The sequence below is a fragment of the Gossypium arboreum genome, chromosome 8, assembly GCF_025698485.1.
Source record: "Gossypium arboreum isolate Shixiya-1 chromosome 8, ASM2569848v2, whole genome shotgun sequence".
In the NCBI taxonomy this organism is placed as follows: domain Eukaryota; kingdom Viridiplantae; phylum Streptophyta; class Magnoliopsida; order Malvales; family Malvaceae; genus Gossypium; species Gossypium arboreum.
The window spans coordinates 140337403-140394808 of record NC_069077.1 but is presented as its reverse complement, the minus strand read 5'-3'; the positions used below and the strand labels follow the sequence as shown (position 1 = coordinate 140394808).

At 31.5% G+C, this 57406-nt stretch overlaps 4 protein-coding genes across 4 annotated transcripts; all 4 read right to left on the bottom strand.

Moving 5' to 3' along the window:
- Positions 1 to 20303: 20303 nt before the first annotated feature.
- Positions 20304 to 22380, bottom strand: LOC108478107 (phospholipase A1-II 1-like). Its single transcript, XM_017780530.1, has 2 exons — positions 21856 to 22380; positions 20304 to 21023 (listed from the first exon to the last, which is right to left on the bottom strand). Exons 1-2 carry the CDS (start codon positions 22378 to 22380, stop codon positions 20304 to 20306), a joined length of 1245 nt encoding a protein of 414 aa, XP_017636019.1.
- Positions 22381 to 25495: 3115 nt separating this feature from the next.
- LOC108478100 (phospholipase A1-IIbeta-like) lies at positions 25496 to 26966 on the bottom strand. The gene is made up of 2 exons (XM_017780528.1): positions 26454 to 26966; positions 25496 to 25558 (listed from the first exon to the last, which is right to left on the bottom strand). Exons 1-2 carry the CDS (start codon positions 26964 to 26966, stop codon positions 25496 to 25498), a joined length of 576 nt encoding a protein of 191 aa, XP_017636017.1.
- Positions 26967 to 28264: 1298 nt separating this feature from the next.
- LOC108478091 (phospholipase A1-II 1-like) lies at positions 28265 to 31204 on the bottom strand. The gene is made up of 2 exons (XM_017780522.1): positions 30794 to 31204; positions 28265 to 28990 (listed from the first exon to the last, which is right to left on the bottom strand). Exons 1-2 carry the CDS (start codon positions 31202 to 31204, stop codon positions 28265 to 28267), a joined length of 1137 nt encoding a protein of 378 aa, XP_017636011.1.
- A 15261-nt stretch (positions 31205 to 46465) lies between these two features.
- On the bottom strand, positions 46466 to 48579 carry LOC108465792 (phospholipase A1-II 1-like). The gene is made up of 2 exons (XM_017766173.2): positions 47901 to 48579; positions 46466 to 47366 (listed from the first exon to the last, which is right to left on the bottom strand). Exons 1-2 carry the CDS (start codon positions 48423 to 48425, stop codon positions 46656 to 46658), a joined length of 1236 nt encoding a protein of 411 aa, XP_017621662.1. The 5' UTR covers positions 48426 to 48579; the 3' UTR covers positions 46466 to 46655.
- Between the last annotated feature and the right edge of the window lie 8827 nt (positions 48580 to 57406).

Below are 57406 nucleotides of genomic sequence, written 5' to 3'. Positions count from 1 at the left end.
CTTTGACTCTTAACTTTCTCTTCATGCTTTGTACCCGTTCACAAGTTTCACGAGTAATCTGTGTTTCTCAGATATCACTCTTTTGCCCCTGGTTGAACTTTGTCTTTGCTTTGAGGCTCTTGTACTTATCAAATTCTTATCCAGGTAATGCTTAACATTTCTTTTATTTAGAGTATGTCATTTTACTCTTTATTATGTAAATAAACCACATAATGATATGCATGAAAATGGTCAGGTAGGGACAAAAAGGGTACCTCACATTCATTTATTTCAAAGGCAAAAACAAAGAAAGTTAACCAAGGATAGTAAAAAGTATCATAAAGAGGGAGGGGATCACATTCAACTGATACAAATGCTCTAGATCTTCAACACATGAACTCTTCCACGTTTCTTAATCAAGAATCTTTTCGAGCATGGCTTCTTGCGTAGAAGATTTCGAGCTTTCAGGCTTCAAATATTGTAGTCTCGCTATTTGACTTACTGTTCGAAACGCCTTGTTCTTTAAGCCCGGGTTTGCTTCATTAGAACGCCCTTTTGGGTTTTCATCCTAATCTTTTGTGTTAATCAAGACGCCCTTTTCGGGTTTTCACCTTAATCATTTTTTTTAAGATACCCTTTTCAGGTTTTTATCTTGATTTTTTTTTAGACATAATATTTCTTTACAGCATCTGAATTCACTGGATTAAGTAAGTCATTCTCATCCATCTCAGTGAGAATCAAAGCTCCACCAGAGAAAGCCTTCTTTACGACGTATGGTCCTTCCCAATTTGATGCCCATTTTCCTCGGAAGTCTTTTTGTATTGGGAGAATCTTTCTCAGCACGAATTCTCCTTCGTGGAATTCTCTTGGCCGTACTTTCTTATCATGAGCTGCGATCATTCTCTTCTGGTACATCTGTCCGTGACAAATTGCCTTTAGACGTTTTTCCTCGATGAGGTTTAACTAGTCATATCGAGCTCGAACCCATTCTGCTTCCTCTAATTTCGACTCCATTAAGACTCATAGAGAAGGGATCTCAACTTCGATAGGTAGTACAGCTTCCATTCCACAGACCAGATAGAAAGGAGTTGCCCCCATAGATGTCCGTACAGATGTGCGATATGCGTACAAAGCAAATGGTAGCTTTTCGTGCCAGTCTTTTTATGTCACGGTCATTTTCCCAATAATCCTCTTAATATTCTTATTGGCCACTTCAACAGCTCCGTTCATTTTCAGGCGATAGGGTGATGAGTTATGATGCTTTATTTGAAATTGCTCACACATTTCCTTCATCATCTTGTTGTTCAGATTCAAGGCGTTATCCGAAATGATTCTTTCAAGCAAACCATATCGACAAATGATTTCCTTTTTTAGAAACCTGCAAACTGCAATCTTGGTCACATTGGTAAACGAAGCGGCTTCTATCCATTTTGTGAAGTAACCAATAACCACAAAAATGAATCGGTGTCCATTAGAAGCCTTTGGGGAAATTGGCCCAATAACATCCATGCCCCACATAGAAAAAGGCCACGGAGAAGTCATGACATGAAGGGGTGACGGGGCTACATGAATCTTATCGCCATAAATTTGACATTTGTGGCATTTTATTACAAAACTAATGCAGTCGCTTTCCATCGTCAACCAATAGTAACTGAGTCTCATAATTTTCCTGGCCATAGTAAAACCATTGACATGTGTTCCACAGACTCCCTCATGGACATTTTCGAGTATTTTTCTGGCTTCAATAGTATCTACGCATCTCAAGAGCACCTGATCTTTTCCTCTTTTATACAAGATGTCCCCATCGAGAACAAATCCCGCTGCCATTCTTCTGATTGTTCTTTTGTCGTTCTCATTTGCTTGTTCGGGATACTTTAGATTCTTGATATATTTTAAGACATCATGGAACCATGGCCGTCCATCTGGCTCTTTTTCAATGCTGAAACAATGTGCGAGGGCTTCATATATGCTCATTTGAAGAGGCATTATTTCTGTTTCTCTGTTTGCTTTGAACATTGAAGCCAAAGTGGCCAGGGCATCAGCCAATTGGTTTTCTTCTCGTAGGAAGTAATTAAAAGTTATTTCTTTAAATTCTTTAATCAGTCCCGCCACTAGATCGCTGTATTTGACTAATTTCGAATCTCTTACTTCTCAATCTCCACGGATTTGGTATATCACCAACGCTGAGTCTCCGTATACCTCTAAAGTTTCGATGTTTCGTTCAATTGCTGCACGAAGTCCCATGGTACAGGCTTCATATTCCGCTATATTATTGGTACAGAAGAAATTCAGCCTAGCAGTGAACGGGTAATGGTTCCCTTCTGGTGATACTAAGACTGCTCCAATCCCATGCTTAATGCATTCGATGCACCATCAAAGCTCATCTTCCATGACTTCTCTTTTGGTGTAACGCCCAATTTTCGCGAATTCTGTGAATGTTGGCATAGGTTTAATTATGTTAGTGGGCCTCTAGAAGGCCCAAGCTTAAGATAGAACCCGATAATTTTAGTTAATTTTTGTTCCATAAGAAAAATGGAGTGAAATTATGAAATAGGACCTATGTGAAAATGTTTGAAAATGCTATAGGCTAATTTGTAGTGGCCAAATAAATAGTAGTACAAAATAGGAGGATTTGCATGTCAAATTCCCCACTTTTAATGTAGTGGCCAGCCAAGGTGATGGATAGTTGATAATGTATGCATTTTAGCATTTTAATAGTTAATGGATGATGGGCATTAGCATTTTAATAGTTAATGGATGATGGGCATGGTAAGCATTATGGGCATATTTTTATTGGAATTATAGCATGAGTATGGCACAAATATTAGTATATCATTTATGTGTCATAAAATGTTGAGAGATAAGAATAAGAAAAGGAAGTAAATGAAGGTTTTTGTTCATTCTTTGTTCTTCATAGCCGAATTTGAGAGAGAGCAAATAGGGGAGGAAACCCTTGAATATTCGGTCATTAGGAGAGGGAAAAATTGAAGGTAAGTTCTTGGTACTTTGCTTCTATCTTGATGTTCATGAGTTCTTCTTGATTCTATCCTAACTCATGAAGCATATTTTGGTTTTTGGTTGTTGTTTCATGTTCTTTTGATGAAAAATGAAAGATAGGTGAAGTTGAGCCAAACAAATGAGCATGCATGTGCCTTAGATGCTAAGGGGAAAAATCGGCTAACATGTTGTGCTTTAAAATGATGAAATGGAGATTATACTTAAGTAAAATCATAGATATGTGATGATTGATTGGTGATATACATGTTTAAATAACAAGCATGCAAGTTAGGTGTGAAAGAGTGATTTGGTAATAAATATGCTTGGGAAATTTGGAAAATCACCATAAATTGTGGAAGACGAATTAGAAGCTGAATAAATTATGTAATTAAAGCTTAATGAGTCTAGTTTCAAATGAAATAAACGAGAAAATATTTTGAATTCTGTACAATGAGAAATTTGATTTGTAATGAAGAGTGGTCAGATTAGTCAAACAGTGAAACATGAGAAACTTTAAGAAAAATCTGGTATTGATTGGCCATACCAAAAATTCTGAAAATTTTATGGATAGAAGATATATGAGTATATTTTCAAGGAAAATTAACGGCACTTGATTTGGAGTTTCGTAGCTTCAGTTATAAATGATTTAGTGACTGTTGCTCAGGAAGACAGCTTGTAGTGAAATTATGATTATATGGTAAACATTGACAAAAATTTGTTAATGAGTTGCTTATTGATTTCTTATAAGCTTACTATGATTTGTAGGTGTGGTTGGCTGAATATTGTAAGGGGTTAATACGTAGTTTGTATTTGAATAGTTAGATTAACATGTTAGTAATCCAATTGTAGGCGGTTCGTATGCGGATCTCAAATCGATATCGTCATAAACAGTGTGTAACTAACACCCTCTTTCTTATTCTAGATCGGCAAAAGTCAAAAAGTCGAAATGTCAAAAACCGGTATTTTGTAGATTTACGAGTGTGCGAATGCTCGTGAGGTAAATCGATTAATTTGGTAAGCTGCAATGTTTGGATTTGTAAAGTGCATGATTTACGTGCCCTCGATATTTTTGGGCTTAATGGGCCAAAATTGGAATGATAGACCAGCAGCCCAATTCGGTAAGAACCCTCGGTAGTGATTCTATTAGTACGTGAAAGGTAGGAATATGCATGAAAAATCCTAAAATAGATAAATTACTAAAATACCTTTAAAAGTAGAAAATTTACAGTTTTACCCCTAGGAGATAATTACCGAAATACCCCTAGGGTTAAATTGACCTAAATGCATGTTTGACTGTTGTTATTTACTTCATGACATATTATTATTATCTGATGCATGGGACTGAGATATTGACGGAGGAAGTACTGAAAGTGGCTTGTCCACGTACTGGAGGCTTTGCCTTAATTCTTTGTTAATGGCTGAAAGCAAAGGTTTTAAGCTGTGGAGTGTTAAATTTGGGTGGGTTGAGCTATTCCCACATGGAGTGTATGGCTGGTGCGGGTGGAGTGTAGTGGTTGGTGGGTTGAGTAGTCTCCCAAATGGGCTTGCATATGTTTACTAATGTTGCATGTATTTTGAAATGGGCCTATGGGCCATCTTGTTATCTGAATAAGGGCTAAGGCCCGGTTTATTATGTCTGAAAAGGGCTCGGCCCAAGATACTCTGTTACTGAATGGGCTTAGGCCCAATGGGCTTGAGTGACTTGGGCTTTGAATGGGTTTTCCTTACACATTGAGTTTCCCCAAACTCACCCTTCTTTAACCTTGCGGTGAGCCTTGATGTGGGTCACTTGGAGCCGGAGGGATTCAGAGTGCCATGGTGAATACTTTTGGGTTTGAAAAAGAGACTGGTTTTCTTAAGTTATTTTTAATTACTATTTAATTTTTGGGTTGTAATAAGGCCATTTTAACTTTATTTTCTTCTTTGATTTTTACGGGATTATATTATTAAAACAACTTTAAATTGATGGATACTAATTCAAATGGGCTAGACTTAGGCGTGATTTCAAACGATACTTGTTTTTTTTTAAAATAACACGATGTCACGAATATTCGATTTACCAAAGATAATCACTCAAAGAAATTTCAACTTGTTATAACCAAGTGTGGCAATGGATATGGCCATGTCTAGGATTGGATCCAATCAGAGAGCTTGGTACTTAAGCAGCCTTCATGGCTCACCTCCTCTGTTATGGATACCTACCTGGTGCCCAGCTTCCATTCACTTTGTTAGTTTGACAAAAGTCGGCTTTTTAAAACACTAAAAATGGAACACGGGTTTTTGACTTCAAAGTGGCACGTCGGATTCGGCCTTAACGTTTGGGCCGGGTTTGGGGTGTTACATTTGGTGACTCGCATTCTTTTTCCGTGATGCACATCAAGTCTTCATCCGGGAAATCAAATCTCAATGGCTCGTATTCCTCTGTTATTCGAGTTGCTAAGAAATCAGCTATTGCGCTTCCTTTTATCGACTTTTGGCTCACTTAGACAATGTCGTATTCTGATAGTAAAATCTGTCATCGTGCCATTCTTCCTGAGAGTGCAGATGATTCCATCATGTACTTTATTGGATCCAGTTTTGAAATTAACCATGTCGTATGATACAACATATATTGCCTAAGTCTTCGAGCTACCCAAACCAGAGCGCAACAGTACTTTTCAATGGACGAATACCTTGCCTCATATTCAGTAAACTTTTTGCTGAGGTAGTAGATCGCATTTTCTTTCTTTCCTGGCTCGTCATGTTGCCCTAGTACGCAACCCATTGAATTTTCGAACACAGTCAAATACAATATCAATGGTCTTCCCGGAGTTGGCGGTACTAGCACTGGAGGATTAGACAAATATTGTTTTATCTTATCAAAGGCCACCTGACATTCCTCATTCCATTCTTCCGGGTTGTGTTTTCGAAGAAGCCGAAAGATTGGGTCGCATTGGTTGGTAAGTTGAGCGATAAATCGGGCGATGTAGTTTAACCTCCCTAAAAATCCTCTGACTTCCTTTTGCATGCGTGGAGGTGGTAACTCTTGAATGGCTTTTATTTTATCTGGATCAACTTCAATACCTCTTTTACTGACAATGAAGCCTAGCAACTTTCCCGAGGTAACCCTAAACGTACATTTGGCTGGATTAAGCTTTAGCTGAAACTTTCTCAGCCTTTCGAATAACTTCTTGAGGTTCACTACATGCTCTTCTTCCCCTCGGGATTAGCAATCATATTGTCGACGTAGACCTTTATTTCTTTATGTATCATGTCATGAAATAACGTCACCATAGCCCTTTGATATATTGCCCCAGCATTCTTTAGCCCAAATGGCATCACCTTGTAGCAGAAAGTTCCCCACATTATTACAAAGGTAGTTTTCTCCATATCCTCAGGGGCCATCTTGATCTGATTATACCCCAAGAATCCATCCATGAAGGAAAACAATGAATACTTTGCTGTGTTATCCACCAACGTATCAATGTGTGGCAAGGGAAAATTATCTTTAGGACTTACTCGATTCAGATCACGATAATCCACGCATATTCGTACTTTGCCATCTTTCTTTGGTACAGGGACTATGTTAGCCACCCATTCTAGATATTTGGAGGCTTGTAGAGCCAGCATCAAATTGCTTTTTGACTTTCTCTTTTATTTTCAACAACATCTCGGGTCTCATCCGTCTTAACTTTTGTTGAATGGTTTGCATTCTGGCTTTAATGGGAGTTTATGGACCACTACATCTTCATCCAATCCTGGCATATCCTATATGACCATGCGAATACATCTTTGTACTCGCGGAGCAAAACAATCAAATTGTGCCTGGTGCCCTCTGAAATAGAGGTCCCAATCTTCACTTCTTGCTTCCTTTCTTCAGTTCCCAAATTTATTATTTCAACAGATTCTTGATGAGGCAAAATCTATTTATCCTCTTGTTTCACCATTCTTAGCAAGTCAGGAGACGAGACATAGTCTTCAGCATTTTCTTCGGCTTCGAATTCTCCTAAACAAACAGCCTTCTCAAAATTGATTTCAAGACTCGTAATGGGTTTGTTCATATCGTTGATATCTGAGCACCTGAAAATTGAATGGAAAAGGAAACTATAGCATCAAAGTATTGGGACCAACAGGCATGATGTGAGATATATGCAATGACAGACTGTGAGAAAAAGGAAAAATTATGAAGTTAATGAGAATGTAGAGACTATGACAAAATGCATCTTCATTAATACTCATTTAAATGATAAAGAGCAAATCATAAGCTATTACAAAATAATCCCTCTATTACTTAGAGACACACAAAAAGAATAGTGTTAATATTGAGCATTACTATGGAGAAGATTTAGAAACTACAAGGAGTTCCACAGCAGTCCAATTGTTCAAAACAAATCCAGGAGGACAAGGGTGTATCGTTGAAACATCTTTAATTGCATCACTTCCTTTGTCAATAACATTTATACTGACATTCTGAAGACCCCTTTCAATTAATAACATCGTGCTTCATGGATTATCTTGCCCGGATTATATCATTCCTGCGGATGTAAATGTTTTTGACAAAGGAGGGTACGTTATAGGCTCCCATTCTAATTCTCGGCCTAAGGTTCTTGCGATCCTTCTTTCTTGATCTTTCTTCTATTGTTTTCTTCTTTAACACACATCTGGTTGGAACCCTAAACCATATCGAGCTTTGTGATGTACTGGCTTTAAAGCCCTAACTATTCATTGCAGATACCTTCCCAAACCTTTCCTTGCTCGGGCTCCTCTTCCCACAGTCAGCTCAACTCTCATCTTGGTTTTCCTTGACAGCTTAGGCATGAGAATTCTATTTCCTTCAGCAACAAAAGTGGCATTGACAAATTTCAAGGATCGGAAAGAACATTCTATTGCATCTTTACTCACTTCCAAGTACGGTGCATCGGAAGAGATAGATGCGACAATGTCTTCTTCTCCCTCGACAGTGACCAAATAGCCCTCCATGATAAACGTCACTTTTTGATGGAGAGAAGATGGAACTGCTCTAGCAGAATGGATCCAAGGTCTTCCCAAGAGGCAATTGTATGATAGTGTAATGTCCATGACTTGAAATTCAACATCGTATATATAAGGGCCCACTTCTAGAGGGATATCAATCTTTCCAATGACTTCACGCCTTGTCCCATCGAATGCCCTTACCGTGGAATGATAGGGCCTTAAATAGGACAGGTCCATCAGAATTCTGGAAAGCGTGGCCAAAGGCATGACGTTGAGCGCTGACCCATTATTGATGAGCACGTTCGGTATTATGTAGCCCTTGCAGCGAGTCGTAATATGCAGTGCTTTTACTGAGCCTCTACCGTTTGGCGGTATCTCATCATCACTAAAAGATATGAAATTGTCCGCGTTCAGATTATTCACCCACCTATCCAACTTCTCAACAGATATGTTGTTTGCTACGTAAGCTTGATTTAACACCTTTAACAAAGCGTTTCGGTGTAGCTCTGAATTTAATAGTAGAGATAAAACCGAGATTCGTGCTGGTTGCTTATTCAATTGTTCCACCACATTGTATTCACTGTGCTTGATAAAATTCAAGAACTGCTGCTTCATCCACAGGCTTTTTAGTTTCTTACACGGGTGGAATTTCCTGCTCGACTTCGGCCTCGTACATCACTGCCTTTCCTTTTTGCTTCCAGTCACTATTCTTCTTCGCTGGTTCGACCTATTTTGAATAACATCTTCCACTACGAGTGAAATGACTTACTTCCCCAACGCTTCCAGTCATGGCTTTGGGATTTTCATCTTCAGGTGTGACGATATTGACGTTGTATTTCCATGGTACTGCTTTATTGTCCTTGTAGGGGAAAGGAGGTGGTACCTCGATTATCACTTTTGGTTTCACCAGCTCATTCTTCGCATCGTAATAAATTATTAGTGGTCGGTCGGTACTATACAGGAAACTTGACGATTGATTGTCAGAGGCGCATATTTCTCATCTATTGGCCTCTTCGCCTCTATAAAAAATCCCAATCTCCTTATTGTCCATCATATTTTGTAGTAATCTCCTGAGCTCCTCGCAGGATTGAATGTCGTGCCCCTCAATTCCATGGAATTCGCAAAAACTTTAACCTTTTGCACTTCTTCCTTCGAATATTCTGTTAAAATGACAGAGCAACCCCTTTTCAACTAGTACCTCCCAAATTTTCTGCAGAGGTGTTCTTATTTCAGAAACCCATCTTTTACTTTGCCATTTGTCCTCCTCTCCCACTGCGCTCACATTCCCTTCGGTGTGGTTTAGGAATGGGTTCCCGGCTGTACTGCCAGTGCCATCAAATCGCAGAATGCCTGTATCAATGAGTTCTTGAACTCTCCTTTTGAAGGCAAGGCAGTTTTCCGTAAAGTGTCCCTGGTTCCCAGCATGGTATGCATAACTGGCATTTGGATCGTACCATTTCGGGTATGGAGGCTTAAGGGGTACCATGTAATGGGAAGATATTAATTGCTTCTCCAAGAGTTTTGGGTACAGTTCCCCATACGACATAGGAATATGAGTAAATTGCAGTTTCTCAGGATTGGGTCTTGCTGGCCTTTGTTCGTTTTTAGGCTGGCCCTAGAAGGGTATAGTATTTTGTGGGAGTGCAGTGACTGATCTTTGGTTATTCGTGGCATATACAGGGTAGGATGGGTAAGGAGGTGGTGTTTGATAGTAAGGGTTTTGAGGAGGATAATAGAAATTCGGAGGTGGATAATTTTGAGGTCGGGGTTGGTTTGGATATGGGTTTGGAGTGTAATGGCTTCCAGCTCCCACCATATGGGTTTCTGGCTCTCTTTTCTTTACGAGTGCTGCCCTTCTTGAACTGTTAGAACCTTCCATCCTTCCACTCTTTATGGAATTTTCAATAAGTTCCCCGGATATCACAATATCTGCAAAGTCCTTTGTGGCACTTCCTACCAACTTGTCATAGAATGGAGATTTCAACGTGTTCATGAAAAGGACCGTTATCTCAGTCTTAGTCAGCGGAGGCTCCACTTGGGCCGAGATGTCTCTCCACCTTTGCGCATACTGTCGAAAGGTTTCTGCTGGTTTCTTTTCCATCATTTGTAGAGTCATTCGATCAGCCACCATGTCTGATACATGCTTGTACTGCTCACAGGATGCTGATGCCAAGTCTTTCCAGGATCGGATCTTTTCTCTACTAAGCTGGTTGTATCACCGAAGAGCCGACCCTACTAGACTATCCTGAAAATAATGTATGAGTAGCTTATCTTCGTTCACATAACTGGTCATTTTCCTGCAAAACATGACAAGATGCACTTTTGGACATCTTGTCCCATCGTACTTCTCAAAATCAAGCACCTTGAACTTCGGAGGTAGAATTAGATCGGGTACCAAACTGAGTTCTTTAGCACCTAGTATGGAAAAGACTTCAGTGCCTTCTATCGCTTTGAATCTTTCCTCTAAGCTCCTATACTTCTCTTGAGTTTCGTGATCATCGGTTTTTAACTTGGCTATTTCTGCTGGATCGTCCAAATCTAGAACGAGTGGATTAGCAGGACTAGCCCCTGGGTTTGATACGAACATTCTTTGCCCCAGATTAGTAGGTGGCACCGGTTGTTGCTCCAGGCCTGTAGGTTATTGAGCGTACCCTCTTTGTGTTGCATGGGCGTACGGTGGAGTAAATCCTGAAGGATGGGGCGGATTCTGATCGAGGTTAACCCTTGACTGCTGTTCCATAACGTCAGGGTTCATAGGTCCCTTTCCTTTTACTAGAGCTGACATCATTTCCATCATCTTGGCCATTTGGTCCCTTTGTTCAAATGATTCCTCTCGAGATCTCACCATCAGATCCTTCGTTTCTTGCTGTGACTTAGCCAGTTGTTCTTATAATTCCCTTTAGACTCTTTCCATCCTTTCGATTCTTTCATTGAACTCAGCCTCCATTGTTCTAGCTTGTCTACGCGTTCTATACGAATGGCGTGGTTCCAGATTTGAAGTGTTATGACTGCGAATTATATGATTCTAACCTTAACGAGTGATTATGGGATAGGTACATGTAATGAATGAATAAATGTATAAATGTCAAATGAATGTTAGTTATGCATGAATATGCAAGAATTTAGTGTTGATTTCAAGACGGCCCCTATTTAGGCATTTTATTTATCAAAAGAGTCCATTACAAAATATTTTTCCATTTTCGATTCGGCCATTCCACAAACTTCCTAGCTATATCGCCATATTTCTTTACTCGTGCTAAGAATTCTGATATGTTTGATCTTCGACTTGGTGGAAATTGGCAAATGAGAATTTTAACTTCTTCCGATAATTATACCACGTGCATGGCTACCCCACGAACTTCATTGATCAAATAGCTAAGTTGCATTTCTTTTTCTTGGAGGCCCTATTCGTAGGCACGAATGTCTCTATCATACTGATTATTCTTTTCTTCCAAAGCCTTCAATAGAGTATCTAGCTGTTGTTGACGATCTTGCAGCATGTTTTCTAACTCTCGTATCCTCTCTTTTAGTTCTTGACGTTTAGATCGACTAGTCATTACCTCGGCAGACACAGGTTTATATTCGGCGTTCTTCTTCCTTAGTTCCATCATAGCTCGCGCAGCCTTTTCTTTTTCTTTCTTCGCTTTCCCTTTTCAGAATTCCATCCCTCCTTTGATGTTGCTAATTTCCTCCTTCCATTTTGCTGACGATTTGCCCAACCCACTATTTTTTATTGTGCCTCTTAACTTTTTATTTTCCAGATAGAGGTTCCTTAAGTTATTTCTTACGACTTCAACTTCTTTTTGCACTTTCTCGATTTTGGACCTTTCAATCTGAACGTCAATCTTCAACTGGTAATTTTTTTCTTGAAGAGCACTGAGGTCCCTTGACATCTTGGTCTTTTCGCGTTCAAACTCTTGTCTTGCCACTTCTAACTCGGACGACATTTCTTTCAAGAAGGGATTCTAAAGGCGTAACTCATTGACGAAACTCGCTGGCTATTCACCCGTTGTATTCTCTATACGTCGTAATCTTGAGTGAGAGTATCAGCATACAGGGCCAACTTCATCAGATGAACTTCCTTCCAAGATTTTGCAGCACCTCGGACCCTCTTCATATAGCCTTCACCCGCAAAAGCAAACTCGGACTGCGCTAATCCTCCAGTGGCGGGTATGAATTGTCGTGAAGAAAATTGCCTCTGGACCATTAACGGAGCGTATCCAATTTCTTCCCATAGCCCGAGTAGTGGTACCCAATCTTGATTTTCAACCTTGTATAACAGAACCGAAGGACGGATCCACGGTGCTCTCCAGGTTACATCTTTAGCTCGAATGTTCTAAAAAACTGAAACCCAATGTTCTTCGGTGACATCCTTTGGCCATTCTCTCTTAATATAGGCTTCTAACGGGGTGAAGGTTTTTGAAAACATGTGGTACTGTGTGCGCTCTACTTTCCAGAAATGGCTCAAAATCCAGACACTGAGTAACTGCGCGCATCCAATAAAACGTCCCTTCCCCACTTTTTTACAATTGTTTAAGGATCTGAAGGTCTCAGCCAAGATAGTCAGGACAGGGTTGATTCCTTGCTTTAGTCTTTTGAAGAAATTCACCACTGAAACTTCTATCTGTCCAAGGACTTTTAGAAAGATGATCAAACCGTAAATGGCCAAAGCAAATAGATTTATCCTTTTCAACATGTCGGGATGGTTCAGAAGCAAATCTCGTAGGGAAGACCATGGAATGCAAATGGTTTTATTCTTCTTCTTTATCTGTTTTTCGATCCACGCGTTAGTCATGTCTGTCAATCTCACTAACTTTTTCTTGAAGGTAATCGGCTTAGGCTCCTTCACATATACTTTATAGAATTGCGCACTTTCAACACGAAACAAAGCAACGTACTCCTCTATAGTCGGAGTCATATCTTCTCGATTGAAGGTAAAACATTGGTAAGCCGGACCCAAAATCTTACCATGGCTTGGATTAATCGTTCGTCTACGTTAACAGCAATCAAATTGGCTATGTCTCCATATCTTTCGGTGAAGATACCCCTAGTGTCCGAGTCCCACTGATTCTAAACCCAAACCAAATCTTCAAGGTTATTCTGGCGAACATTCACAGTTACGTGCTCGGGCAGATTGGCAATACATCCCTCCACTAGACTATCCCCCTTTTTTTTTCTAAGTTTTTAGAGACCAGTCCCGAACCACGGGATTCTTCTCGATTGTTTGTATAATTGACTCTTCCATTAGAAACCCATTTTTTGGCAATCGATCTCTAGTCAACACCTTCCTAATATGATGCCTATAATGCATGATGAAAAATAAAAATAAAGACAAACAACCTCAGTTAGTAATCACAACAAATATAAATTACGGCAAATCCAAATAAAAAGTATAAATGTCAAAAAAAATAAAAGGTAAGAGGCGTTTCTCCCATGTATTTTATTTTGGTGACTATTAACAAACAGAGGTTCGGCATGGCTCTAATTAGGTGGCTCATATGGTTTACTATATGCGGTTTAGGTTCTATACAGGTACTCGAATTGTTCATACTATCATCTACTAAGACTAGTATGAAACCTCGATCGAAGCCTATCACAAGCTCACGAGTTCAATTCGAGGGATTACATTTACTTATGCCTATACGGAGGGACAAGTTAACTCACGAAAGCATAAGTCATATGTAACCCGAAGTATTCACTAGCTTTGTCTTGGAGGACAAGTTAACTCACGAAGGCGTAGCGTTTACTTTCACTTAAACGGACGGAGCCCAGGTAGAGAGCTCATGTTATGCAAAATGCAAGTGCACGGTGTGTGGGGAGAAACTCACAAACCTTTATGTTTTATTTAAAAACTAAACTACAAAAACTAAAAAGAAACTGAGAGCTGAAAATCAACAAGATAAAACAAGTTAGAAGAATATTTACAGCATGATGCAAATGCATGAATTTTTTGAAAACAAAATTTAAGGATCACGACTAAATATTAACGTGAACAAAGAAATTTGAAAATTTTAACAACACGTGTTTAATTCGGCTCGACTCTCAAGAATGGCTCCCCAGTGGAGTCACCAGCTGTAGGGACGTAAAATTTTTGGTTTCGGTCGCTAATTGAGGCGATTTAGTGAAAACTTGAAAACTGAAGTTTGATTTTGAAATAAAGAGGGGAGTCGCCACTGATCTTTTTTTTTAGGTGTGATCGGACACCTAATAATTTTATCTCTTTTAAACAAAAAGAAGGCTAAGTTTAGGTCTACGTCGAAAACCAGATAAAAATTAGGGTTTGAGAGTCGATTACGCGCGAGGAAGGTATTAGCACCCTCGCGACGCCCAAAATTGGTATATTGTAAAATACATGTCGCCTTAATTTTTAAAAATACGAGTTCAATGTAACATTTAGCCGTGATCTGGTTGAAACATAAGAATTTTCAATTTTTTTGATTTTTGAGAAGGACATACCGTTTTAACACGAGTCGGTTGATGTTCACCCAACATAGCGATGAAATCGACGACTTGGTGTTAAACCGATACGTTGCCTTAAGTATTGAAATTAATTAGAAAACAAGAATAAGATTTTTGAACTAATGCAAAGCAAATAAATAAATGACAGAGCTAGAAATATATTGAAGCAAATATAAGTGTGACAAATATATATAAAAAAAAACAATAAAAATATATGCGATATTAAACGTAATGTTAGAATTAAACACGCAATGGAAGCAGCGAATATATATACACAATAATGATATTAAGAGTATGTACATATATATATATATATATATATATATATATATATATATATATATGAATAGTAATAATGTTAATAATGTTAGAAATACACGATGCACAGTGTTTGAAATATATGCTTAAGATAGTAAAAATATAACTAGTAATGTTAAAATTTATATACAATATATACATATATATAAAATAAATATTAAAAATGTATGTACGTGACATATATGAAAAATGTATACATAATATTAAAATAAAACAATAAGTGATAATAATGAAAGTAATAGGTATAATAATAAATAATATGATATCTGAAAATAATACTATATATAAAATATGTATACAAGAATAATAAAATATATGTACTAATATTAATAATAAATATGGTAGGAATAAAATAAATGTAATAATAATATATACACAATATGGTATTAAAATATACATATACATATACATATAATAGTATTTAAGAATATATATACATAAGATGATATGGAAATATGTACATAGAATAGTATATAAAATATAACTAATAATATTGAAAATATATATACATAATATATATATAAAATATATATGATATATACATATACATTAGCAATGATAACAATACAAAATGAATTTATTAACATGCTACATAGATACGTGCATTATATGGGTGTGAATAATAAGGATATTAGAAATACTTAATATATAATATTTGAAATATATGCATAATATAAAAAAAAATATAATGTAGTATTAAAATATATACACAATATATACATATTAAAATAATAATAATAATAAAACTATTGACAATGCTCCACAAATATATATATACTAAAATATACATAATAGTATATAAGATATAATATTTAAAGTATATATAATATATAAAAATATATATATACATAATATAATACATAACATAGACACATTAGAAATACTAATAATTATTAATAGTATTACCTAAATATATTCATATATGTATTAAAGATATATATATAACAACACACAATAATAATAATAATAATAATAATAATAATAATAATAATAATAATAATAATAATAATAATAAAGTAGAATAACGAGAAAAAGGTAAAAAATGGACTAAATTGAATTGGGAAACTACATTTTGGGTCTAACTTGAAAGAAAATAAGGAGGAAAGGACTTATTAGAACGCGTATGAAACTGTGGGGGGCCAAAAGCGCAATATTCCCAACTAATTAAAACGCTGCGCTTGGCTAAGGACTAAATTGAAAAGCACGACAAAAGTCCAGGGCCGAATTAAAAGCAAAGAGAATCTGATTGTAAAGGCATGAAAAAGCGGAGGGGTTAAAAGTGCAATTAGCCCCTCAAATGAAAAACACGCGGATCCTTGGAGCGGTCGGGTCAACAAGCGGGTTAGGCCAAAACGCAGCTTTGGGGTTAAGAGCGACCCCAAAACGCGTCGTTTTGGAGGGCTATATAAGGCCTAAAATTAACAAAAAATCATTTGGTGAGGAGAGAAAGAAAAAAAAAAGAAGAGAAGGAAGAGAGAAGGGAGGAAAGGGAATTCGGCGGTAGGCGATCACCGTCCGATCACAGATCACCGTCATGCCAAATGCCACCACCGTAAAAAGCTCTCCTTTTTTTTTTATTTTTTTTGTATTTTTTATTTATATTATATATTTATGTATATAAATATAAATAGAGTAGATTGAATGTATAAACAAAAACGAAAAAAAAAACAGAAAACAATTGTCACCTTAGGTTTTTTTTTAGCTTTCGATTTTAGTACCTTGGGTCTTCTGATTTGGTATGATAGTTGTGATTTTGTATAACTGGAATTGCTATTCTGTTTTTGCTGTTTTAGAATCGAATGTTTTTTCTTTTTATCAAAAATTTGCCGAAAAAAATCCCTTTTACATTGGTTTTCATGGCTTTTTATAGCCTTTACAATGCCTAAATCTATTTGTTGCGTGTTTACTTGTCCTTGCAGGTGGGTTGATGGCCGGTGGAGCAGAGCTAGTGGCGCCAGGGGATGGTGCTGGTAGCTGGTGTCAGAGGGCAGGTGGGCAAGTGGCTGAGTCGGCTAGGGTTTGTTAGGTTTAGTTTTGGGTTAGTTGTAGGTATTTGGGTTGTGCGTTAAAATTGTGGGTTAATTTAGATGTGTATTGGGTTTGATATTTGGGTCTTGGGGTTTAATGTAAATGGGCTTATGTGATGTAAACAGGCCCAAAATTGGCCTATAACACATGTGTTTGATTAACATTCAAAATAGTAAATAAATATTTTTGGGTTCTTATCATTGGTATTTAATTTGCCATACAATTGTCAATATGTTGAAAATTTTCAGTTAAAAGCATTTAATCTCGATTAAATTTAGAATCAAATTGAACCGAATTTTTCGACAATTTCTCAATGCTATTTTTTATCATTTATTAGATTCAAACCTAAAAAAAAAATGGAGCATCAATTGGATGAGTTAATTCTTATTGTGAAAACAATAAAATTTTTTAACTCCAATTAAAAGTGATAATGGATCGGGTTCAGGCCGGGCGGCCTTAACAAAATTTCATACTCATTTTATAGGTTTGGGGTATGCCCAACCCAAAAAATAATCTTAAAGTTTTGTCCGAGCTCAACTTGGATGAAAAAGTTAAAATCCGAGCCTGATCCGGCCCATCCGTATTAAATTTTTTTAAATAAATATATATTTAAAAATATAATACATCAAATACACTAAAAACATTAAAATAAATATTTTCCAATAAATTGAGAATAAATTAAAAAAAGTCTTCAAAATTAACAATAAAATAAGAGTTATACAATGTTCAAGCAATAACAACAAAACAGTAACAATAAAATAGTGAAATGACAGCAAAATAATGAAAAAACAGCAATATTTTTTTTTTTGCAAATTCAGCCAAGGCCTGAACAAAAAAAAAAAAAAGCTTATTCGAGACCCAATCTAATTTTTAAATGAACTTTTTTTTTTGTCTAAACCTATTTTTTGAATTTATATTTTTATTCAAATCCTCCCACTTTTCAAATAATACTTCAAGTTTGGCTCATGAATCTAAGTCCAGCCAGGAGAGTAATAATCCTCATCTTCATTGCCATTTTTTATCTTCGCCTATTGTTTTAACGTAAATGCAGAATCAAATATAGGTATGTGTCTAACACGAGTTTATTCAATTTTTTAAAAATTTTCCAATGTATTTAGAAAATATTTGAGCGTGAAAAACAAGAGTGGGGGCAACATAAATAGCTATCAGGGTAGCTAGAGGCAATGAATTGCTCGTGAAGTTGATGGATTTAAATTTGATGTAGATAGTACATTCGTGGAGAATTTTTTTGTTTAGGTCAAGAAATGTTATAAATTGGTAAAATGGATTGTCAAAAAGATATAACAAAGAGGAAGATCAAAGTAAATATTAAAAAAAAAAACAACTGTGATTATAGCTTGTTGTGATGGGAGCGATGAATGATCAATGATTATGAAAGTTATTGTGATTGTTGTGATTATAAAAAAAGTTGCAAAATTTTTTTTAAATTTTTAAATTTACCGATAAATCTAAAAGGTCTTAAAACAAAACATGCAAAATCTTATTTATAACTCTTCAAAGAAGATTACGAAAGAACGGTTATAAAAGATATGATAATGAATTTGTGGATAGTGGGAGGGAGAAAAATTAGTGAACATGTTATGAAAGACTCATGCACGGTTTTGAATGAGAGAAAGAAGTGAGGAATCTTCTTTTTGACTCTGACTCTCTCACTCCCGTCGTTGCTTTTCTTTCTGTTACTTCGAAAGTAGATGCTTTGGCTTCAGCCACTCGAATTTTCGATATTCTTTTTTATTTTTCATCAAACGAATGGCATATTCTTCTGGAAATCATACATAAAAATTAACTAGAAAGATAAAAGTTACAAAACATTACACAAAAGTTACACTCATGTAATATTCTTCGTTGAACAAAGCATTACTTGTAAGCTCAAATGCAAATGCACTTTTTGTTCAACTAGAAGGATGAAGCACTTGCATTTCAAAAAAAAGTTAAGAAGTGAACTCCTCAATAATGTTCATATATTGAGCCTCCAAGACATCCCAATCGTAGAGCAACTCAAGAAATATTCTACCAACATTTCTAAGCTTTAGAATTTTTAATTAATTGTATGTTTCTCTAGCTTCATTTTTAAGTAATTTGAAGAATCACATATCACGTTAAGGAGTGTTTCATGTTATGGAATGGTTTGTTAAAGAATATCGTTAAGAGTTATCTTATAGGAAATAATATTTCTTGAAACTACAATTGATTGAAGTGTCATGGACGAAGGGAGGAGGCACGACCCTCCTAAAAAATAAAAATTGTGCTTTTTAGCTTTTGAAAATTATAAAATTTTAAGTAAATAAATGATAAAAATTATAGTTTGACTCTCAAAAATGATAAAATTTTGATTTAATCATTTTAAAACTGTAAAGATATATGTCAATATAATTGATAAAATTACATTTTAACTCTAATAAAATTATTTAACTCAATCTCGAACCCCATAAATTTTTTTGAATTGATTCTAGAGAAGTGTTAGTAACTAAATACAATTGTTGATTTTTTAAAAGAAAAACCTTTAAATTAAATTTAAGAGAAGTACAATGGAGGTTTCAATCTTAAATTTTAAATTATATATTTTTTGAGTTATTTTGAAATTCAACAAGAAATTAAATAATATGTGCAAAATTATATTTGAATATAACTATTAAGAAAATGTCAAGTTTGTTAGGCTTGACTAAAATTTAACTTTTAAAAATATTTGAAATGGTTTTTGTTGGTATCTTTCTTTCTTTTTTTCTTTTTGGTACCATTTGAAATTAATTGTTTATACTCGATTGTTGGTTTGATAGTCAGCGTGTTTATTATTTTAGGTATAGTTTGGATTCAAGCAGTACTAATTGTTTTATTGTTAGGGTTAAAATTTTAAAGTGTCTTGATTTGAATGGAGCAATGACTAAAATTCTTATCAAATACCCGTTTGGCACAACTAGAAATTTGTGTTTTAGTGTCTTTAAAATTTTGAAAATATATAAATTAATACATGATAGAATTACGTTTTGATCCCTTATAAAAGGTTAAAATTATAATTTAATTTTAAAAATTTGTAAAGTTACAAGCTTTGAAAGGAAAATTTGCATTCCAACTCTTATAAACAACTATAATTCAATTTAAATCCTCTAATTTTTTTAATTTCACTACTTGTAGCTATCGTTTCTAACAATATTATCCCAATATTCTATTACGTTTTTACCCAAGTTATTAGTGAAAAATAAATAAATTATATGATGTACTTCAAATCAATAAATGTGACTACATTACATGATCTGAATGAAAGTCACATTGATATAAATAGTAGACTTTTAATTAAAATACACAGTCTTATAATAAGATTAATTTTTTATAAATCAGATTAATGGATAACATAAATTAAATGAAGTGATATTATTGCAAACCCGTAGGTAATATCCAAGGACCTTTATTTATATCATAAATATATATAGAAGCGTATAAGCTTCATTTACAAACAACAAACCCTAAGCTAATATCTAAGGGCCTTTATTTATATCGTGTATATATATATATATTAAAAACAAAGTAGCCTTCATGTTTGTCACCAAAACTCAAACAACCCTCCATCGCCCATTATCCATTTGTTCCATTTTCTTCCGATTCTCACCAACCCACCATTCCGTTGGAATTTTGTAGTCTTTCTTCACACGATTTAAATGTTTATTCACAAGTGGTAAATCATAATCCAATTCATCCGCCGGTGTATCTTCTGCGATATTTTCGATCGCAACACCATGCATATACACATCCATATTGTGACAACTAACAATATCGGTTATCCATCCGCCGATAATTACCATTTGTTGAGCTTCATGATCACCTTGATTTACCAAGCTTATAACGATACCTACTTCATCTTCATTTCCTTCAGGGAAAGCATCACCAGTGCTGCCAAAAACCACCTTCTTCTCTAAGTACTTCGACACTGAGGTGTTAACGTTCAACACGTTTCCGACATCGGAGTACAGTAGTGTGATTAAAAGTGTTGGAACGGGGTCGGTTTTGTTTTTCATACGAAGAAGACGAAGGTTTTTGTCCCTGAGCGAATCAAATAATTGTTTGAAACCGTCGTTTCCGACACGGGGACAACCGAACACGAAGGCGGTCACCATGAACGTCGCGTTGCTTGTGGTGGGCTTGTTGTATTCATTGGCAACTATGTCCATTGCGGTCAATGTTGCTAGTGCTCCGCCTAGGCTAAAGCCTGTTACGGTTATGCTTAGTTCTTCATGTTTGTACTTGTTCACTAGTTTCTTTACAGCAGCTAGGACCTGCAGAAGGGCAAGAAATGGATCAAGAATTTTATATTAGTCGAGTTAGTAATTGATTTGAAACTTTAAAAAATTAAATTAAAATCTTATTTATAATAAGATTGAATTCCAAATAATGCTTTTAAAAATTGGAGTAGAGATCAAATCGATTAAATTATTGATTTTGTATTTTAATTTAACTATCGATTCAATAATAATTAAATAAATAATTATAAAAATAATAAAAATAAAATATTTATAAATTTATAAATTGGTTTAACTTGTTTAACTATTAAATTTTTGTCTCAAGTTTTCAATTTTTTATCTTCATAAGCGGCTTGATTTATATTTGAATTTATGCCACTGATTGAACCGTTCAACCGGCCAGTTTGCATTAGTAAAATTGAAAATGGGAAAATTTTCATTTAGCCTCCTTTATAATTTATAAAATTTTAAATTAATAATAAAATTACAATTTAGTATCCAAAATGATAAAAATTAATTTAATTTTTAAAAATGATAAAGAAACAAACAATTAAAATGATGAAATTATATTTTACTATCGTAAAAATATCTAATTTAATCGACCTCTCAAAAAATTTTTGACTTCGCCTCTACTAATCTAGTTAGATTTTTAACATCACTAATTTGAACACATTAACTTAAAAAATCAAAATAATAAAATAAACATTTTAGAATAATAAATTTATTTGATAATTTACTGTTAAAATAATTAAATAGTTTCTATAAAATTGGGAAGTTTTTTAAAATTTTAATTTGAGTTGTAAAATTTGACTTTGAAAAGAATTAAATAACTAAATATTAAAAAAAAATCGATATTTTCGACAATTACCTGCTCTCTAGCACTAGTTTTGCTATGAATAGAATCCGGTACCGTCCCAATATAAAGCGAGTGGAAACCACTGTGCACTAAAGCATTGTATTCAGCGGCAGTCGAGAACAAGTCGGAAGGTGATACTCGCCGAACCAATAAATCACCGACCCATTCCGATAGCGTTCCGGTCCCTCTCCAAGCAACCAAAACATCCCTCCGGCCCAGTACTTGCTTTTCTTCATCGGTGCTCACCGCCACATATCCGATCCATGCCGACTTAACAATGTCCGAGCCAGCATAAATGAAGTCAGTGACCTCGTACTTGTAGGGGTTTCCTTTTATGAGACGAGCTTCGGTGAAAAACTTTTCTTTCGAGGTTTTAGGACCGTAAGTGTTAGGGTCGAAGAGGTCTCCGGCAGCTGAAGTCCTTTGACCATAGTGAATTATATACTGACGGAGATCAGTGTCTACTAGATGTAGTAGACCTTCCCATTCGTTCTCCCCACTGAGTTCTCTCCAACGAGTTGCTATGGAGTTGGCCATCACTCTTTTCTTCTCTGTGTTTTACTTGTATGCTACTGATCAGTTGTCTCCAACGAGTTGCAATGGAGTTGGCCATGGTCGGGTGCTTTATATAGAGCAAATCTCTCGGATAAAGCCTAAAACGCTCATACCAACTTTGCAATTGAGTTCACATCATGTAAAACAAAATATTAATTATAATTATTAAACATAAACAAATATAAAAATATTAAATTTGAAATCTAAAACTCTGAAAGATTAATAAAAAGAAATTATAATTAATAGTTAATTTTAAGAATGTTCAATCAGTAAACTGACTTGAACTAGTATTAACCAAATTAATTGATCTTTTTAAACTCTTAACGTTTAATCGAATCGAAATTTTTTCAAAAAAATTTAATCGAACTGAACTTTTTCAGTTAATTCAGTCAATTAACCGATTTCAAACCAAATTAACTGTTAACTGAATTTTCAAAAAATTATTAACCGACTCCCGACCGAATTAATTCGGTTAACCGACCAATTAACCTAATTAATTTGATTCGATTAAATAAAATTAATTTTACCCGAAATTTACACACCCCTATTTAACCCAGTTTAAATAAAGTTAATATTATCATCTTTTAATATTTTTTTATTTTACACCATGATTATATGTTATTTTATTATTAATTAATAATGTATTGTATATTAATTTTTTTATATGATGCTCAATTTTTTTATATTGTTACTGTGTTAAATTTATGACCAATGCAAACAACAATATTATTATTTTAAAATTAAAATTAGAAATATATATTGAACAATTTTATTATAGGTTCGGATTATATTTGCTTTTTTTAACACAATGACTAGAATTACGCGTAGTCTCTCCTAAATTCACAAATAGAAAGATAACACGCTTCAACGCATTTAAACTCACGTCCTCATATCTATCGAATTAAAACTTAATCGGCTAAAAAATACATTTAAAAGTTTATAAAAGATTTATAAATAAAAACAATCAAATATATATTAACAATTCAAAAATTCTAAACAAAATCCAAAAGTGAATTTGAATAAATCTAAAACAATGTTTATAGAAAGTAAGATTGAAACCCAAATTTTCAAAGTTGGGAAACTTAATTTTTACCATAAGATGACATTTAAATTTGTTTTGAATAAAATAACTTGACCCAATAAAAATACATTATTTAAACCAAGGTTACATTTAAGTCTTAATCAAATTAACGTTTTGTTTTCAGCCTCTAATTTGTATATTGAGATTGGATTTTCACAAATACAATTTGACCATTATAAGTCTTTTTTTATACAAATTAAATTAAAAATATATTAATTTTATTTATTGACTAGCAAATTTATGGAAGGTGCTGTAGAAATTTCTCATGAAACCCCTCGCCTATAAATTAATGAAACCATCTATCGCCTTGCTATTGTTTTTTTTAAGAAAATAAAATTATCAGCATTAAAAATAATATATTATGAATCTCAACAATTGTAAATATAATATTGCAAAGACTATACTACAACAATCGTAATAAACAAAATTTATTAGTTCTCACCAGAAGATTGAGAGGTTAGCAAGCGGACTCGCTGATTCAACTCTCAAGGAGAGCTTGCACAAATTAAGGGAAGACCGCGGTCTCAGTTCGCATATATACTCAAGGAGCTCGCAGAAGGGAGACCTAGTGGTTTGGCAAGCAACCCAGAGTAAAATACGTGCCCAACATGCCTGAAGTCCGCTCAGAACGTCAATCCTAAGAATAGTAGGGTCGAGTCATGAATGGAGTCATGTCGTGAATAGTAATAATATATATAAATACCTAAATATTCTCATTAATAAGATACAAGACAAAATTACTTAACAAGATTAATATGATATATATTGAATTGGTTCAAAAATTAATATATATGGCAAATACAATTATATCGATAAATTTAACACGATGAATTATTAAAATATTATTAATAGTAGAAATGACCCCAAAAAATCAATTCATATATTTAGAGTCGATAGAATCATATATATACCTTTATAAGTGTTACAAATATATGAATTTTAAAGTGTTGACAACAACCTACAATTAAATGAATTAATAAAATTTAAGTCTAAATAAATCTTAAAAGTCAATGCAAAATAAAGAGGATTTAGCAACTTCCTTTGCAAAATAAAGAGGATTTAGCAACTTCCTTTTGTCATTATGCATATAATAGCGATTCACAACTATAATAATAATAATAATAATAATAATAATAATAATAATAATAATAATAATAATAATAATAATAATAACCTCTTCAATTTCTATCAATTTCGATATTAGTAAATTAATTGCTCTAAAAAATTTGAAGCAATTGAATCACTCTTCAATTTGTGAGAAGGATTTATTTTTCAATTTTGAAATTGAGACTCAAATATCTTTTTCACAGAAAAAAATTAAATTTGTAAAATTCACAAACAACAAACTCATGGCTAATCTCTAGGAGCTCTTATTTAAATCATAAAACAATTATACGTTACTAAATGCACTTAAACCAAATCAAGCAGAAGCAACGGGCATGCAACGTAGTTCAAACAACCTTCCATTCTCACCAACCCACCAATCCGGTGAAAACCTGTACTCTTCCTTCACACGGTCTAAATATTTCTTCACAAGTTGTAGGTCATAATCCAGTTCACTGACCAGCGTAGTATCCTCTATGTTTTCGATAGCAACACCATGCATATATACGTCCATATTGTGAGAGCTATCAACTTTATTCAATCATATCCGTCGATAATTATTAGTTGTTCAGTTTCATGTTCATCTTCATTTACAGCATTAGATTGCCAAAAGGCCACTTTTCCTGTAAGTATTCCGACACTGAAGTGTTAACAATCAACAGGTTCCCCACATCGGTGTATAGTAATTTGGTTAAAAGTGTAGGAATTGGATCTGTTTCGTTTTTTATACGAAAGGGATAAAGGTGGTCGGCACCAAGCGAGTTGAATAATTGTGCGAAACCGGTGTTTCCGACACGAGGACACCACCAAGGCTGTCACCATGAACGGCACCTTGCTTGTGGTGGGCTTGTTGTATCCATTCGCAACTATGTCCATTGCAGTCAATGTTGCTAGTGCTCCGCCTAAACGCTGTTAGGTTATGCTTATTTCTTCATGTTTGTCCTTGTTTACAAGTTCCTTTACAGCATCTAAGACCTGGGGAAAGGCAACAAGAAATTAATTGAGAGGTGAGAAACTTTTCAATCCTCTAAAAAAAAATTAAAATAATTTAATCCCTATCAATTTTAAAAGTGAGTAACTAACGATAATTAATCACAATATTTTCCATCACTTGTATATAATTTTAATTGGTATAATAACAAATTTAGCCTTTAAAATTTACACATCCTATTAATTTAGTTTTGATTTAAGAAATTTAGCCCATAACATTTGTGTAAATGTGTAAATGATGAGGCTAAATTTATTGAATTTTAGAATCAAAACCAAATTGACAATATTTATAAATATCCATAGCTAAATTTATTATTATACTAATCAAAATTATATACAACTGGTAAAAACATTAATATCGTGATTAATTATTTTTAGCTGCTCACTTTTAAAATTGACCAGGATTAAATTGCTTGAATTTTTTTTAGATCAATTTACTTAATATCGATATTTAGAAGGACTGCAAAGATACTTCTACCAAAAAGAGACCGAACTTCAAACTTTGGACATATATTGTTGCGAGAAACAACCACAAACTTGAACAAGGTAAAAGTACCATAGAGGCCCTTGTAGTAGAAATAAGATTACATTTTGCCCCTTCTACTCAGAAAATGAATAAATTAATCTCTATATTTTAGATTAGAGAGGAAACCAATCCTTCTATAAAAATTTCAATTAATTTTTATTGTTGAAAACTAATCCAACTTAATATTTATGATTATTTCGTCAAGCATAATCAATACACATAGATGAAATTTTTAATAAAAAATGAATAAATGCTTTTTGATATAATTTACATCACATAATTTTTCTATTTTTTAGTGATAGGTTAGATGCACCACTGAACAGTGGTAAATACAGTGTCACAGGCAAAACTTACCTGCTCTCTGGCACTAGTTTTGGTATAAGTAGAATCCGGTTTAGTCCCGGTATAAAGCGAGAGGAAGCCACCGTGAAATTTAACATTATCGGCGCCGGCAATCGGGAAGAGGTCCGAAGGTGTTTGTTGCAGAAACTTCATATCATTGAACCATTCTGTGCCTGTTTTGGCCCCTCTCCAAGCAACCAAAACATCCCTCCGGCCAAGTACACGCTTCCCTTCATCGGTGCTCATCGCCACATATCCGATCCATGCCGACGAAACATAAATGAAGGGAGTCCCCTCGTAGTTGTACGGGTTTCCTTTTACGAGACAAGCCTTGGAGGAAAACTCTTGTTTCGAGGTGCTCGGTTCGTGGGTGTTAGGGTCAAGCAGGTCTCTGGCAGCTGCAGTCCTTTGACCGTAGTGAATTATATAGCGGCGGAGTTCAGTGTCTAGTGGGTGTAGTAGACCCCCCCCCAAGTTGTTGTACCCACTGAGTTCTCTCCAACGAGTTGCTATGGAGCTGGCCATGGTTGGGTTTAGATAATCTCTCATTTTTTATAAGCCCCAAATATTCTTACCAACTTCCTATTTATATTTTTGGCTCTGTGAGAAATTTCACCATTTGAATGTTTTGTCAAAATAGTTTTAATTGTATTTTTTTTAATTTTTTTTGCCATCAACTTTTGTTTTTTAATCATCTTTTTAACAAATTTAATAAAAGTATAGTTAAAAATTTAATGGGAGTATATTTTAATGAGATGTAATTTATTACTTAGATAAATCCACTAAAATAATTACATGTGAAAAATAAATAAATAATACATTAAATTTAAAAACTCTTAATTTAAAGAAAGTAAATGTAATTAAACAAGCGTATGAAAGATTGAAACTTTTTGAATGAAAAGAAAAATTGAAACCTTGAATTCATTCATTACATTTATTAGAAAAAGCGGATTGACTCATTAAATTAGTTGGAAAAAGTAAATTGGAAAAAAAAAACCAAAGGTTGGTGGCCAAAAATAGTTTAAAAATACAATTAGGGTCATTTTGATAAAACATGCAAAACATTAATAGCCAAATTTATCATTAAGCCTTTTTTTTTTTAATAGTAAACCATATTTAATTTCAAAAAAGTTACAAAATGATCATCGTATTATTCATTTAAGTCATTGAACGATTCAAAAGTTTTTATTTAAGTGATAATTAGAGTATCTTGACAAGATGAATTGAGTGATAGTTAAAATTCTTGTCAGATACTCGTTTGACATAAATTTAAACTGTGTTACCTCTTCCTCTCGTTTGTGGTCTAGGACAAGGTTAGAGATAGGGTCAAGATGCTTTAATCTCTTTAAAATTTTAAATATATATATAAATTAATGCGTGACAAAATTACATTTTAATCCCTAATAAAATATTAAAATTACAAGCTCTCAAAGGAAAATTTACATTCCAACTTTAATAAACAATTATAATTCAATTTAATCCTCAATTTATTGACTTCCCTAGTTGTAGCAATCGCTCCTAAGAATATAGTATATGATATACATCAGGTCAACAAGTAGGAGTTGATCATTAGATAACATAATTTAAATGAAAAGGGATAGCGTATAAGCTTCGTTTACAAACGACAAACCCTTAGCTAATATCTAAGGGCCTTTATTTATATCACAAATATATATAGAAGCGTATAAGCTTCATTTACAAACAACAAACCCTTAGCTAATCTCTAAGGGCCTTTATTTATATCTTATATATTTATTATTTAAAACCCTTAGCTAATATCTAAGGGACTTTATTTATATCATAAATACCCTTCATGTTTTTCATCAAAACTCAACCTTAACCCTCCATCGTCCATTATCCATTTGTTCCATTTTCTTCCGATTCTCACCAACCCACCATTCCGGTGGAATTTTGTAGTCTTCCTTCACACGATCTAAATATTTATTCACGAGTGGTAAATCATAATCCAATTCATCCGCCGGTAAATCTTCTGCGATGCTTTCGATCGCAACACCATGCATATACACATCCATATTGTGACAACTAAATAAATTGCTTATCAATCTGCCGATAGGTATCATTTGTGGAGCTTCATGGTCATCTTCATTTACCAAGCTTAGATCGATACCTACTTCATCTCCATTTCCATCAGGTAAAGCATCACCAGTGTAGCCAAAATGCCTACTCTTTAAGTACTTTGACACATAGGTGTTAACTTTCAACACGTGTCCGACATCGGAGAACAGTGATTTGGTTAAAAGTTTTGGAACGGGGTCTTTTTTGTTTTTCATACGAAGGAGACGAAGGTTCTTGTCCCTAAGCGAATCAAATAATTGTTTGAAACCATTGTTTCCAACACGAGGACAACCAAACACGAAGGCGGTCACCATGAACGGCGCCTTGCTTGCGGTGGGCTTGTTGTATTCATTGGCAACTATGTCCATTGCGGTCAATGTTGCTAGTGCTCCGCCTAAGCTAAACCCTGTTACGGTTATGCTTAATTCTTCATGTTTGTACTTGTTCACTAGTTTCTTTACGGCAGCTACGACCTGCCGAAGGACAAGAAATGTATCAAGACTTTTGAATTAATTGAGTTAGTCAGTCTTTATATTATTGTAACTCAAATTTAAAATTTTTTTCAAATCAAATAAAGTTAAAGCTCCGTTTGTTTCACTAAAATGATTTTTGGAAAATAATTTATTTTTTAAAAATTTAATATTTTTAGTGATTGGATGAATCTGTGTAAAATATTTATGTTGTTTGGTAAATTTCTTAAAAATATTTCATAAAAGTTGTTTTCAATGAAACAAACATACATTTGAGGTTTTATTTTATTTTTCATTGTTTAATTGAATTTATTTTTATTTATAATTTTATATATTACATTGTTTTTGCGTATATTAAAAATATTATGTTAAATTCAGGTTTATTATAACGTCATTTTTAAATTACATAACTAACAAGTGAGTATTTTTTATTTAATAATGTGACATCAACAAAATTGACAATAAAAGTAACGATGTTAACAATTAGACTTGATTTTTAAATTTAAAAGTAAAGAGACTAAATTCTTGAAAATAAAAGTACAAAGACTAAATCACAAATCTATGAAGTGTACATAGGCTTATGACATATTTTAACATTTATACTACAAAAATTTATTATTAATGTATTTTTAATTTTAATAAATATTTATTATTAAAATATTAATATTGAATGTTTTCAATAATATATGAATAATATTATTTAAAACTATTATTTTTAAAATAAAATTGAAATATTAAATAATTTATTAAAATAGTAATTTATATTTATTATATTAGTAATTTATTATATGACTAAATATAAATAATTAATTTTGTATGTTTAATAATATTGAAAAAGTATAATATTTTAAATAATTTAAAAATAAAAATAAAATTGATTATCAATATAATAATATTAAGCTTGATTTAAGTTAATTTTTTATAAAATAAAATTATTTATAGAGGAGCTCTTTCCAAAAAATGACTTACGCTTTTCAAAAGGTAAATCATTTTATAGAAAAAATGGCTTATTTTACATTGACTTGTAAGTCATTTTCCGTTGATCAAGCTCTTTTCTGTGAAACAAACACAAGAAAATGCAGAAAATATTTTCAATAAAACTTTTTATATGTAAATAAACGGACCCTAATTTAAATAAATTTATTGAATTATAAATTTAAAAGTCAAACTAAAACTTCATTTATAATATGATTGAATTCCATGACAATCAAATCGGTTAGATCACCGGTTCCCTATTTAATTGGTTCGACTATTTATTCAACAACAATTAAATAAAAAATTTTAAAAATATAAAGAATAATAAAAAATTATAAATTTATAAATCGGTTTAACTTGTTTAACCACTAAATTTTTTGTCTCAGATTTCAATTTTTTTTATCAATTCACAAGCGACTTGATCTATATTTGATTTTATGTCACTGATTGAACCGTTCAATTGGCCAATTTGTAGTGGCGAAGTCGAGAGATTATAAATATATAAATTATTAAAATAATAAAATTATATTTTTATTAGTTTAAAATATACAATTTAAATCTAACCCTAAAAAAATTTCTAACTTCACTCTAATCAATTTGTCCGGTTGTTAACATCACTAATTCTAAGGTAGGGCACATTAATTTGAAAATATATGTATTTGAAAAGTTTTTGAAAGTAAAATGAAAAAATAAATAGTTTAGTATAATAATTCGATTTGACAATTTCTTGTTAAAATAAATAAAATTGAGAAGTTTTTAAAATTTTAAATTTTTTATTGTAGTTGTAAAAATTAGAATTTGAAAAAGAACATCGATATTTTGGACAATTACCTGCTCTCTAGCACTAGTCTTGCTATGTGTAGAATCCGGTACCGTCCCAATATAAAGCGAGTGGAAACCACCATGCACTAAAGCATTGTATTCAGCGGCAGTCGGAAACAAGTCAGAAGGTGATACTCGGCAAAACAATACATCACTGACCCATTCTGATAGCGTTCTGCTCCCTCTCCAAGCAACCAAAACATCCCTCCGGCCCAGTTCTTCCTTCGCTTCATCGGTGCTCACCGCCACATATCCGATCCATGCCGACGCAACATCATCCGAGCCAGCATAAATGAAGTTAGTGACCTCGTAGTTGTAGGGGTTTCCATTTATGAGACAAGCTTCGGTGAAAAACCTTTCTTTCGAGGTTTTAGGACCGCAAGTGTTAGGGTCGAAGAGGTCTCCGGCAGCTGAAGTCATTTGACCGTAGTGAATTATATACTGACGGAGATCAGTGTTTAATGGCCGTAGTAGACGCGCCCATTCGTTCTCCCTACTGAGTTCTCTCCAATGAGTTGCTATGGATCTGGTCATCACTCTTTTCTTCTCTGTTTTTTTACTTATTTTCTATATGCTACTGAGTACTCTCCAACGAGTTGCAATGGAGTTGGACATGGTTGGGTGCTTTATATAGAGCACATCCCTCGGATCTCATACCAACCGTGCAATTGAGTTCACATCATGTAAAACCAATATATATATATATATATATTAATTATAACTATTAAACATAAAAAATATTTAATTTTAAATCTAAAACTCCAAATATTAACAAAAAGAAATTATAATTAATAGTTAATCATGTTTAAAAAAATTAATAGTAGCATTTTTAATTTTTATTTTATATGTCATTTATTATTAATTAATTATGCATTATATATTAATTTTTAATTTAATACTCCAACTTTTTATTTTTTATTTTGTAGCTATGTTAAATTTATGATACATTGTTGTTAAAATTAATGTCGACAATGGTTGTAGAACGATTGCAAAATAATAAGAAAAAAATAAGAACACACAAATTTATGTGGAAAACTCTTTTGGAAAAAAACCACGGATAGAGGATGAGAAATTCACTAATGTTGAAAATAAATAATATAATAGGAGTTTTAATTGCATCTATTTAAAGGTTAAAAAACTCTATTCAAATTAATGTCAAATAGAAGTGTAGTTCAATACAGATTAAACTCGTTTTGCCTCTGTATTTTTTCTTTACCAAGTCACTGGATTCGGGTCACACAACTCTAATAATCTCCACTTTGACTCGAATTCTCAACAAATAAGTTCTCCTCTTTCACGAAACCCCTTAAAGAGTATTCTTCTACAGTGAACATGAACCAAGTCTAAGCAATGCTCAAACTTGGTTATAGGAAGTGACTTAGTCATCATATTCGCAGGATTATCATGAGTACTAACTTTGTTCACAATGATATCACCACGAGTAATAATATCACACACAAAATGATACTGAACACCGATGTGTTTCATCCTCTCAAGAAACATTTGATCTTTAGTAAGGAAGATGGTACTCTGACTATCACAAAACACTGTATTGATTTGAAGGTCTTTACTGAGTTCACCAAAGAGTCCCTTTAACCAAATAAATTTTTTACAAGCCTCAGTAATCACTATGTACTTAACTTCAGTACTTGAAAAAGCAACTGTAGTCTGCAAAGTGACTTTCCAACTTATGGTGCAACCCCCAATAGTAAAGACATACTCTGTGTGAGACCTTCATTTATCAAGGTCTTTAGCAAAATCATAATCAAAATACCCAATGACTCCATTTCTAATTCATCAATAGTACCTCGTAAGTATTTGAAAATCCACTAAACTACTTTTCAATGTTATTTACTAGGATTCGCCACGTATCTACTAACTACATTAACTATATATGATAAATCTGGTTATGAGCAAACCATAGCATACATGAGACATCCTATTACACTAGAATATAGAACACATGACATGTAGTCAATCTCATCATCTAATTGCGGAGACAAAGCAGGTGAAAGTCTAAAGTGAGTGCTAATGGAGTACTAACAGGCTTGGCACTCTGTATGCTAAACCTGCAAAAACTTTCTCAATGTACCTTTTCTGACTAAGCTGGGTTTTGACATTTCTTATCTCTCATTTACCTTTGGCTGCTATCAATATGTCACAACATAAAATAGTAGATATACAGATGAATCATCACTATTTTTATTAAAATAAACACAACTGTCAAAACTGTTTCTTTTGAAATCATGAGTAGTCATAAATGAATCAAACCTCTTGTGTTACTGCCTAGGTGACTGTTTTAGGCTATAAAGAGACTTCTTCAGTCAGCAAACATAGTCCTCCTTTTCTGAGGCTATCAAACCCTCTAGTTGTTGCATGTAAATATCTTCTCTATGCAAGAATGTTGTCTTCACATCTGATTACTCAAGCCCCACATCATACACGGCCACAATACCAAGTAAGGCTCGAATCGAACCATGCTTAACAATTGGAGGAAACACATCTGTGAAGTCTACACCTGGAATCTGACTGTAACCTTTTGCAACCAGCCTTGCTTTATACATGGGTTTTTCAACTCTTGGAGTCCCTTCTTTCTTCTTGAACACCCATTTATAACGAATAGCCTTTTTACCCTTAGGAAGCTTCACTAGGTCTCATGTTCTATTCTTACGGAGTGATTTCATCTCTTTTTGCACGGCAATCATCCATTTTTATGAATCTTCATAGCTAATTGCATCGGAATAAGTAGATGACTCTTAATTTGCATTATATATCTTCAACTACATTTAAAGCATAAGTAACTAGATCAGCCTCGGCGAACCTCTTTGGAGGTTTAATTTCTCTTCTAAGTCTATTCTTGGTAATATAATATTGTGGTGTTGACTGTGGTGAAGAAGCAACTCTACTATGAGTTTCTGTACTAACCTGAGGTGTAGATTCTGTTATAGATCCTAGATCAATTTGAAGCTCCATCTGCTTCACATGTTTGTTTGATCTCTATAGATATTTATCAGAAGAGTCTTTAATAGGTAAGTGAGCCAGCATACCAGTTTCATCAAAATTAACATATCTGCTAATCACAACTTTCCTAATTTCAAGACATCATAACTTATACCCTTTAACACCAACCTTATATCCAAGAAAAACACACTTAATAGATCTAGGTTTCAATTTACCATTATCAACATGAGCATACGTAGGACATCTAAAAATCTTCAAATCAAAATTAAGAGTGGGAGTACCAAACCATACCTTTTGTGGAGTCTTTTTCTCAATGGTAATGGACAGAGACCAGTTAATCAGAAAACATGCAATAGAGGTCATTTCAACCAGTTTTGGTAAACAAGCATTTGACAATATATATCGAACCTTTTCCATTATTTTTCTATTCATTCATTCTGAAACGGCGTTTTGTTATGAAGTATGGAGAACTATCAAGTATCTCACGATCCCTTTTGATTTGCACAATTCACTAAACTCATCAGAGCATAATTCCAAGTCATTATTTGTGTGGAAGTGTTTTATCTGTTTTCCCGTCTATTTCTCGATCATAGTCTTCCAATCATTAAACATGGGTAACATATCACTTTTCTGCTTCAAGAAGAATGCCCAAACTTTTCTGGAAAAATTGTCAATGATTGTCAGCATATAATTAGTGTCACCCCTTGAAGGCACTCTGGAAAAATTCTCTGTTTTTTACTTGTTTTCTATATGCTACTGAGTTCTCTTGAACAAGTTGCAATGGAGTCGGACATGGTTGCGTGCTTTATATAGAGTAAATCTCTCAGATAAGCCGAAAGTGCTCATACCAACTTTACAATTGAGTTCACATCATGTAAAACAAAAAATAAAATTAATTATAATTATTAAACCTCAACAAATATAAATTATTAAATTTAAAATCTAAAGGTAGGTTTGGATGAGGGGTTTAGTTGTGGTTAATGTAAAAACATCGGTAGTAATGATATTAGATATCTTTATGTGAGTATTGTTACGTGAGACAAAAAGTAAACTAAACACACCACACCGCACCCAATCGCCCATTCAAACTCAAAATAAAACTTGATTGACTAAAAAATTATAATTAATAATTAACTTCAATATTTTTATTTTATACCAATAATGATATATCATTTTATTATTAATTAATAATATATTTTATATTAATTTTTGAATTTAATATTCAAATTTTATTTTTATTTTGTAACTATGTTAAATTTATGATAGGTTGTATTACGAGATTATGCCAAATGAAAACAATTATATTATTATTTGAAAATTAAAAATTAGAAAAAATATTTAAAAGTTTATAAAAATTATAAGGAAAAAAGTAAATATATATTAAAAAATAAAAAATTCTAAATAGAATCCAAACATAGTAAGATCTAAGCCGGATAAATCTAAAATAATGTCTACACGTTAATTGTGTAAGGTAAAATTGAAACTCAGATTTTCAAAGTTCGAACCTTAACTTTTACCAATTGTGTAAAAACTTTATCGATAGTCACTTAAAATTTTCTTGGATAAAATAATTTAACCTAATAAAAATACATTATTTAAATCAATGTTACATTTAAGTTAAATTATAATTTTACCGTTATAAGTTTTTTATACAAATTAAATTAAAAATATATTGACTAGCAAATTTACGGAAGGTGCTGTAGAAATTTCTTATGAAGCCCCCACATGAAACCATTTATTTCCTTGCTACCATTTATTTTATGAAAATAAAATTATCAACATTAGATATACCTTATGAATCTAAACAAGTGCAAAGAATATACAAATATAATGATAATTACAAGTGTTCATAGGTCAAGTCGAGTCAAGCCTAATCATAATATTAATATACTTTATACTTGTCTAAACTTAGCCCAACCCAAAATATGGGTCTAAAATTTTACACAAACACATCGATATTTGCAAAAGACTTAACTCCAGCCCATTTTAGGCTCTCCCATATTATTTTTGAATTTTTTAAAAATATTTATATTTTATTTTAAAATTTAATAATTTTATATTTTTTATTTATTGAAATTTTTATATAGTCATATTAATATTATTTTAATATTTATATTAGAGTGGTATTATATATATACAATAGGTTTATTTTTTTAATGTGTTCTAAATTACATAATATATAAAAATAACATAATATAAAGTATTATAAACTTAAAATTGGGTTAGGCCAAGCTCGGGGCTTGAACGTTCAAGCCCGAGCCCGGCCCAACCCATATTTTAAATGGGCCTTTTTTTTGCCTAAGTCCATCTTTTGAGCCTAATATTTTTGCCCAAACCCTCCCAAATTTCGGGCGGGCCTTCGAGTCTGGACAGGTACCCCAATCCATGAACAAGTCTAATGATAACAAACAAAATTTATTTTATATAAATGCAACTCTAACTCCAAACAATTTTATTCTTCACCAAATATTGAATTAACCGAACAAGTACTTGATGTTAGGCATATTTAAAGGCGAACCCCAATGATAACAAAATTCAACAGGTATTTTAATATATATTTTAAGACATATTTTGTTATATCTGTAAAATTAGAGTAGTTTTACATTTTTTTTTGTATTTTATGCATTTAATCATCATATTTCACATTCCATTTATATAGATTATGTATGTCAAAAGTGACGTAAATTTAAAACTTCAAACCTTTTATTTTATATAAAAAAACTTTCAACCATTCAATAAGCATTAATGGATAGAATGTTTTAGATCGATATGATACATATATATATTGAATTAGTTCGAAAATTTATATGCATGACAAGTACAATTATATCGATAAATTCAATAGAGATGCATCGTTTAAATATTATTAAAGTTGGTAGACTTATATATATATATATATATGATATACCTTTTATATCTTTTAAAAACATATATTAATTTTGTCCAAATCCATTTTTGAATTTATATTTTTATCCAAATACTCACACTTTTTAAGTGGGTCTTTAAACCTAAACAGACGATTAAACTCATGATCAGGTATAAGCTAACCCCAATGATAATAAAGCTCAAAAAGTATTTTAATATAGATTTTTAAGATATGTTCCAACTTTGTTGTTATATAAACATGAATTTTGAAACTCAATGCACTATTAAAAGAATTAAAAAATTTTAAATTCAAGTTAAAGTAAATTTTAAAAGTCAAAGTAAATCTTATGGAGTGATTTCATCTCTTATTGTATTGCAATTATCTACTTTCATGAATCTTCACAGTTAATTGCCTCGGAATAAATAAATGGCTCTTGATTTGCATATATATCTTCAACCACATTTAAAGTATAAGCAACTAGACCAGACTTGGCGAACCTCTTTTGAGGTTTAAATCAAGAAATTGAAGTGAATCTTGGAAAGAAGAAATTATAAGAATAGTCCCAAAAAATTCTACAACTTTTGCAAATCAGCCCAAGTAAGTTCATGTAGCTAAATTTTAGTAATCATTGTTATTTTTATGAATTTTATAATGAGTTATACTATATGATTATGATAAAACCATGAATGATGTAAAAATATGAAATTGAAGAAATGATCAAATTGAATGAAACATCGGATTGAGTACTTCTGTCCAGTAACAAACGATGAATTGACGGAAAAAGACCATGGTTGGACCATGGCAACAAGTGATAAGTGATATCTGTATAAGACCATAGATAGGCTATGGCATTGGAAAACAAGTGATAAATGATTTCTGTATAAGACCATAGCTGGACTATGGCTTCGGATTAAAGTGATACAAGTGATCTGTATAAGACCATAGCTGGGCTATGGTATGGAGAAAAGTGATAAGTGCTTCCGTGTAAGACCATATCTGGGATATGGCATCGGTATAATATATGACTCGTGTAAGACCATGGCTGAGTCATGGCTTCGAGAAGTGAAACGTGATCATGTGAAAGTCCATAGTTTTACTATGGCAAAGTGAAGATGAAGTACTCAATTCCGTATAATTTCTTAGTTTGAAAAGAGATGGTAAGTGATAAATGGGCCCAAAAGAAAGAAGTTTAAGTGTGAGTAATATTGAATAATACTAAGTGTATTTGATTTGGTTTGTGAATGTCAGGAGAAATTAGTGAATTGTATATGATATAAATGTTTTACCATACTTGGTAAGTTTACTTTTCAAGCCTATGAACTTACTAAGTTTTCACAAGCTTACTTGTATGTGCTTGATATGCCATATAGATTAACGTGGACACGGAGGATCGGATCATCACCGAAAATCACACTATCCAGACGTTTTTTGGTAGTTTTTGGGTTATTATCTTTTGATTTATATGGCATGTATAAGTATTTGGTTGGATAAAGTTATAGATGGTTATAGTATATAAAATGGATGGCATATATGTATGAAACTTAGTTTAATGGTTAAGTAGTAGTGTGTTAATATAAAGTGTATATTATGGGCATAAATTGGTTGATTGGTTGGTTGTAATTTGTATATAATGGTGTTTAAGTACAGGTAATGGATGGAATGGTGAGAAAAGTGGCCTAAAACTGTCTATTTTCATCCACATGGTTAGACACACGGACATGTGTCTAGGCCGTGTGTGACACACGGTAAGGCACGGGCGTGTGATATGACCGTGTGTCCCCTGCATCCTTAAATATAAAGTCATGATAGTACACGGGTAAAAGACACAGCCGTGTGTTTGGTCGTGTGAAGAACACGGGTTTTAAGCAGGGTCGTGTGTCAAAACCGTGTGAAAATGGCTTAAAAATGGTTAAAAACCAGTTTACTACACGGTCTAGCCACATGGGCGTGTGCCCAAGCCGTGCGCCCCTCTGATACTTAAGAAATTACAAGTTAGAATTCCACATGGGCTGGCCACACGGCCATGGGAGCCCCACGGGCTGGCCACATGGCCATGTCCCAGGCATGGGCGTGTGCCCCTATCTTTAAGGTAAAATTTCCAAAGTTGTCAATTTAGTCCTGAACCACTTCCAAAGCATGTATTGGACCCCGTAGGCCCATATTAGGGACTTTATGGCGAAATTTGAAAAGTTTTAATTTAGAATGAAAATTTATGACTCGGTTTTGTATAAATGTTAGTGTATAAGTCCGTTAATGCTTTGTACCTTATTCCGGTGACGAATACGGGTTAGGGGTGTTACATGTGGTGCTAACTGTTGTGAAGAAGCAACTCTACTATGAGTTTTTGTACTAACCTGAGGTGTAGATTTTGTTATAGATCCTAGATCAATCTAAAGTTTCATCTGCTTCACATGTGTGTTTGATCTCTACCGGTCTTTATTAGAAGAGTCTTTAATAGATAAGTGAGGAAACATAGCATTTTCATAAAAAATAACATCTCTACTAATAACAACTTTCCTAATTTCAAGACATCATAACTCATGTCATTTAACACTAGCCTTATATCCAATAAAAACACATTTAATATATCTAGGTTCCAATTTACCATTATCAACATGAGCATACGTAGGACACACAAAAATCTTCAAATCAGAAAATTTAGTAGGAGTACCAATTCATACCTCTTGTGGAGTCTTTTTCTCAATATCAATGGACAGAGACTAGTTAATCAGAAAATATGCAGTACAAGCCACTTTAGCCTAAAACGACTTCGGTAAACAAGCATTTGACAATATACATCAAACATTTTCTATTAATTTTCTATTCATTCATTCTGAAATGTCGTTTTATTGTGAAGTTTGGAGAACTATCAAGTGTTTCACGATTTCTTTTTATTTGCACAATTCATTAAACTCATCATAACAGAATTCTAAGTCATTATATATACAGAGGTGATTTATTTATTTCCCGTATACTCTCGATCATAGTCTTCCAATAATTAAACGTGGGCAACACATCACTTTTCTGCTTGTAAGAATAATTAAACTTTTTTTGGAAAAATTGTAAATGAATGTCAGCATATAACTAGTGCCACCTCTCGAAAGCACTTTAGATGGTCTCTAGAGATTAGAATGAATATAATCTAGCATTCCCTTCATGTTATGGATTCCTCCGGTGAATCGAATTCTCTTTTGCTTTTCAAAAATATAGTACTCATAAAACTTCAATTTGCTAATTTCTTTTCCATCAAGAAGTCCTCTTGCCTAATTCATCCATGTCATTCTCACTTATATGCCATAGACGCAAATTCCAAAGTCTAGTAACATCATCATTTAACAAGGAAGAGGAAGCGACGATTGTATCACCAGTAATAGTTGAACCCTGCAAAACATATAACTTGGCAGTCTCTCTTTACCCTTTTATCACAACGAGGGAACCCTTGCTAATCTTTAGAACCTCACTTTCAGCTATGAACTTGATCTTTTTGAATCAAGAGTACTCAACGAAATCAAATTTCTTTTTAATTCTAGTACATGTCGTACGTCACTAACTATTTTGACGACTCCATCGAACATATTAATTTTTATCGTGCCAATACATAAAACTCTACATGAAGCATTATTTCCCATCAAAACAACACTTTCAAACATTGTTTCATATGTTGGAAAACAATCCGATTAAGACTCATATGGAAAGTGCAGCCAAAATCGAGAATCCACTCACCACTTACTTTAGAGTTGTCAACAGAAGAAACTAGGAGTTCACAATCCTGTAGTCTTCTACTACATCAACTTCACCTAATTGTTCTAACTGTTTTCCCTTTTAATTTGCAGCCTCCCTTTTGATCTTATTTAGCAACTTGTAGCACTCAGACTTAAAATTTCCTTTTTTTTTGTAGAAATTACAAGTTTTACCTCTATTTGAAGATCTCAATCTACCCTTAGATTTATCGTCAGGATTTCATTCTTGTGTCCTCCCATGATTACCACCAGTATTTCGTTTTTGTCTCTCACGAACAATGAGACCCTTTCCTTGAGAGACAGATCCAACCACAAGATGTTTCATCTTGACATACGAGGCTAAGGAATCATATACTTCATCAATTGTGAAAGATTCGCGACTATAAAAAATCGTATCTCTAAAGGTTGAATAAGACAAGGGCAATGAACAAAGCATAATTAACCCTAAATCTTCTTTATCATACTGAACCTTCATGGTCTTTAAGTCCGAGATAATTTCTTTAAACACAGTTAAGTGTTAGACTAAAGACATACCTTCTTTCAAATGATGAGAATAAAGACGCAGCTTCAAATGCAACTTGCTAGTTAGAGTTTTCGATATCCATAGTTGCTCTAGCTTCGTCCATAATGCAACGGCGATCTTCTCTTTCAACATGTCTTAAGAATTTCATTCGATAGATGTAGATGTAATTGTGTTAGAGCCTTTTAATCCTTACGCTACTTCTCTTCAAGCATCAATGTCGAAGGCATCTTATCTAACCCTAGCAGGGCATATTCCAAATCCATCTGCACAAGAATTGTCTGCATCTTTATCTGCCATAATGAGAATTTGGTATTGCGATCCAACAACAAAATATTATACTTCAGTGTTGTAATTACTGTGATCAAGACAAGCAACCCGAAAAGCTTTGATACCAGTTTGTTAAAATTAATGTCGATAATGGCAGTAGAATGATTACAAAGCAATAAGAAAAGAAAAATAAGAACACATAGATTTACATGGAAAATCTTTTCGAGAAAAATCACGGGCAGAGAAGGAGAAATTCACTAATGTTGAAAAAGAATAATACAAGAGGATTTTCAACTATATCTATTTAAAGGTTGAAAAATCCTATTCTAATGAATTAATAGTATAGCTATGGTGAGCAAAGATATCATTCCCACGAGGACTAAAAGTACTAGTAATTGCTGCATTTCTATTATTTAACTGATAAATATGAATGATTGATTAAACTAAAATTAACTAAATTGATTAACTACGAATGCGACAGAATAAGTCAAGAAAATAATCGAATAAACAACCAAGAAGCGAATCAATACCCAGAAAAGAATTCACCTAGATTTCATCTGTCATTATCAATCTAAATTACGCAATTTCTTCACGTAGTATCTTAATCCGTAGAAATTCCTTAATTATGCTAATATCTCTCTTTAAGAATAAGAGAAACTACCTCAGATTGACTAATTGAAATTTCTTTCTAATTAAAACCCCAAGAAACGAAACAATACCGGAAAGAATTCACCTAGATTTCATCTGTCATTATCAATCTAAATTACGCAATTTCTTCACGTAGTATCTTAATCCGTAGAAATTCCTTAATTATGCTAATATCTCTCTTTAAGAATAAGAGAAACTAACTCTAGATTGACTAATTGAAATTTCCTTCCAATTAAAACCCTATTATCGCATTAACTTGATATATGGATTCTCTTATTAGATTTAACTCTAATCCAGTAGATTTATGTCATCCTATTTTTAGGATTGCATGCAACTCCACTCATCTACTTTTAAATAGGGTCTATTTCTTCTCTGATTTAAGCACAACAAATATGGATCAATAGTTTACAAATATTAAACCAAGAATTAAGCACACATAATTGTGAACAAGATCTAAGTATTTATTGCGTAAAATAAAAATAAAAATATGAAATTCATCACAGGGTTCATCTCCCCTATGTATTTAGAAAATTGGTTCATTCTAGCAAATAAAAACATCCAAAATACAGTATAACAACAAGAGACAAAACAACTCATAATAATATTCAAAGAAATCAAAATGGAATCTTCATTCTTGACGGAAATCTGTTTCAAAATTGGCTTTGATGGTGTTTTTTGAGGTGTTTTCTTGAATATTCTCTAACAGCTCACTCTTATCTTCTTATTTTTGTCATATATACATCTTAACATGCTCAAAAAACCTAAAAATCACGTTTTTCCACATGTTTAAAGTGCAAATCACGAAATCGACGGAATGGTCCAACCCATGTGGCTCCTGCAGCTTGATCTAATTTTTCGATTTTCGCTCATTTTGCTCCCAAATGCTCTCTTGAGTATAAAAACATGAATTTAAAAGATTAGGAGAATAAAATTCACGATTTTAATAAAATAATAATCCAAAAACGAATTAAGAATAAGGCTAAAACATGTTACTTTTAACACTTATCAATGTCACATAACTCTAACAATTGTGTTACAAGATTACGACAAATGAAAACAATAATATTATTATTTGAAAACTAAAAATTAGGAAAAATATATATATTTAAAAGTTCATAAAAAAAAATATAAGTAAAAAAATAAAAAAAAATTCTAAACAAAATCCAAACGTAGTAAGATATAAGTCCGAATACATCTAAAACAATGTCTACACGTGATTTATGTAAGGTAAAATTGAAATCCAAATTCTCAAAGTTCGAAACTTTAACTTTTACCAATTGTATAAAAAACTTATCGGTAATCACTTAAATTTTCTCGAATAAAATAACTTGACAAAAAAAAAAAAAACATATTATTCAAACCAATGTTACATTTTTAAGTGTTAATCAAATTAACATTTTGTTTTCAGCATGGATTTTAAGAAATAAAATTGACCATTATAAGTCTTTTTTATACAAATTAAATTAAAAATATATTGACTAGCAAATTCATTAAAGGTGCTGTAGAAATTTCACATGAAACCATCTATTTCCTTGCTACCTTTTATTTTAAGAAAACAAAATTATCAGCATGGATCTCAATAATTGCAAATAATGATAATTGCAAAGAATGATAATAAACAAATATATATGTACTGGCATTCATCCAAACCATTTTATTTATTTCTTTTTTCAGGAAAATATTGAATTAACTGGATTAATTCAATCGTTATATTTTATATTCCATTCATATAGATAATTTATGTCAAAATTATTGTAAATTTAAAATTTTAAATATTTATTTACATAAAAATTTTAATTATAAGTATTAATAAATAAAGTGTTTTAAATCGATACCATACATATATGTATTGGATTGATTCGAAAATTTATATACATGATAAATATAATTATATCGACAAATTCAACACGTTAGATAATTAAAATAAATTATTATTAGTTGTAGAAAGGACCAAAAAGGTTGTTAGAATTATATATATATATATATATATATGAATTTAAAGTGTTGACAACAACGCAAAATTAAAAGAATGAATAAAATTTAAGATCAAAATTAATTTTAAAAGTCAATGCAAAATAAAGAGGTTTTAGTAACAACATTTTTTTGTCGTTATGCATATAATAGCAAATCACAACTACAAAACATTTATTTAATATATATTTTTGTCATTATGGATGCTTCTATTTTCATACTAAAAAATTGAAATAATTTATTCTCTTTTCAATTTTAATATGTAAGAAAGATTAATTTTGAGCATCAATTTCTTATTATTACTTAATTATTTTGAGCATATGATATATCGTTGTAAAGATGTCATAGGGTAAAATATAAAATCATAATTTTTTTATTTAGATCTCCACTTTTACTAATCGAGAATATGCCTCAAAGCTTCCAAAAATCAATATTTTCCAACAATGAGCATAATTTATTTAGATCAAATTAAGTTATGATTTATGCTATTTGAACCCGAATTTTTAAAGTTGATGCCCTTTAACTTTTGTCAACTGACAGGTGTATAAAGTTTACTTGAATAAAATAAAACAAAATTAATAATTTAATTAAATTAATTTTACATTTAATCCTCAATCAAATTTAAAAGTCTTTTCTTTAATGTACAAATTAAAATAAATTGATGAGCAAATCCATGAAAAGTGGTGCAGAAATTTCTTATGAAGCCCCTCTCCCATAAATTGATGACATCATCTATTTTATCTAAGAAAAATAAAAATTAGCAGCATTAAATATACATTATCATATCAGAATCTCAACAATTGCAAATATAATACTATGCAATAAGAATGATGAGCCCAATCGGGTTGTTGTAAAATTTTAGGTTCGTTTTTTAGGTTTTGTTTAAAAAATAGGTCTAAAATTTTATTCAAATTCGGTCCAAATAAAAAATACTAAACTCGAGCTTGATCCAGCTCGCCTGTATTAAAATTTTTTTATATTAATTTAAAAAAATAATACATCAAATACACTAAAAAAATTAAAATAAATATTTCTCAATAAATTAAAAATACATTAAAAATAAGTCTTTATACTTAAATAACACTAAAATAGTTGCAACTTACAATCAAATGCCTCTAAAATAATAACAAAAATAATAATAAGACAAGAGTTGTACAATATTCAAATAATAATAACAAAATAGTAATAATATATTACCAAAATGTTGGCAAAAAAAAATTGACAGATTCAAGCCGGGCCAAGCCCGATTCGTTTAAAAAACATATATTAATTTTTGTCCAAACCTATTTTTTAAACTTATATTTTTACCTAAACCCTTACGCTTTTTAATTGGGTCTTTAAACCTAAACAGATAATCAAACTCATGATCGCTAATCTCAGTGATAATAAAACTCAAAAAGTATTTTAATATAAATTTTTAAGATATGTTCCAACTTTATTTTTATATAAATATGAATTTTGAAACTCTAACCCATTATTAAAAGAATTAAAAAATTTTAAATTCAAGTCAAAGTAAATTTTAAAAGTCAATGCAAAACAAAGAGAATTTACCAATATATATATATATATATATATATATATATATATATATATATTGGTCATTATGTATATAAAAGTGGTTGGACTCTATAAAAAAAAATTAGTTGTATATGCCACTGAGTTCTCTCCAACGAGTTGCCATGGAGCTGGCCATGGTTGGGTTCTTTAGATAGAGTTAATCTCTCATTTTTTATAAGCCTCAAATATTCTTATCAACTTTGTAATTATATTTTTGGCTTAACCATAAATTTGGCCACTAACGTTTGTATATTTTATCAAAATGACCTTAATTGTATTTTTAAATCTTTTTTGATAATCAACTTTTATTTTTTTTCAGTATGTTTTTCTAACAAATTTAATGAAAGTACCGTTAAAAATAATTAACGGGGATAATGTGAAATTGCATATGTGGAATGTTTTTAATGAGATGTAATTTACTACTTAAATAACCCAATAAGATAATTATATGTGGAAAATAATAAAATAAATAAATAATATATTAAATAAAAAAACTCTTAATTCAAAGAAAATAAACGTAATTATCTAAAAAAAATTAACTTAGTAGAAAAATTTCTCAGTAAAGAAACGTATGAAAGATTGAAACCTAAAAATTAAAACCTTAAATTTATTCATTGCATCTGTTAGAAAAATCAGATTGATTCATTACATCAGTTGGAAAAAGCAGATTGAAAAAAAAAAGAGAAGGATGATGGCAAAAAAGGCTCAAAAATACAATTAGGGCCATTTTGACAAAACATGCAAATGTTAGTGGCCAAATTTATCATTAAGCTTATATTTATTTAAGAGTAAACTATACTTAATTTCAAAAAGTTTCAAAATGACTACCGAATTATTCATTTAAGTCATTGAACGATTCAAAAATTTTTATTTAAGTGATAATTAAAGTGTCCTGACAACATGAATTAAGCGTTGGTTAATATTGTTGTTAGATACCCGTTTAACACAGATTCAAACTGTGTTACTTTTTACTCTCGTTTGTGGTCTAAGGCAAGGTTAAATATAGGGTCAAAAGCCTTGCCCCGTTAAAATAGAAAAGTGTGCTTTAATCATTTTAAATTTTTTAACATACATATAAATTAATGCGTGATAAAATTACATTTTAATCCCAAATAAAATGTTAAAATTATAATTTAAATGAAGTGATATTATTGCAAACCCGTAGGTAATATCCAAGGACCTTTATTTATATCAAAAAATATATATATAGAAGCGTATAAGCTTCATTTACAAACAACAAACCCTTAGCTAATATCTAAGGGCCTTTATTTATATCATATATATATATATATATATATATATTAAAACTAAAGTAGCCTTCATGTTTGTCATCAAAACTCAAACAACCCTCCATCGTCCATTATCCATTTGTTCCATTTTCTTCCGATTCTCACCAACCCACCATTCCGTTGGAAATCCGTAGTCATCCTTCACACGATCTAAATGTTTATTCACGAGTGGTAAATCATAATCCAATTCACCCGCCGGTGTATCTTCTGCGATGTTTTCGATCGCAACACCATGCATATACACATCCATGTTGTGACAACTATACAGATTCTCTATCCATCCGCTGATAATTATTTCTTGAGCTTCATGATCATCTTCATTTACCAAGCTTATATCGATACCTACTTCATCTCCATTTCCATCAGGGAAAGCATCATCAGTGAAACCAAAAATCTTCTCCTTTAAGTACTTTGACACTGAGGTGTTAACGTTCAACACGTTTCCGACATCGGTGTATCCTGATACTAAAAGTACTGGAACGAAGTCCATTTTGTTTTTCATACGGAGGAGACGAAGGTTGTCGTCCCTGAGCGAATCAAATAGTTGTTTGAAACCATCGTTTCCGACACGGGGACAACCGAACACAAAGGCGGTCACCATGAACGGCGCCTTGCTTATGGTGGGCTTGTTGCATCTATTGGCAACTATGTCCATTGCGGTCAATGTTGCTAATGCTCCACCTAAGCTAAACCCTGTGACGGTTATGCTTAGTTCTTCATCTCTGTACTTGTCCACTAGTTTGTTTACAGCAATTAGGACCTGCAGAAGGGCAAGAAATGGATTAGAATTTTGAATTACTCGAGTTAGTCTGCTGAATTTGAAACTTTTTCAAATCAAACTTAAGTTAATTTAAAAAAGTCAAATTAAAACATTGTTTATAATATAAATGAATTTTAAGTATTGACATGATGATTAGAGTATTTATCGTTCTAGATGTGATCTAGATTTGACTTAATTGAAGCACCCAAATATTTATAAATTTATAAATCAATTTAACTTGTTTAGCCACTAAATTTTTTCTTATTTCAGCTTAAAAAAGAAAGTTTTGGCTTCTCCCTATATGTCTGGTCCGGTTTTTAACATGACTAATTCTAAGATAGAGCACATTAATTTGAAACAATATGTATTTGAAAATTTTCTGAATTATAATAAATTTAATTTGATAAATTAATGTTAAAATAAATGAAAATGTGAAGTTTTTAAAAAATTTTAATTTTTTATTTTTGTTGCAAAAATTCGACTTTGAAAAAGAACTGAATATTAAAAAAGAGCATCGATTTTTTGGACTATTACCTGCTCTCTAGCACTAGTCTTGCTATGTGTAGAAGCCGGTACCGTCCCAATATAAAGAGAGTGGAAACCACCGTGCACTAAAGCGTTGTATTTAGCGGCCTTCGGGAACAAATCGGCAGGTGATACTCGCGGAATCCGTAAATCATTGATCCATTCCGATAGCGTTCCGGTCCCTCTCCAAGCAACCAAAACATCCCTCCGGCCCAGTACTTTCTTCCCTTCATCGGTGCTCACCGCCACATATCCGATCCATGCCGACGTAACTTTTTTCGAGCCAGCATAAATGAAGTCAGTCACCTCGTACTTGTAGGGGTTTCCTTTTATGAGACAAGCCTTGGTGAAAAACTGTTCTTTCGAGGTTTTCGGATCGTAAGTGGTAGGGTCGAAGAGGTCTCCGACAGCTGAAGTCCTTTGACCGTAGTGAATTATATACTGACGGAGATCAGTGTCTAGTGGCTGTAGTAGACCCTCCCATTCGTTCTCCCCACTGAGTTCTCTCCAACGAGTTGCTATGGAGCTGGCCATCACTCTTTTTTTCTCTGTTTTTTACTTGTTTTCTATATGCTTCTGAGTTCTCTCGAACGAGTTGCAATGGAGTCGGACATGGTTGGGTGCTTTATATAGGGCAAATCTCTCATATAAGCCGAAAGCGCTCATACCAACTTTGCGATTGAGTTCACATCATGTAGAACAATATATATATATATATATATATATTATAATTATTAAACATCAACTAATATAAACTATTAAATTTAAAATTTAAGGGTGGGTTAAACAGAAGTTAGTGTAAAAACAATGATAACGGTGATATTAAATACTATAGCGTGAGACAAGAAGTAACTTAAATACATCTCACCGCACCCAATCGCCTATCCAAACTCACCATAAAACTTGATTGATTAAAAAAATTATAATTAATAATTAACTTTATAATAGTATTTTTAAATTTTTCAATATTTTTTATTTTATACCAATAATAATATATCATTTTATTATTAATTAATAATACATTTTATATTAAATTTTTAAATTTAATATTCGAATTTTATTCTTATTTTGTAACTATGTTAAATTTATGATAGGTTGTATTACAAATATTATGCCAAATGAAAACAATTATATTATTATTTGAAAATTAAAATTAGAAAAATATATATTTAAAAGTTTATACAAAATTATAAATAAAAAAATTAAATATATATTAAAAAATAAAAATTTCTAAATAGAATTCAAACATGGTAAGATCTAAGCCGGGATAAATCTAAAACAATGCCTACACGTTATTTATGTAAGGTGAAACCCAAATTCTCAAAGTTTGGAACCTTAACTTTTATCAACTGTGTAAAAACCTTATCGATAATCACTTAAAATTTTCTTGAATAAAATAATTTAACCAAATAAAAATATATTATTTAAATCAATGTTGCATTTATGTATTAATCAAATTACAATTTTACCCTTATAAGTTTTTTTTATACAAATTAATTTAAAAATATATTGACTAGCAAATTTATGCAAGGTGCTGTAGAAATTTCTTATGAAGCCCCCACATGAAACCATCTATTTCCTTGCTACCATTTATTTTAAGAAAATAAAATTATCAGCATGCATTAAATATACCTTATGAATCTTAACAATTAGCAAACAATATACAACAACAATGATAATTAGAGTTGTTCATGGGTTGGGTCGGGTCAAACTTAAGCATGATATTAATATACTTTATGCTGCTCAAACTTAGCTTGGCCCAAAACATAGGTCTAAAATTTTACACAAACCTGCCCATATTATTTTTAATTTTTTTTAAAATATTTGTTATATTTTATTTTAAATTTTAATAATTTTATACATTTTTTTATTGAAATTTTTTATATAATCATCTTAATATTATTTTAATGTTTATATTAAAGTAGTATTATATATACACTATTTATTTTTATAATGTATTCTAAATTACATAATATATAAAAATAACATAATATAAAGTATTATAAACTTAAAATTAGGTTAGACCGGACTCAGGGCTTGAAGGTTCAAGCTCGAGCCCAGCCCAATCCATATTTTAAACGGACCTTTTTTTTTGCCCAAGTCCATCTTTTGAGCCTAATATTTTTGCCCAAACCCTCCCAAATTTCGGGCGGACCTTCGAGCCTGGACGAGTACTCCAATCCATGAACAAGTCTAATGATAACAAACAAAATTTATTTTATATATATGCAACTCTAAATCCAGATAATTTTATTCTTCACCAAATATTGAATTAACCAAACAAGTATTTGATGTTAAGTATATTTAAAGGCAAACCCCAATGATAACAAAATTCAATAGGTATTTTAATATATATTTTAAGACATATTTTGTTATATCTGTAAAATTAGAGTAGTTTTACTTCTCTCTTTTCTTTTTTTCTCTTTTGTATTTTATGCATTCAACCGTCATATTTTACATTCCATTCATATAGATTGTGTATGTTAAAAGTGACGTAAATTTAAAATTTCAAACTTTTATTTTAAATAAAAAATTTTCAACAATTCAATAAGCATTAATGGATAGAGTATTTTAGATCAATATGATACATATATATATTGAGTTAGTTCGAAAATTTATATGCATGATAAGTATAATTATATTGATAAATTCAATACGGATGTATCGTTTAAATATTATTAAAGTTGGTAGACTTATATATATATGATATACCTTTTATATCGTTTAAAAAACATATATTAATTTTTGTCCAAACCCATTTTTTGAATTTATATTTTTATCCAAATACTCACACTTTTTAAGTGGGTCTTTAAACCTAAACAAATGATCAAACTCATGATCAGGTATAGGCTAGCCCTAATAATAATAAAGCTCAAAAAGTATTTTAATATAGATTTTTAAGATATGTTCCGACTTTGTTGTTGTATAAACATGAATTTTGAAGCTCAACGCATTATTAAAAGAATTAAAAATTTTTAAATTCAAATCAAAGTAAATTTTTAAAGTCAAAGTAAATCTTATGGAGTGATTTCATCTCTTCTTGTATTGCATTCATCCACTTTCATAAATCTTCACAGTTATTTGCCTCATAAAAAGTAGATGGCTCTTGATTTGCATATATATCTTCGACCACATTTAAAGCATAAGCAACTAGATCAGACTCGGTGAGCCTCTTTTGAGGTTTAATTTCTCTTCTAAGTCTATTCTTGGCAATAGAATATTGTGGTGCTAACTGTGGTGAAGAAGCAACTCTACTATGAGTTTTTGTACTAACCTGAGGTGTAGATTTTGTTATAAATCCTGGATCAATCTGAAGTTCCATCTACTTCACATGTATGTTTGATCTCTACCGATCTTTATCAGAACAGTCTTTAATAGATAAGTGAGGCAGCATAGCATTTTCCTCAAAAATAACATTTTTGCTAATTACAACTTTCCTAATTTCAAGACGTCATAACTTATTCCATTTAACACCAGCCTTATATCCAAGAAAAACACACTTAACATATCTAGGTTCCAATTTACCATTATCAACATGAGTATACGTAGGACACCCAAAAATCTTCAAATCTTTAAATAGATAGAGTTGTCAACAGAAGAAACTAGGAGTTCACCATCGCTGTAGTCTTCTACTACATCAACTTCATCAAATTGTTCTAGTTATTTTCCCTTTTGATTTGCAGCCTCCCTTTTGATCTTATTCTGCAACTTATAGCACTCAGACTTAAAGTGTCATTTCTTTTTGCAGAAATTACAAGTTTTACCTCTATTTGAATATCTCAATCTACCCTTAGATTTATCTTCAGGATTTCATTCTTGTGTCCTCCCATGATTACCACCAGTATTTCGTTTTTGTCTCTCACGAACAATGAGACCCTCTCATTGAGAGACTGATCCAACCACAAGATGTTTTATCTTGACATACGAGGCTAAGGAATTATATACTTCATCAACTTTGAAAGATTCGCGACTATAAAAATTGTATCTTTAAAGTTTGAATAAGACAGGGCAATGAACAAAGCAGAATTAACCCTAAATCTTCTTTATCATACTGAACCTTCATGGTCTCTAAGTCCGAGAGGATTTCTTTAAACACAGTTAAGTGTTCAACCAAAGACACACATTCTTCCAAATGATGAAATAAAGACGTTGCTTCAGATGCAACTTGTTAGTTAGAGTTTTCGACATCCATAGCTGCTCTAGCATCGTTCATAATGCAACGACGATATTCTCTTTCAAAACGTCCTAAGAATTTCATTCGGCAGATGCAGATGTAATTATGTTAGAACCTTTCAATCCTTACACTACTTCTCTTCAAGCGTCAATGTCAAAGGCATCTTATCTAACCCTAGCAAGGCATCCTCCAAATCCATCTGCATAAGAACTGTCTGCATCTTTATCAGCCATAATGAGAATCTAGTATTGCGATCCTACAGCGAAATATTATACTTCAATGTCGCAATTACTGTGATCAAGACAAGCAACCCAAATAGCTTTGATACCAGTTTGTTAAAATTAATGTCGATAATGCTGGTAGAATAATTACAAAGCAATAGGAAAAGAAAAAAAAGGACACATAGATTTACATGGAAAACCCTTTCAGGAAAAATCACGAGTAGAGGAGGAGAAATTCACTAATTTTAAAAACGAATAATACAAGAGAATTTTCAACTATATCTATTTAAAGGTTGAAAAATCCTATTCTAACCAATTAATAGTATAGCTACGATGAGCAAAGATATCGTTTCCACGAGGACTAAAAGTACTAGTAATTATTGTCTTTCTATTATTTAACCGATAAATACGAGTGATTGATTAAACTAAAACTAACTGAATTAATTAACTACAAACGTGACCGAAAAAATCAAGAAAATAATCGAGTAAACAACCAAGAAGCAAAACAATACCCAAGAAAGAATTCACTAGATTTCATCTGTCATTATCAATCTAAATTACGCAATTTCTTCACTTAGTATCTTGATCCGTAGAAATTCCTTAATTATGCTAATATCTCTCTTTAAGAATAAGAGAAACTACCTCTAGATTGACTAATTGAAATTTCTTTCTAATTAAAACCCCAAGAAACGAAACAATACCCAGGAAAGAATTCACCTAGATTTCATCTGTCATTATCAATCTAAATTACGCAATTTCTTCACTTAGTATCTTGATCCGTAGAAATTCCTTAATTATGCTAATATCTCTCTTTAAGAATAAGAGAAATTAACTCTAGATTGACTAATTGAAATTTCTTTCTAATTAAAACCCTATTATCGCATTAACTTGATCTATGAATTCTCTTATTAGATTTGACTCTAATCCAGTAGATTTATATCGTCCTATTTCTAGGATTGTATGCAACTCCACTCAATTACGCTAGATCTACTTTTAAACAGGGTCTATTTCTTCTCTGATTTAAGCAGATCAAACATGGATCAATAGTCTAGAAATATTAAACCAAGAATTAAGCACACATAATTGAAAACAATATCTAAGTATTTATTGTGCAAAATAAAAATAAAAATATAAAATTCATTACAGGGTTCATCTCCCCTATGTATTTAGAAAATTAGTTCATTCTAGCAAATAAAAACATCCAAAATACAGTATAACAACAAGAAACAAAAAACTCATAATAATATTCAAAGAAATTAAAAGGGAATCTTCATTCTTGATGGAAATCTGCTTTAGAATCGGCTTCAATGGTGTTTTTCGAGTTGTTTTCTTGAATATTCTCTTATGGCTAACTTCTATCTTCTTATTTTTGTCATATATACGTTTTAGCATGCTCAAAAAAAACCTAAAAATCACGTTTTTCCACAGGTTTAGAGTGTAAATCGCGAAATCGATGAAATGGTCCAGCCTGTGTGGCTCCTGCAGCTTGCTCCAATTTTTTGATTTCCACTCATTTTGCTCCCAAATACTCTCTTGGGTATAAAAACATGAATTTAAAAGATTAGGAGCATAAAATTCATTATTTTAATCGAATAATCGTCCAAAAACGCATTAAAAATGAGGCTAAAATATGTTATTTTTAACACTTATTAAGGTCACACAACTCTAACAATTGTATTACAAGATTATGACAAATGAAAACAATAATATTATTATTTGAAAATAAAAAATTAGAATATATATATATATATATATTTAAAAGTTCATAAAAAAAAATATAAGTAAAAAAATAAAAAAAAATTCTAAACAAAATCCAAACGTAGTAAGATATAAGTCCGAATACATCTAAAACAATGTCTACACGTGATTTATGTAAGGTAAAATTGAAATCCAAATTCTCAAAGTTCGAAACTTTAACTTTTACCAATTGTATAAAAAACTTATCGGTAATCACTTAAATTTTCTCGAATAAAATAACTTGACAAAAAAAAAAAAAACATATTATTCAAACCAATGTTACATTTTTAAGTGTTAATCAAATTAACATTTTGTTTTCAGCATGGATTTTAAGAAATAAAAATTGACCATTATAAGTCTTTTTTTTATACAAATTAAATTAAAAATATATTGACTAGCAAATTCATTAAAGGTGCTGTAGAAATTTCACATGAAACCATCTATTTCCTTGCTACCTTTTATTTTAAGAAAACAAAATTATCAGCATGGATCTCAATAATTGCAAATAATGATAATTGCAAACCATTTTATTTATTTATTTGTTCAGTAAAATATTAAATCAATTGGAGAAGTGATTCAATCGTCATATTTTACATTCCATTCATATAGATAATTCATATCAAAATTATTGTAAATTTGAATTTTCAAATTATTTATTTATATAAAAATTTCAATTATAAGTGTTAATAAATAAAATGTTTTAAATCGATATGATACATATATATTAAATTAGTTCAAAATTTTTATAAATGACAAGTTTAATTATATTAATAAATTCAACATGTTAGATAATTAAAATAAAATATTATTAGTTGTAGAAAGGACCAAAAAGGTCGTTAGACTTATATATATATAATTTAAAGTGTTGACAACAACCAATAAAATTTAAGTCAAAATTAATTTTAAAAGTCAATGACAATTTTTTTTGTCTTTATTCATATAATAGCAATTGACAACTATAAAACATTTATTTAATAATTTTTATTTGTCCTTGTATTTTATAGTGAAAAATCGGAATAATTTAATCATTTGGATTTTATTTTGTGAAAAAGATTAATTTTAAACAATAATTTGTTATTTCTTATTTAACTATTTTGAGCATATGATATCTTGTTGTAAATATCTCATGTGGTATAATATAAAACTATAATTTTATAATTTATATCTCCACTTTTACTAATTGAGAATATGCCTCAAAATTTCCAAAATCAATATTTTCCAACAATAAGCATAATTTATTTAGATCAAATTAACTCATGATTTATGTGATTTGAACCAAAATTTTTAAAGTTCATGCCCTTAACTTTTGTCAACTGTATCAAAATTTCATTCGCAGGAAAAAATAAAACAAAATTAATGATTTAAATATCAAAGAAAATGGTATAGTTTGAATCAAATTTACAACATCTTATTTTCAATTGACAATTACAAGTCTTTTCTTTAATATACAAATCAAAATATATTGATGAGCAAATCCATGGAAAGTGGTGCAGAAATTTCTTAGGAAGCCCCTCTCCTATAAATTAATGACACCATCTATTTTATCTAAGAAAAATAAAATTAGCAGCATTAAATATACATTATCATATCAGAATCTCAACAACTGCGAATGACAATAAACCAAATTTATTTATTGCCATTCATCATATATATGCAACTTGGAATCCAAACAAAATTATTTGGTGTTTAGTATTTAAAAGTTAATTTAGACCTAATAATGAGCCGAATTGGGTTGATGTAAAGTTTTATAGATTCATTTTTTAGATTTTATCTAAAAAATAGGTCTAAAATTTTGTTCAAACTCGGTCTAAATAAAAAAATGCTAAACTCAAGCTTGATCTAGCCTGTATGTATTAAATTTTTTCTATATTAATTTAAAAACATAATACATTAAATACACTAAAAACATTAAAATAAATGTTTCCTAACAAATTAAAAATACATTAAAAACATGTCTTCATACTTAAATAACACTAAAATAGTTGCAACTTGCAAACAAGTGCCTCTAAAATAATAGCAAAATTAACAATAAAATAAGAGTTATACAATATTCAAATAATAAAAACAAAATAGTAGCAATATATTACTAAAATGGCGGCAAATAAAAAACTTCGACAGATTCAAGTCAGGCCAGACCCAATTCGTTTGAAAAACATATATTAATTTGTGTCCAAAACAGTTTTTCGAGCTTATATTTTTATCCAAATACTTACACTTTTTAAGTGGGTCTTTAAACCTAAACAGATGATCAAACTTATGATAAGTATAGACTAACCCAATTATAAATAAAGCTCAAAAAAGTATTTTAATATAGATTTTTAAGATATGTTCCAACTTTGTTGTTATATAAACATGAATTTTATTATTAAAAAATTTAAAAATTTTAAATTCAAGTTAAAGTAAATTTTAAAAGTCAATGCAAAACAAAGAGGATTTACCAATATATATATATATATATATATATATATTGGTCATTATGTTTATAATAGTGGTTGGACTCTATAAACAAAAAATTAGTTGTATATAATATTACAATAATTTTGAGATAATTTTTTCATTATGTATATAATAGTAATTCGCCACTACTATGATATATATTGGACCCGATTATTGATCGAATTAATTGTCTAGACTTGAAGGCCTGTTTGAAAAGTAGAAGAGTTTTGACAAAAATATATGTTCGAAAAATAGAGTTAAACAAAAAATAAGATTTATTTTTTAAATGAACCAAGTTTTGAGTAAGACTTTTTTTACCTGACTCGACTCATGATCAAATTTATTTTAGACACAATAAAATGATAAAGTTGTAATAATTTTGTTGTCATTTTAAAACTATATAAAATGTAATTTCAACAACAGCATATGGGACATTTTCAAACGTGCATTTTCAACAACAGCAAATGTAATTAATTATTTTGTCATTATATATATAATGAGCATTTGGGAAAACAATTCGTTGTAAATATAATATTAGAAAAATACGTGGCACAACGATTAGAATAAGTAGGTGAAAATTCAAGAATATTATTTCATAGGGACATTTTCAGACATTTCATCTTAATATTCTCCTAGTGCTTGTAACTTTTTTTATTTATACTTTAGTTTTTTTATTTTTATTTTTAAGAATTTAGTCCCTCTTCTTTTAGAAATTCAAAAATTCAGGTCAAATTGTTAACTTTGTTAAAATTCTTTTATTATAAATTCATTGGTGTGACATTTTGGAATAACAAAAAATATTTCACTTATTAGCCATGTGACAAAAAAATGATATTGTGATTTACATAAATCTGAAAAAGTTGAAGGATTAAATTATTAGAAATAAAAGTAGGGGGACTAAATTCCAAATGTAGGAATAATATATGAGGTTAGGGCATATTTTAACT

Excerpts from the sequence above, each read along its gene's own strand:
- LOC108478091 (XM_017780522.1), bottom strand. The coding sequence starts at position 31,204 with ATGACTTCAGCTGCCGGAGACCTCTTCGACCCTAACACTTGCGGTCCT. Across the intron at positions 28,991-30,793 it reads AGACTAGTGCTAGAGAGCAG|GTCGTAGCTGCCGTAAAGAA; the intron begins GTAATTGTCCAA and ends GTCCTTCGGCAG.
- LOC108478100 (XM_017780528.1), bottom strand. The coding sequence starts at position 26,966 with ATGGCCAGCTCCATAGCAACTCGTTGGAGAGAACTCAGTGGGTACAAC. Across the intron at positions 25,559-26,453 it reads AAACTAGTGCCAGAGAGCAG|GTCTTAGATGCTGTAAAGGA; the intron begins GTAAGTTTTGCC and ends GCCTTTCCCCAG.
- LOC108478107 (XM_017780530.1), bottom strand. The coding sequence starts at position 22,380 with ATGGCCAACTCCATAGCAACTCGTTGGAGAGAACTCAGTGGGGAGAAC. Across the intron at positions 21,024-21,855 it reads AAACTAGTGCTAGAGAGCAG|GTCCTAGCTGCTGTAAAGAA; the intron begins GTAATTGTCGAA and ends GCCCTTCTGCAG.
- LOC108465792 (XM_017766173.2), bottom strand. The coding sequence starts at position 48,425 with ATGGCCAGCTCCATAGCAACTCGTTGGAGAGAACTCAGTGGGGAGAAC. Across the intron at positions 47,367-47,900 it reads AGACTAGTGCTAGAGAGCAG|GTCCTAATTGCTGTAAACAA; the intron begins GTAATAGTCCAA and ends GCCCTTCTGCAG.